This window comes from Triticum aestivum, chromosome 7A, assembly GCF_018294505.1.
Source record: "Triticum aestivum cultivar Chinese Spring chromosome 7A, IWGSC CS RefSeq v2.1, whole genome shotgun sequence".
NCBI classification, from domain to species: domain Eukaryota; kingdom Viridiplantae; phylum Streptophyta; class Magnoliopsida; order Poales; family Poaceae; genus Triticum; species Triticum aestivum.
The window spans coordinates 491,939,353-492,011,441 of NC_057812.1; the positions used below are offsets into that span (position 1 = coordinate 491,939,353).

Consider the following 72,089-nt stretch of genomic DNA (forward strand, 5'->3'; position numbering starts at 1 on the left):
CATTTAGGAAAAAGAAAACTGTAAGGATAACTTGAAGCATTCTCTGTTTTTCTTCGCTCCTCCTCACAATGGTGTCCTAGGCGGTGCATCTAAATGCACACCTTTGCTATTAATAAGATGTTATATCTCTCCAAAATTTCCTCTATTTGGTACCAATTTTGAAAAGCTAGTTCCAATTGCTTTACATACGCGGCAGTGTGCTGTTGCTCCTTTTGAATTTTCAAGCTCCCATAGTATTTCTTCCAAAAAAATGTGTTGCTGAGTGCAGCTAACTGCGCTTACCCTATTTGTATAATTTAGGTAGTTCCACATCAAAAAGTTAGTTGCTCTTGCTCCATGTAATGTTAACCATGTGCTATTTTCCCTCCTCCATCAGATTCAAGCAGTCCTCAAGAAGTACGACGTCTTGTTAATAGCAGATGAGGTAACTTAAGTTTATGAGGTAAAAAGAGAGTAAAATAATTTCTCGGTGGAAAATTTATGTAATTAGCCCTTCAGGTCATTACTGCATTTGGGAGATTGGGAACCATGTTTGGATGTGATATGTATAACATTCAACCAGATCTCGTCTCCGTAGCAAAGGTGAGTTGCTGAGTCCAGTCAGTGCCAGTAAAATACCTAATTGTTGGATGGTAACTTCCTTTCTTCAAAGGGACTGATAAATATTTTCTTTTGTACTATTCTTGTTTTTTCATCTGTCAGGCTCTTTCTTCTGCCTACATGCCAATTGCAGCTATTCTTGTTAGCCCAGAAATAGCAGATGTAGTTCATTCGCAGAGCAGTAAACTTGGTAAAGCTAATTATATTGCAGGGACTCTTCTTTTTCTCTTGCTATTGTATTCACAAGCACTTCTGTTGTTTGTTACAGGCTCTTTTGCTCACGGCTTTACATACTCCGGGCATCCAGTTGCCTGTGCTGTTGCCATAGAAGCTCTGAAGATCTATAAGTAGACCACTCTTCCCATAACAATACTCAACAATCCATTTATGTTGATACATGTGTCTGATGAATCGTTTTAATAATTGGTATTAGGGAAAGGAATATTACCGAACATGTCAACAAAATTGCCCCAAGGTTTCAAGAAGGAATCAAGGCCTTCTCAGGCAGTCCGATCGTCGGAGAAGTAGTTATTATGTAGTTTAGGTTTCTTTCTTTTATGACTACTTAATTCTTCCTTTGTTGTTTAAAAACATAATTTCTGCACTCCTATATGCAGATACGTGGCCTGGGATTGATACTTGGAACTGAATTCGTCGACAACAAGTCGCCAAATGATCCATTCCCTGCAGAATGGGGTTTGTACTTTATACCTTTTATTCTTTATTTTTTTAGCAGGCTTTACTAGCATGGAAATTCCTAGGCACTAGCGATTTTTCCTCTGCAATCCATGCTAGGGAAATTTGGTTATTTACCACCGGTGTAATGTAACTGTTGAGTTTTTAGGCCAGTTAGGAAATTAAATGAATTAACCATCCATGGGGCATCTCTAAATTTAAACTATAACTGTTGAGTTTTTAGGCGAGTTAGAAAATTAAATGAATTAACCATCCATGGTACATCTCTAAACTAGTAATAGTACTTTTTTTAGATGAACTAGTAAGAGTACTTATCAGCAGCCAACACAAAAAAGAGGGGGTACCAATCAGTTGAGAGTAACTTGCACAAAAATAAACCATCTCAAGAGTAAAAGAAGCCTTAAAAATGGCATGGACAACTGAGTTTCTTATGGTTTGATTTCAGGGGTTGGTTCAATATTTGGTGCCGAGTGTGAGAAGCGTGGTATGCTTATCAGGGTCGCTGGGGATAACATCATGCTGTCACCTCCACTAATAATGACTCCTGATGAAGTTGAAGAAGTAAGATCATACTCTTTGCAATATCCAATCTTTCTCTTTGGTATCAAACACAAACTGACTGAAAATTGTTCAAACCATGGCTCTTGCTTTAGATTGTGAGCAAATATGGCGGGGCCCTAAAGATACTGAGGAAAGAATTGAGGAGCTCAAATCAGCCAAGAAGTGAGCAATGCCAATTTGCTGAAAGCCTCTAGTGATGATGGTGACGACAATGTACAGAGTGACTTGAACAAATAAATACCAATAATAACACCGTGAGCCTGAAAATTGATCTTGATGTGGAAATTTCAGTTCTTATTTAGCATCTCCAGTCACAGAATAGCCATGTTTGTGACCAGAGGGAAGGGCCGCAGTGTTTTTCCAACTATTATGGGAACCTTTGGTGTCTTTTTCCGGCTTCTTGATTTAAATGACTAATTTGGTGGTGTGCAATTTGATAAAAAAAAACTTGTAGTGTTGCACTGCCTGAATTTAATTAGCCTGCTAAACTAAATATAGTCAACTTCCTGCAAAAATATAATATTGTTAACAAAAAGAATAAAACACTAAACAAATTCAAAAAATCTGAATACACATCAATATAAAAGACTCTTCTAGGTGCTTGCAAATTTGCGGACTGAGATGACATCCGAGGAGCTCGCTACAAAAAGAATCGGAGCTCGGATTTTGTTGTAACTTTTGGAGAAAAAATTAGCTCTGTTTTTTTTACTGAGCTCCTCCGATGCCATTTCAGCGTGAAAAATTACTATCACCTAGAAGAGTCTCATTTTCGGACACAGCTTCGGTGCCTTAAAGGCACATGCCTTTGGGTCACTGACATGTGAGCTAGCTATCTGTTGGGTCCACATGTCATAGACACAAAGGTAGGTGCTTTAAGGTACCGAAGCATCGTCCCTCATTTTCTGTGTAAAAATTTCATATTTTCTGAATTTATTCTGTATTTTTTTAAAATTTACTGTTCACCCAGGTGCCGAAATGTCTGCTTAAATATCTTCACTTTTTATCAACGCATCGAGATTCAAGACATCTCTTTTTATTTCTAATCATAAGACTTTTATATGTATGTACTAGTCAGATAGGATCCGGGCTTGCCTGCTCCCTCCCTGTGCTTCCATCTGTGCTCCCACTTCATCCTACGGCTGTCTTTTTTCCTTTTTTCTTTCTAATCTAATCATCTCTCCCCTGATTTTAAGAGGGTGGAGCCAGGCCTTATTTTGTTCCAATCAAATCAAGCCACATAGACGGAAGCATGGATAAGCCACGTAGACGGAAGCATGGATGGGCACACGACGGGGGAGCAGGCAAGTCTCGTCCAGTCAGATGGCCTTGGAGGTACCACACGTCGCTTGCACCACAATAATTTTAGTTTGTGTTCCTATCTGTATATTAAAGACAAGGAAATAGTCAGGCAAAAAAGAGGGGTCGAATTATGACCTCACAAAAACAAACGTTTGCTGTCATCATTTGCACCACACAACGCCAAAACCCATTCTTGGCAACAAAAGGATGGTAGGAAAACAGAGTGTGCTCATCTCCAAGACAATAAGATGATTCTACGGCATGCCAAGTGCCAACCAATTCAACATGTTATTGTTACAGATTCAATACGGACATCACACTCTCTATTCATGTTAGTTCATAAATGGTGCGCACCACTGCAACGACAGATCCTTACCCGGTGTGCCTCTGACCTTCTCTTACTCCATCTGCTTCACGAACTCGGCGAACGCGGCACAAGACGAGCCACCTTCCTTCCACGCCGCGGCGGCGCTCTCCTTTACGGCCATGGCCCGTTCGACGACCGCTCGCCGACCTTCCGACTCCATGTCCATGATCTGCCTAACCGTGGCATCCACATTATCGGCCGAGACAAGCACCCCGGGTTTGTTATACCCTCTCACCGCCACGCCAACCTTCATCTCCTCGACAATGTACACCTTGTTCATCCACTGCTCGGCTTCCAGCGGCCAGCACACCATCGGCACGCCGGTGGCCGCCGCCTCCAGCGTCGAGTTCCATCCGCAGTGCGTCATGAAGGCACCAGTGGACGCGTGACGCAGCACGTCCATCTGTGGCACCCAGGACGCGGTCACCACGAGGCCCCTGCCGGCCGTCCGGGCCAAGAACCCCTCGGGGAGGAGAGACAGCGTCGCGTCCGGCTCGCCGGCGACTGCGGCGAAGGCAGGAGGCGCGCGCAGCACCCACAGGAACCTGTACCCGGACATCTCGAGCCCCTTGGCCATCTCCCTGATCTGCTCCAGCGAGGCCGTGCAGCGGCTGCCGAAGCAGATGTACACGACGCTGCCCTCGGGCTGCGCGTCCAGCCACGGGAGGCATGGGTGCCTCTCCTCCTCCTCGCCGCCTTCCGCGATCAACGGGCCTACGCAGTAGACCCGCGGGGCGGCGCGGCCGCGGAGGCAGCGCCCGTCTCTAATCGCCGCCACCGCCGAGCCCTCCAGCGCCTCGAAGGTGTTCACCAGAATGCCGCGCGCTGTCGCCATCCGGCCGAATACGTCCAGCACAGCCGCGTACAGGTCCGTCCCGCTGTCGAGCACCCCGTCGACCAAGTGAGACGCCGGCATCGTGGGCACGCCGGGGAACGACACGGGCGCGTCGCCGAGATCTTTCAAGTCTGCGCCGCTCCCGGAGCAAAATGAAGGCAGCTCGAGGAAGACGGTAAGGTTGGCGGCGCCTGTGCAGTAGAAGAGGTGCCCCGGGACGCCCACCTCCGCGGCGACGTCGAGGAGGTAAGCGGCGAACATGTCGGCCACGAGCGCGTGGACTGCGGGGAGGCTGCGGAGGAAGTCTCGCAGGCCGGGTGCCTGGGAGCGGAAGACAGCCTGCATGCGGATGAACGGGTGCACGGCGCCAACGGAGTGGTCATCGGCAGGAGGGGGAGGGAGGGAGTGGACGGAGAGGGAGGGGAGCCGGGAGGCGTACCGGCCGATGGTGGAGCGGAAAACCGGGGAGGTGAGGGTTGGGTCCGGGACGGCGACGGTGACGGCGAGGCCACGACGGAGGCAGACCGCAGCGAACTCCATCATGGGCGTGAGGTGGCTTATGCTCTGGCCGGGGATGAGGACCACCCTCCTCGCCGTCGCCATTGGAGGGTTCTTCTTCTGGTTTTGTTTTGCTTTGGTTTGTGGCCTGTGGATTTCGGGTTTGGACAGTGGACCGACCAGCCGAAAGTGCGAAACCTTGTGTAGCTTCTAGGTTGCTGTCTTATCAGGAGATGGACCGACCAGCCGAAAGTGCGAAACCTTGTGTAGCTTCTAGGTTGCTGTCTTATCAGGAGATAGGTGCAGTTCTTTTCGACTAGAGGTAAACGCGCGCTCGCCGCGCAGTTTTTAAGCATGATTGGTTTGATGCTAAAAATTGGCATGCCAACATTTGATAAATGCCAAATATTGGCTAGTGCTTGGTTGGTTACCAAGTTTACTTGCCAACCTCACAAGAAGTTGTCAATTATGACAACTTTGAATATTGCCAATTGTTGGCTTGCTAAGTATTGGTAATGCCAAATGTTGGCATCAAACGAATTATCCTCTTTCACTTGTGGGAATAATTTTTTCTCTAGCATGTTTATCGTTGTCAGTTGTTTTGTTCTGGGTTTATTTGCGTTGACTTGAGTTTCATTTTTGTTCTAGCGGTGATCTTTTATACATGTATTGTGTTGTCTGGTGTTGAATACGATATTTGTTTTGAGAGAAGAGTGGAGTTGTTTAATGCGTGGTTATGGTGTCCTTATAAGTTTGGACGTCAATGTTGGTGGATGTTGGTTGTGTGAGCCCTTTGGAAGCTTATGATGAAGTTATTGCTAAAATGTGGCCCATAAAGCCCTAACTTGCTCAAGTCGGCTCTCTGCTCCCTCACTCGCTTAATTTTTCTCCGCTCGCTTAGTGCTAGTTAAAAAAGGGTTCATTATTTAAATTAACAAAACCATAGCTGTTAAAAAAATATTCATGAATTTTAAAAAATATTAGCAAATTTAAAAAAATCTTCACAAATTAGAAAAAATACAGAAATTTTAAAAATGTCCATGTATTTTAAATATACTCACAAATTAGAAAATGTTCTTCAATTCAAAATTCTTCAAGAAATTTCTTAAACATTCATGAATGAAAATGTGATTAAAACTAATAAAAGACAAATAATTGGTAAATTCACCGAGTGAGGAGAGGGCTCCACACAGTGAAGGAGGGTGCTCCATTTTGAGTGGGCATTAAACCCATTAAGAGGCGCTAGAATGGTGGCCAACCAGCTACGCCATGTGGCGCATGCTGGTTGGTCACAATGAGATTTTTTTTTAAATGGTAGGGAGACTTTTTTGGAAGAAATGTTTTTCTATGCTTTTTTTTTATCCTTTTAAGATGGTTGTGATGTTCACGTTACGTGAGAATTTTTTTTTTGACATAATGATGAGGCACGCATAGCTTTCTCTCAAGCGGCTCGCAATGGCGGACCCCAACCATTAGGACAAAACAATAAGCGTCGCGTAAATAGCGCATCCTAGCTCTAGCCACCACATCGATTTTTACTGTGCTAGCGAGAGGAAAAAGAACGATAGGGGTGCGTGTTTTGTGTGGTGTGCCTGCTGTACAGCCGTATGTTTCGCTGACCTGTGGGCCTGGTTAGAAAAAAGAGAGAGGAGCTCGCTGGCCCACGCCTTAACCCTCCCGGCGCACACAACCTCTCCTTCCGCTTTCTTTCTCTTGCTTGATTCGCAGTTCCTCTTCTCCACCGCCTCTCGATCCTCTCTTGAGCCCTCGCCGTCGACCCATGAAGCCATGGCCTCTCCGCACCCCACACCCTCCCACGGCTGATGGTCTAGGCCCCAGCCAAGAGAGAGTGGGAGGACCGCCCCGTCGGTCAGAGAAGGCGGGGAGGAGTGGATGCCAGCGAGGGAGGAGGCTTGGCGCTGCCACCTCCCCACCGGTCTCCTTTGCCTCCCACCTGGCGTTGCGTTGGCGTCTAAGAAGTCCACGGCAAGGGCAAGACCGACGGGATCGGGCATCACCGGTGCCAAAAGGTGTGCTGCCAAGTGTCGACACGTGCACAACATCGCAACAGCCAGGGCCGACCGCTTCTTCCCCAGGGACCTTCCTGATTCAGTTTATGCGGCCTGCTCACCATTTCCTGCACCGGCTCTCCAACCGGTTCCTCTGTGCCGCCCTCCGGCCAAAAAACAATCTTTGATTGTGTTCTCGGTTTCGCTCTCCTGCCAAAAAACAGTCTTTGATCGTGTTCTGGGTAGATGCGGTGGTGTGCGCGTGAGGTGCTTGGTCGATTGATTGTGTCATGCAAGTCGTGAAAGAGACATGGATCACAACGGGGGTCAGGGACGGGTTGTCGTTTTGCACGAGTGTGCTCGAGATGGTGCTCTTGTTGTTATCGTTTTTGCTTTTCTTTGTGTTGTCATTCATGGCGTTTCCGCCGTCTATTTGCTGATGTGTGTTTTGTGTTGCTCCGGTTTCAGTGAGGTGAGCTGCCTGTTTATTCTCATGGTGCAGATCGTGCGGCGCTCGCGCTTAGTCTCGCGTAGCCACTCCTCGCCGCCGTGGTCATCACGCGGGGAGTCCTGCTGCTGCACTGGTGTCGTTCACTTCTGTGTTCCGGCAACCACGTGCCTCCCGTGTTCTGAGCATCGTTCCTCATCATCGCGGCGTAAGGTAGCCTCCACAAGGAATTGATCCAGCAATACTCATACGCCAGCTAGCCTCTAGAAGAATATCTCATCAACGATTTATGTCTATGTTGGTATTGTAAGGCTTTTTGGTCATGGACATTTCTTCATCAGTTACCATTTTCTGATGCTCATGGTAGGGCGCGGCCGTTGGTGGATTTCTGGTGGTCCGTTCTGCGTGGCGGTGTGATAACCCACAAGTATAGGGGATCGCAACAGTTTTTGGGGGTAGAATATTCAATCTAAATTTATTGATTCGACACAAGGGGAGCCAAAGAATATTCTCAAGTATTAGCAGTTGAGTTGTCAATTCAACCACACCTAGATAACTTAATATCCGCAGCAAAGTATTTAATAGCAAAATAATATGATAGTAGTGGTAACGGTAGCAAAAGTAACGATAGAAAAAAATGATATTTTTGGTGTTTTATAGTGGTGATAACAATAGCAACGGAAAAGTAAATAAGAGAAGAACAATATATGGAAAGCTCGTAGGCAATGGATCGGTGATAAAGAATTATGCCGAATGCGATCGATCATGTAACAGTCATAACCTAGGGTGACACAGAACTAGCTCCAGTTCATCAATGTAATGTAGGCATGTATTTCGAATATAGTCATACGTGCTTATGAAAAAGAACTTGCATGACATCTTTTGTCCTACCCTCCCGTGGCAGCAGGGTCCTATTGGAAACTAAGGGATATTAAGGCCTCCTTTTAATAGAGTATCAGACCAAAGTATTAACACATAGTGAATACATGAACTCCTCAAACTACGGTCATCACCGGGAGTGGTCCCGACTATTGTCACTTCGGGGTTGCCGGATCATAACACATAGTAGGTGACTATAGACTTCCAAGATAGGATCAAGAACTCTCATATATTGATGAAAACATAATAGGTTCAGATCTGAAATCATGACACTCGGGCCCTAGTGACAAGCATTAAGCATAGCAAAGTCATAGCAACATCAATCTCAGAACATATAGTTGATACTAGGGATCAAACCCTAACAAAACTAACTCGATTACATGATAAATCTCATCCAACCCATCACCGTCCAGCAAGCCTACGATGGAATTACTCACACACGACGGTGAGCATCATGAAATTGGTGATGGAGGAAGGTTGATGATGACGATGGCGACGGATAACCCTCTCCGGAGCCCCGAACGGACTCCAGATCAGCCCTCCCGAGAGAGTTTAGGGCTTGGCAGAAGCTCCGTATCGTAAAACGCGATGAATCCTTCTCTCTGATTTTTTTCTCCCCGAAAGTGAATATATGGAGTCAAGGTTGAGGTCGATGGAGCGTTAGGGGGCCCACGAGGTAGGGGGCGCGCCCCCACCCTCGTGGACAGGTGGTGGGCCCCCTGACGTGGATCTTTCTTCCAGTATTTTTTATATATTCCAAAATAATTCTCCGTTGATTTTCAGGTCATTCCAAGAACTTTTATTTCTGCACAAAAATAACACCATGGCAATTCTGCTGAAAACAGCGTCAGTCCGGGTTAGTTCCATCCAAATCATGCAAGTTAGAGTCCAAAATAAGGGCAAAAGTATTTGGAAAAGTAGATACGACGGAGACATATCAACTCCCCCAAGCTTAAACCTTTGCTTGTCCTCAAGCAATTCAGTTGATAAACTGAAAGTGATAAAGAAAAACTTTTACAAATTCTGTTTGCTCTTGTTGTTGTAAATATGTAAAGCCAGCATTCAATTTTTCAGCAAAGATTATGAACTAACCATATTCACAATAACATTTAGGTCTTATGTTTACTCATATCAATGACATAATCAACTAGCGAGCAATAATAATAAATCTCGGACGACAACACTTTCTCAAAACAATCATGATATGATATGACAAGATGGTATCTCGCTAGCCCTTTCTGAGACCGCAAAACATAAATGCAGAGCACCTTTAAAGATCAAGGACTGACTAGACATTGTAATTCATGGTAAAAGAGATCCAGTCAAGTCATACTCAATGTAAACTAACAGTAATGGATGCAAATGACAGCGGTGCTCTCCAACTGGTGCTTTTTAATAAGAGGATGATGACTCAACATAAAAGTAAATAGAAAGGCCCTTCGCAGAGGGAAGCAGGGATTTGTAGAGGTGCCATAGCTCGGTTTTGAAATAGATATGAATAATATTTTGAGCGGTATACTTTTATTGTCAACATAACAACCGAGATATCTCGATATCTTTCATGCTACACACATTATAGGCGGTTCCCAAACAGAATGGTAAAGTTTATACTCCCCCTCCACCAACAAACATCAATCCATGGCTTGCTCGAAACAACGAGTGCTTCCAACTAACAAGAGTCCCGTGGGAGTTTTTCTTGCAGTTATTTTGATTTGATTTGCATAAAGCATGGGACCGGGCATCTCGGTGACTAGCCATGTTCTCGTGAGTAAGGAGCGGAGTCCACTCCTCTTGAGAATAACCCGCCTAGCATGGAAGATACAGACATCCCTAGTTGATACATGAGCTATTCGAGCATACAAAACAGAATGTTTATTTGAAGGTTTAGAGTTTGGCACATACAAATTTACTTGGAATGGCAGGTAGATACCATATATAGGTAGGTATGATGGACTCATATGGAACAACTTTGGAGTTTATGGAATTGGATGCATAAGCAATATTCCCGCTTAGTACAAGTGAATGCTAGAAAAAGACTGGGTAGCGACCAGCTAGAGAGCAACAACAGTCATGAACATGCATTAAAATTAATCAACACCGAATGCAAGCATGAGTAGGATATAATGCACCATGAACATAAATATTGTAGAGGCTATGTTGATTTTGTTTCAACTACATGCGTGAACATGTGCCAAGTCAAGCCACTCGAATCATTCAAAAGAGGATACCACCCTATCATACCACATCACAACCATTTTAATAGCATGTTGGCACGCAAGGTAAACCATTATAAACTCCTAGCTAATTAAGCATGGCATAAGCAACTATAATCTCTAATTGTCATTGTAATTATGTTTCTTTCATAATAGGTTGAATCAGGAATGATGAACTAATCATATTTACAAAAACAAGAGAGGTCGAGTTCATACCAGCTTTTCTCATCTCAATAAGTTCATTATATATCGTCATTATTGTCTTTCACTTGCACGATCGAATAGTGTGGAAAATAATAAGAATACACATGCATTGGACTAAGCTGGAATCTGCAAGCATTCAATTCAAGAGAGAAGACAAGGTAATATGGGCTCTTTGTTAGATCAATAATAATACATATAAGAGCCACTCAACATTTTAATCGTGGTCTTCTCCTCTCGACCCCAAAGAAGAAGAAAAGAAATAAAACTATTTACACGGGGAAAGCTCCCAACAAGCAAAAGAAGAACGAGATATCTTTTTGGGGTTTCTTTTTAATTACTACTACTACAACATGAATAATAATCTAGCTAAAAAGCTACAACTATTTTTTTGTTTTTTCTTAAGGTTTATCAAACACACAAGAAGAAAGCAATAAAAAGGAAAATAGACTAGCATTGATAATACAATGAAAAAGTATGAGCACCGACAACTAGCAATGAGTGTGTGAACATGAATGTAATGTCGGTGAGAAATATGTACTCCCCAAAGTTTAGGCTTTTGGCCTAAGTTGGTCTATGGCCACGGTTGGCCTGGCGGATATCCAAAGTTGTAGTTGGGGTCGTACTGAGAAGGATCCCCCTGGTGCCACTGGTTGGCGATCTCTTCCGGATTCCACTGATAAACAGACTGCCGGTGAGGATCAAATTGTGGTTTCGGCTCTGGCTCTGTAGCTGGTGTGGGGTTTCGGTAGGCGTGAATGGCCTCCGGCGGAACAAGGTACTTTCTGTTCATGTTGGTCGTGGAGGAAGGCGGTGAGGCCTGCATTCTCAGCCAATTCATAGAAATCATCATAAATCCCGGCTGCTCTCAAGAAATCATCACAAGGCCATTCACACGGTCGGACCTCCGCGGTGCGAGGAGGATTATACTTGGGCTTCTTATTCTCTTCACTTTGTTTATCCTTCGAGCTTCGGCTCGATGAGCCCCTCAAAAATCTCTTCATCTTTTTCTAAAAATTTCTGAAATTTTTAGTAACTTCAAAATAAAAGTGAACCAAACTCAACAAAATTGATAGCAACTACTCCTACAAGTGTCTAGAGACAATATCATGCATCAAAACTACTTTTGACCACATAAATTTGACATGCAAGCTTAAGAACAGGGTCACCTAAGCAGAAAAAATATGCAATGAATAAAGCACTAGAATAAAAACTAATTGGACCATTGGAGGAGTCACATACCAAAGAACAATCCCCCAAAGCAGTTTTGTGAATGGAGCTTTGTGCAAGGAGAACGAAAATGGCAGCAAGATGAGCTTGGACTCGGGTTTGAGCTAGCTAGTGATGTTTTTGGGAGGAAGAAGGAGTGTGTGATAGCTGAAATAAGTGGAGGGGAGCCACCATGGGCCCACGAGGCAGGGGGCGCGCCCTCGACCCTCGTGGCCACGTGCTTGCTCTCCCTGCTGTGTTCTCAGTGCCAGATATTCTCAAATATTCTAGAAAAAATCATATTTAAATTTCAGGGCATTTGGAGAACTTTTATTTTCGGGTATTTTTTATTGCACAGATAATTCAGAAAACTGAAAGAAATTACTATTTTTGCTTTATTTAATATAAATAACAGAAAGTAAAAAGAGGGTATAGAGAGTTGTGTTTTCTAAATGCATCCATCTCATGCTCATCAAAAGGAATCCACTAACAAGGTTGATCAGGTCTTGTTAACAAACTCATTTCGAATAACATGAAGCCAAAGAATTTTCAAATAACACTAGGTTACCTCAATGGGGATATGCACATCCCCAACAATAAGAATATCACATTTCTTCTTGACAGTAGAAAGAGGAAACTCAAAACCTCCAATAGTGATTGTTGAAATTTTTCCAATAGAATTGATACTGTGAACTTGATGTTGTTTCCTCGGAAAGTGTACCGTATGCTCATTACCATTAACATGAAAAGTGACATTGCCTTTGGTGCAATCAATAACAGCCCCTGCAGTATTCAAAAAGGGTCTTCCAAGAATAATAGACATACTATCGTCCTCGGGAATATCAACAATAACAAAGTCCGTTAAAGTAGTAACGTTTGCAACCACAACAGGCACATCCTCATAAATACCAACAGGTATAGCAGTTGATTTATCAGCCATTTACAAAGATATTTCAGTAGGTGTCAACTTATTCAAATCAAGTCTATGATATAAAGAGAGAGGCATAACACTAACACCGGCTCCAAGATCACATAAAGCAGTTTTAACATAGTTTCTTTTAATGAAGCATGTTATAGTTGGTACTCCTGGATCTCCAAGTTTCTTTGGTATTCCACCCTTAAAGTATAATTAGCAAGCATGGTGGAAATTTCAGCTTCCGGTATCTTTCTCTTATTTGTAACAGCATCCTTCATATACTTAGCATAAGGATTCATTTTAAGCATATCAGTCAAACGCATACGCAAAAAGATAGGTCTAATCATTTCAGCAAGCGCTCAAAATTCTCATCATCCTTTTTCTTGGATAGTTTAGAAGGAAAAGGCATGGGTTTCTGAACCCATGGTTCTCTTTCCTTACCGTGCTTCCTAGCAACAAAGTCTCTCTTATCGTAACGTTAATTCTTTGATTGTGGGTTATCAAGATCAACAACAGGTTCAATTTCTACATCATTATTATTGCTAGGTTGAGCATCAACATGAACATCATCATTAACATTATCACTAGGTTCATGTTCATTACCAGATTGTGTTTCAGCATCAGAAATAGAAATATTATTGGGATTCTCAGGTGTGTCATCAACAGGTTCATTAGAAGCATGCAAAGTCCTATCATTTTTCTTTTTCTTTCTCTTATAAGGACTAGGTGCATCAATATTATTTCTCTGAGAATCTTGCTCAATTCTCTTAGGATGGCCCTCAGGATACAAAGGTTCCTGAGTCATTTTACCAGCTCTAGTCATAACTCTAACAACATTATCATTTTTCTTACTATTTAATTCATTGAGCAAATCATCCCGAGTTTTAAGTACTTGTTCTACTTGAGTGGTAACCATATAAGCATGTTTACTAATAAGTTTTAGTTCGCCTTTAATATTAGCCATATAATCACTCAAGTGTTCAATCATATAAGCATTATGTTTCAATTGTCTACCAACATAAGCACTAAAATCTTCTTGCTTAACCATAAAGTTATCAAATTCATCCAAACATTGGCTAGCAAACTTAGCAGGAGGAATTTCAGCTTTACCATATCTATAGAGAGAATTTACCTTTACTACCTGTGTCGGGTTATCGAGACCGTGTGTTTCTTCAATTGGTGGTTAATTAAGACCATGTATTTCTTTAATAGGTGGTAAATTCTTAACATCTCCAGCTTTAATACATTTTTCTTTCATTGATTTCTTTACCTCTTGCATATCTTCAGGACTGAGAAAAAAAATACCCCTTTTCTTCGGAGTTGGCTTAAGAGTTGGTTCAGGAAGTGCCCAATTATTTTCATTAGTCCACACATTATTCAATAAAATTTCAGCTTCATCAACAGTTCTTTTCCTGAAAACACAACTAGCACAACTATCCAGGTAATCTCTGGAAGCGTCGGTTAGTCCATTATAAAAGATATCAAGTATTTCATTTTTCTTGAGAGGATGATCAGGAAAAGTATTAAGTAATTGGAGAAGCCTCCCCCAAGCTTGTGGGAGACTCTCTTCTTCAATTTGCACAAAATTATATATTTCCCTTAAAGCAGCTTGTTTCTTATGAGCGGGGAAATATTTATCAAAAAAGTAATAAATCATATCCTAGGGACTACGCACACAACCAGGATCAAGAGAATTAAACCATATCTTAGCATCACCCTTTAATGAGAACGGAAATAATTTAAGGATATAATAATAGTGAGTTTTCTCATCATTAGTGAACAGGGTGGCTATATCATTTAATTTAGTAAGATGTGCCACAACAGTTTCAGATTTGTAGCCATAGAAAGGATCAGATTCAACTAAAGTAATTATCTCAGGATCAACAGAGAAATCATAATCCTTATCAGTAACAAAGATAGGTGAAGTAGCATAAGCAGGGTCATATTTTATTCTAGCTCTCAAATACTTTTCTTTAAACTTAACTAATAATTTCTTAAGATCACTTCTATCATTGCAAGCAAGAAAGTCTCCAGCAGTTTCTTCATCCATAACATAACCCTCAGGAACAACATGCAATTCATATCTAGGGGGAGAATCTTCATCGTCACTTTCATCAATATTATCAATTTCAATAATTTCATTCTCTCTAGCCCTAGCAAGTTGTTCATCAAGAAATTCACCAAGTGGCATAGTAGTATTAAGCATAGAAGTAGTTTCATCATAAGTATCATGCATAGTAGAAGTGGCATCATCAATAACATGCGACATATAAGAATTAATAGCAGAAGCAGGTTTATGTGTCGCAAGCTTACTCAAAACAGAAGGTGAATCAAGTGCAGAGTTAGATGGCAGTTCCTTACCTCCCCTCGTAGTTGAGGGATAAATCTTGGTTCTTGGATCTTTCAAGTTCTTCATAATGATAAGCAAATATAAATCCCAAGTGACTCAAAGAATAGAGCTATGCTCCCCGGCAACGACGCCAGAAAATAGTCTTGATAAGCCACAAGTATAGGGGATCGCAACAGTTTTTGAGGGTAGAGTATTCAACCCAAATTTATTGATTCGACACAAGGGGAGCCAAAGAATATTCTCAAGTATTAGCAGTTGAGTTGTCAATTCAACCACACCTGGATAACTTAATATCTGCAACAAAGTATTTAGTAGCAAAATAATATGATAGTAGTGGTAACGGTAGCAAAAGTAACGATAGCAAACGTGATATTTTTGGTGTTTTATAGTGGTGATAACAATAGCAACGGAAAAGTAAATAAGCGAAGAACAATATATGGAAAGCTCGTAGGCAATGGATCGGTGATAGAGAATTATGCCGGATGCGATCGATCATGTAACGGTCATAACATAGTGTGACACAGAACTAGCTCCAGTTCATCAATGTAATATAGACATGTATTCCGAATATAGTCATACGTGCTTATGGAAAAGAACTTGCATGACATCTTTTGTCCTACCCTCCCGTGGTAGCGGGGTCCTATTGGAAACTAAGGGACATTAAGGCCTCCTCTTAATAGAGTACCGGACCAAAGCATTAACACATAGTGAATACATGAACTCCTCAAACTACGGTCATCACCGGGAGTGGTCCCGACTATTGTCACTTCGGGGTTGCCGGATCATAACACATAGTAGGTGACTATATACTTGCAAGATAGGATCAAGAACTCTCATATCTTTATGAAAACATAATAGGTTAGATCTAAAATCATGGTACTCGGGCCCTAGTGACAAGCATTAAGCATAGCAAAGTCATAGCAACATCAATCTCAGAATATAGTGGATACTAGGGATCAAACCCTAACAAAATTAACTCGATTACATGATAAATCTCATCCAATCCATCACCGTCCAGCAAGCCTACAATGGAATTACTCACGCACGACGGTGAGCATCATGAAATTGGTGATGGAGGAAGGTTGATGATGACGATGGCGACGGATTCCCCTCTCCAGAGCCCCGAACGGACTCCAGATCAGCCCTCCCGAGAGAGTTTATGGCTTGGCGGTGGCTCCGTATCGTAAAACGTGATGAATCCTTCTCTCTGATTTTTTCTCTCCGAAAGTGAATATATGGAGTCAAGGTTGAGGTCGGTGGAGCGTCATGGGGCCCATGAGGTGGGGGTGCGCCCAGGGGGTAGGGCGCCCTCCACCCTCGTGGACAGGTGGTGGGCCCCCTGACGTGGATCTTTCTTCCAGTATTTTTTATACATTCCAAATAATTCTCCGTTGATTTTCAGGTCATTCCGAGAACTTTTATTTCTGCATAAAAATAACACCATGGCAATTCTGCTGAAAACAGCGTTAGTTCGGGTTAGTTCCATCCAAATCATGCAAGTTAGAGTCCAAAACAAGGGCAAAAGTGTTTGGAAAAGTAGATACGACGGAGACGTATCACGGTGCCAGTGCGTGAGTGAGCTGCTAGACTGCATGTTGCGGCAGCGCTTCGATACTTCTTCCGGTTCCTGGAGTGGGTGCCAGCCTATGGGCTGGGCACCTCAAGTCGGACCTCATCGTCGATACTTCTTCCGGTTCCTTGAGGTTTGGTATCCATGCCGCCCTGTTAGAGCGGTGGAGAGAGATGCGACATGGAGTGAGGAATCTCTCAGCACCGTCATAAGAGATTGATCTGCACCCTGGTTTGCTCTATGATTACATGAAGGATGTTTTTTGTTGTTTGTTGGTTCTGTGTGCAGGAGTTTGATGATTGGGGGAGTTTAGATCTGTGGTCTCATTCTCAAATTCTATTCATATGGATAGAGATAGAGATAGAGATGAGAAGGTAGGTCCCCTGTTCATGTAGGTTTTCTCTATACCACTAAATGTTTGTTTGATTTTTTTCGATGTAGATTCTCCCCGATTTTTTCCTTAGTCTATGTTCTTAGTTTTCATCCTTTTATTTTCAATTTATGAGATTTCAGTATTTGATTCACTTATTCTTGGTTTGGCAGATATTCAGTATCTCTGTTATTATTATTCAATTTTTTTATTTCCCAGATTAGGATTTCAGTACCTTTTCTTTTATTAGTCATCACTTTTCTTCTTATTCAATCATATTCAGCCTTAGTTCTTGTCCAGTTTTTCTTTAACTTTCTTTTGTCCTTAGTATCCAGTTTTCCTCTTTCTCCAGTCATATTCAGTCACACTCTGTTCAGTCTTCCATTATCTACTTCAGTCTATAGTGCTCCTTGTGCATATATACTTTATTTTGCTCATTCTTCTTTCTTATCTTTGTTCTGTCATTTTGTACCGGCATAACCAATACTCCCTCCTTTCCGGTTTATAAGGCTCAATTCAAAAATCTCACCAACCAAGGTAGATGATGAGTGGTGAAATATTTTTTGTAGTTTGCAAAAGCACCCAATTAATGCTTTTGTTTTCCTCAAAAAATTATGTTTACGAATGCATTAATTGCAATGCATGCATGCATAAAGTGCATGCATTGGTCAGTTTTCTCTTAATACTTACATGCAATGATTTAATGCACTTTGAAGTCTGAACATGTGATGGGGAACAACCAAATTGAGCCTTATAAAATGGAAAAACTAAAATTTTGAGATAAGCCCTATAAACCGGAAAGGAGGGAGTAATTCACAAGATCATCTAATCCACATAGGCAAAGGAAGGTTTTTCGTAGTAAAATTCAGTATAGTGGAGGGAAAAGAAGATTTTTCGTTGTAAAATTCACTACACTAGAGGAAAAAGTTTCAATGTTATTATCTAATTGTTTCAAGGTTTTTCTTAGTCAAGACTTTCTTTTCTCTACCAGCTTTAGGGGGAGGTCCATCTAATTTGACTTTGCCCTGGGCTCTCTACAGGTGGGCTAAACAACCAGATTTGGTCGATTAGTTGGACCTGTAAATATTTTTTTTCTGATCCCACCACACTTTATATAGAGAAATAGTATTTCTTCATATTGTTACTTTTTTGTTTCCTTTTGTGCTTATTGCTCATAATGTTAAATGTTCGTTAGGATGCCAACATATATTATTAGTATCTTGCAGTTTTTTTAGTAAATCTTCAGTCTCTTATTTCTCCGGTCACCTTCAGTGCACATGTTTCTTCATTATTTCAGTAACTACCTTCTCATCATTCCGCCTTCATTTCCCAAATCCCTGCTTATCAGTTATCCCTCTATATGCATCAGTGACCAATATTTCTCTCCGGCATCATTATTTCATTAAGTCCCTGCTCTACCCAGCATTCATAAATTCAATATGCCCCTGCTCATTATGTATATAGACTTTTTGAGCATTCTTATTTTTTTATCTTTTTGTTTCACCAGCAGGTTTTATTACTAACCGGAGGAAGTTTCTTCTCTCACTTCTTCAAGGGAGAACAAGGTTCCAACTTCGTTTTAGCACATGTTGTTTCAGATGTGTTATGTAATAGTACTACATAGAAGAGTTTTTTGCTTCAAGAATTGTTATGTAATAGTACTATGTATTTTCTGAAAATAGTTCCTTTTGTTCTGTTTTTTTCACTAGACATTGATGCTATTTGTGCTTCTTTAGAAGTGACACCATAGTCAATTTACATTTTCTGTCTTTTAGCTACACTAAGCCTTTGATTTGTTCGTACCATTAGGCTGTAGTGAAATATTACTAGGTGTAACATATATTTTTTTGTTCTTATAGGCTGCTGCTTCTCATTTCTCAAATTTATTTCTTAATGGAGCTTCATTCAGATTTATGTGAATATAAGCGTAAGAGGTCTAGTGGGAATGCTACAAAATAATTCTAGATGTGAGTATCCGGATCACATTGCTGCTGGTCGTCTCTTGTGATTGCGTACAACGGGCTTCTAACAAAGCCAAGTCATGGCCTCGTGAGGTTGCTTTTGGATTAACTGTAGTGCATCGTACCGGTTTATGCTCCATGTGAGAGTCGTATATATCCTCATTAGATGTACCCCTACCTATAATGGTTCTGAACTCAAATAATATAGTATATGTATATTTGATCAATGTGGTACTATTATATCCTAATGTTATTCCATATGCCCATATTGATGTACATGAGTGAGACTAAGAACCAAACATGGCAGTCCAATGTGTTGAAACAAGATAAGTGCGCACATGCCCTCTTCAGGTGGCGACACTAGGTGACGCACCAACCTCTAGTAGTAGATTAAAGCTGGACCTAAGCCTAAACCCTATAATTCGGCCTCTATCACGTCCGAAGACTTCATTTGCAAATCCTGAGGTCCATGTAATCACTTGCACTGTAAACTTGCCTACGCGCAGCGCCCGATAACACGCTCGTTTGGACCGAGACAACAGCTCACCCAGCCAATAGGGGTGCCCAATGAACCCACCATCCATGGAGCAAGGAAAACAACCACAAGGTAGAAATGAGACACAAAGAACAACCGGTTGAGCTAGTGCAGTTGACCCAAACTAGCAGATCCAATGGCCATTGAAGCACCAAATCGGGAGAGCCTCCCGGTGTCGAGTTGCCCAGAGACCTTCTCGATCTCACACATAGTATCTGGCTTCTCCATCATGCATGCCATCAGACTACCAGAAAATGACATGCCCTACTACATCATACATGTCACTAAACTATTAAAAAGTTGTTTTTCATGCTAAGAACATCTACAACCAGATTTACCAAATCTGCCCCAACCCCTAAACTCCCGCGGACGTGCCCGGTCAGTGACCGGACGTGTCCATTTTGAACCCATATTTATCCGTCCATGCAACCACACTTCTCATTTTCTTTCTCATATGCGTGGTCACTTGCATGTGGTTTGTGGAGATGAAGAGAGAAGAAAAGGAAAGAAAAAAAAGAAAAAAAAGTGGTCTGGGGTGGGCTGCATCCGCAAACCCTAATATCCTCCCTACATTTGTCCTCAATATGAGGGTTCGTGAACAACCCGGACGTTATAGGGATGATATGAGGGGCCCGGTTGGGTCACTATTTTTCCTTCTCTCACTTGTTCGGTCACTGACGGGCCGCGTTCATGGACGTTTGAGGAGGATTTGAGAATGTCGGTTGTAAATGCTCTAAAGGTATGGAGAAAGGTCATCCATGGCTACCCTTGTTGTCGCCCTTGCCATCTTTGTTGCAGAAGTAGCGGTCGAAGACGCAAAATGGATAAAGCCAGATCTGCTGACTACCGAAGCTGTCTGGCCCATCACTGTTCTCCTTCTATTCTTGGGGGGGGGGGGTTCGAAATTGGCACAGGCTGCTTGGTTTTGCTCCGGGCAAGGGTGTGCGTTCTCCTCCTTTGTGCTTCTTGAGGATGTGGGCACGGATGGCATTCTCATCCAAGGTGGCCTGCGACTCTGCCTCCGCCACCTCGGCCTCGAGGGATGCCGTGACCTACCATGCCCTCTGCCAGGCATAACGGGCACACCACACCATAACACCGGACGGCTCGTGATGCATGACGACATTGACCTTCAACTCAGAGCCCAAGTCTGTGGGGACGAGGCACCATCAAAGGGGTTGCGCTGCCATAGTTGGGGCGCCTGAAGATGGAGACCACGTCCAACGAGGCCTCGATCACGCGCCTTGAGCCACCAGCCCCGGTGAATCCGAGCGCAATTTGCGCGGACGCAATGGATTCTGGACGGATCAAGTCCAACCACGGCTGGGCGTATTCCTCCTTGGAGCAGCGAAGAGCCATACGACGTCCATCTCCTCCTCTTCCCTGGGACAAGATCCTAGTAGAATCCACCGCCTGTCATGCCAGAGATCGCTGGAACAGAGCTTGGGGCGGAGTGGAGTGGCCAAGGTTTCGTCCAGGATAAGTATGGGTTGGATCCAACACGGTGGACGTGTCCGGGCTTCCCCATATCCGCCCTAGATACGGGCTGGATATGAAGAGTATTGGCTAGCCCGGACGTGTAAGGCCGGTATGAGGGGTGTGACTGGGTCGAGGTTTTGTTACTGGCCACTCACCGAGCTGTCCACCCGGACATATAGGGAGCGTTTGAGGAGTCCGGCTGTGGATACTCTTAACTTGCAATCTCGACGAGCCCTCCAATTCCCGGGAGCTTTATACCTGATAATACATATTTTTCTGATAAAGAGTAACTGGTAATACCGAAAAAGCTTTCGCCCCGCTTTATATATAAAGCACCGACCAATCACAACTCAGATACAAACGCACGCCAACAAACACAAGCACGCACCCAAGGCAGGATGCAAAGGCGCTGAGCGCGGCAACACTATCCCTAGTACTACAAGAGCAACCGGAGTCCTCAACCGTGAGCATGCCATCGTGAAGAGATGAAGCCACCTATGACGAACCGTGTGCTCCAAAGCGGCGCCTTCAGGAAGGTTACGACACCAGAGCGCCGCCACCGCATAACCCGAGGATTAGAGTTTCCCTGGAGCAACACGACGGGCAATGAGAACCGCGACGGCGCCTTCAAGAAGGGAATGAGCTTCGCCACCGCCGGTCCATCTGCGGATAGATCAGGTTTTCACCCCGGCCAACACTCACCACCACCGGACACCACACCCCAGCGACCACGCCGCCCACACGACCATGGCCACCGGGCAACACCTAACCACGGGCTCTGCCCATGAGCACCGCGGAACCACCACCAGGGCTGCCACCCCGTCATCCCAGACTTTGACACCACCTCGCTCGAGACCCATCGCAACCCCAACCAAAGATACGGGCGGAAAGGGCCGCCTTTCGCACCCCTGAGCTGCCCCCAACGCCGAAACCCAATAGGTCGGCCAAAACTGGCCTCCATCGACCAGTCGGGGGCACCAGGCGCGAGACGAGCTCGGTCCTGCTGCCGGGCACGAAATGAGCATAGTCCTACTGCCGGGCGCGATAAGAGGCCGGTCCTGCTGCCGGGCGCGAGACGAGCGATGGGCCATTGTCGGGGGAGGGCCGAACCTTCGACAAAGGTAGGAACTAGATGACGAGGAGAGCACCGAAGGTCGAAACGGGCCGCCTACAGACGAGCCGACGCCGGAAAGCCAGCCGCCGTCCCAGCCGGCCCGCCAAGCTGCCATGATGCCGACACGACGAATGGAACCCTCCACACTGGGAGAGCCGACCCACCACGCCGCCGCCGCCCACAGCCGAAGCAACAACCACGCCAGGCCGCTGCCCCAACCCGCGTCGCAGGCCCACCAGACATCGGCAAAGCGGACACGCAGCACCACCACCACAACACCAGCGCCACCGCGCCCCGGCCAGGTCCAGCCAGAGCCCCCCCACCCCACCGGAGTAGACGGACCCCAGCTACAGCGCCACCACCTTGTCACACCCTAGCTAGTTCATGCATTAGAGTGTTGCATCATGTCTATTCTTTCATCAGAATCCTGAAATGGGGATGACAGAACCCCCAGCCCCCTCTGAAACCAACTAGGGTTTACTAAAAACTTTTTCAATGAACCTGAAATGCCCTTCTAAAATGCCCATCATTTTTGTCTTGGTTCAGAACCTCTGCCAAAAGTGGTGCACATTTTCCTAGGTCATCTTAGTGTCTTTGAATTAAATCATAGATATTTGAATTTGGGCATTTAAAATTATATAAAATATTTCAAATGCTCAAATATCTCCAAACTAAAATGTTTCATGTTGGAAATAATCCAATTATGGACAAGGAGTAGTTTGGTGATTTTAGGAGTTGCCTAGGTATTTTTAATAATTCAACAAAGTTGCAGAGGAATTAAAAAACAGAAAACAGGAGAAATAACAAAAAACTTACCTGGCGCCCAGCACCCGGCCCAGCCCAGTGCCGCGCCAGCGAGCTGCTTGCCGGCCAGGCAGGCAGGCAGGTGCCCGACGGCGGCCGCGGCGTGCGCCACGCAGCTGGCCGTCGCCCTGCTTCACCTCCACGCCTCGTTGCTGGATGGATGAACTCCACGCCGAGCCGTGAACCCCCAGGACACCTCCATTCTTCCCCAACTCCTCTCTCTCGCGCTCCCCCGCCATGGCCGACGCCATCGCCGCCACCCCCTCGCCGTAGCCACGTCCTCCGTCAACCCCACGCCGTGCCGCCGTGTCCAGGAACTCTGCCACCCTCCTCTCCTTCGAGCAAGCCGAGCCCCGAGCGCTTGCAAGGCCCGAGCCCACCGCATCGACCTCGACCGAACCGCCGTCGCCGGAGATCCCCTTCAACGCCGATGTCGCTCCGGCCCGTCCCCGGCCGCACCAAGTGCTTCGTCGAACTCCCCGTGAGCTTAACCATCTTCCCCTCCCTTCTTTTCTTGCTCCCGAGCTGTGTAGTGCCCTCCCGAAGCTCAACCGCACCCACCGCCGCGGAGCTCGTCGCCGACGAGCTCCCGGTCACCCTCCGGCCACAACTTGGTGTCCATCATGCTCACCGCGTCACATAGCACCTAACCAGCTACTCCCCGCACCTCACCGACCCCTCTAGCATCAAGTTCGCCCTCGGCCGAACTCCGGTGGCCGCCAAAGTCATCGCCGGCGCCAACTCCGGCCACCCCGACCCCAACGGACTCCACCAAGAGCTGCGGCTCCTCCTCAGCTCCACTCCGATGGCCTCCGCGACTCGTTTGGTTGCCGGAACGGCCAAAACCACTTCCGCCGCCGCGTCGGGCTCGCCGGCGGCTAAACACCGGTGCAGCCGACCTGGTTTTGACCGCGGGTGGGCCCTGGTTGACCCCGATGAGTCAATGACAGGTGGGGCCCAGCCCTGTTAACTAAATAGGGTTAGTTTTAATTAACTTTAAACTAAACTAATTACCCTGACACCCTGGACCCACAGTCAGGTTTGACCTGGACGTCTCCGTTGACCCTGACGTCATTCTGACGCATGGCTGACGCAATAAATTAATTTCTGGATTTATTCTAATATAGGAAATTCCAGAATATAGTTTAAACTTCAAAAATTCATAACTTTTAATCTGTAACTCCAAATCAGACAAGTTATATATGAAAAATGATCAGAAAAATCCAATCTATCCATGTGTACTATTTTCATGCATGATTAAACAAGTTAACTTGCTGTTTTATGCAGAACAAGATAAAACACCTTAAGGGGCCATGTATGAGTTTGAAATTGGAATCTTTGGGTCAAATTGGTTCAAACCCTTTGGGTCTTAGTTGCATTAGCCCAACACACTCATATTGCCATGTTTCATGCATGCATCATATTGTCGCACATTGTTTGGTGATGGCTATGTATCGGTGTTCTTTGCGGCAGGTTCTGCCTCCGAGGAGTACCGTGATTACCCTAACGAAGAACCATATCATTGCATCGAACCATCAGGCAAGCAACCAACCATTTGATCATATCGATACAATCCCATGTTCTCGCTCCTGCTCTCATTTACTGCATTAAGACAATGCGTTTCAAACTGCTGTGTGCTACGGTAGTTGAACCCATTTCCTCTGCATGACCTGTCATTGCCATAGTAACTAGATGAAACCCACTAGCATGTGTAGGAGTTGTTTGAGCCATATGTATGTGTTGTTCCTACCTTGCTATGCCTGCCATGCTTAGAGTCGTGTCAGGTCTGGTTCATCTGGGTGATGGGCTAGAGTGAAATGATCATGTCGGTAGTGAGGGTGGTGTGGTGAACACGATTTGGTAAAGGTATCGATGAGAGGACATGTAGGAGTACATGGTGGGTTGTTTCATTGAAGCCGACCTTAAGCACTGAGATTTGTATGTGTGATTTAAGAATCAGCTACTACCATACATTGGGCCCGAAACCAATGGACCCTCTCGGCTTCTTATTCACCCTAGTTCTCTATCCAGGAGTTGCAAGTAGTTTCTGGTGTTTGTAGCCTACTGGAGGCCGTGGACAGCGCTGACCGTAGGGGTGGGCTGTGATGCGGTAGGTATGTGGCACGGTGTACCGACTACCCGTTAGGTATCTCGGGAACCCAGTACACATCGTTCGGGGCCGTATGGGAAACCTCGGCCGGGCTCCCTACGGATGGAACCTGGATAGGCGATAAACCTGGATTAGAGACTTAGGTGATTAGGTAGGTCGTGGCCGACACCCACATTGGGCTTCCGCTTGAAGGTTGCCGAGTACATGTCGTGTAAACGACGGTAAGTGGTGAGAGCGTGTATGAAGAAGTACACCCCTGCAGGGTTAACATGATCTATTCGAATAGCCGCGTCCGCGGTAAAGGACTACTTGGTTGCCTATACAGTTCATAGACAAGTAAATGGAAACTACTAAAAGCTTCAAGATAAGTGTGAGTGCCGAGGATGGCTTTTCCGTAGGAAGACGGAGGTGGATCCTCGGTAGTGTATTGAAGTGGTGAGTAGTGGACTCGTGTGCGCAAAACCATTTCAAGTTGGAGTCTCGTAGGATAGCCTAGCCAAGAGTCAAAGCTGGCTTGCTGCAATAACTCCACCAACCCTTCTTGATAATGTGCATGTATGTAGGATCTGATGTAAGTCTTGCTGAGTACCTTTGTACTCATGTTGCTATAATTTACATTTTTACAGAAGAAGCTGCAACCCCTTCTGATGGGTTCTTCGTAGACGTTGACATCAATGAGTAGGCTAAGGCCCAGGTGGTGATCCTGAGCTTGTGAAGGACCACGCAGTATAGCTAGGCTTTCCAAGCCTCTTTTATTTTACTAGTTGTCTGTACTCAAACAAGTTACTTCCGCTGCTGGGTTTGTATGACTGTATGACTTGAGTGCTGGGTCATGTGACCCGTACTTGTGTGTATGTTATGTATGGCTCTCTGAGCCTTAAATAAAGTACTTGTGTCGTAGAGTCATGTTGTGATGCCTTGTTGTATTTGCACATATCGAGCATATTGTGTGTATGTTTGAAATGCTTGGTATGTGTGGGATCTGACTATCTAGTTGTTATCTTTAGTAGCCTCTCTTACCGGGAAATGTCTCCTAGTGTTACCACTGAGCCATGGCAGCTTGCTACTGCTCTGGACACTTAGGCTGGCCGGCATGTGTCCTTCTTCGTTCCTGTGTCTGTCCCTTCGGGGAAATGTCACGCATTGAGTACCGGAGTCCTGTTAGCCCGCTACAGCCCGGTTTACCGGAGTCCTGCTAGCCCAGTGCTACAGCACAGACCCACTTGCTGATGACCGACATGTTCGATGCTGGGTCATGGATGCCTGTCCCTGTAAGTCTGTGCCACTTTGGGTTTACGACTAGTCATGTCAGCTCGGGCTCCTTATCATATGGATGCTAGCGACACTATCATATACGTGAGCCAAAAGGCGCAAACGGTCCCGGGCAAAGGTAAGGCGACACCCGTGGGGATACCGTGCGTGAGGCCGCAAAGTGATATGAGGTGTTACAGGCTAGATCGATGTGACATTGAGTCGGGGTCCTGACAGCGTTGGTATCAGAGCCGGACTGCCTGTAGGTTCTCCAAGACAAACTGGTCGATGTTGAGTCTAGAAATTCTTTAGTTATATGTAGGGGAATTGTTTGTGGGTTGGAACGTAAGGCTCTTTTTACTCCTTTATCTTATGACATTCTGATCTGAGTCAGTCTATTCTTCCACCGGGGGTTAAGGAATTAGGATCTTTTCTCTCTATCAGGTTCACGTGTTACTAATCAGTTAGTACCTTATAGGTTAATGGATACAAGCCTAGTTCAGTTCTACTACCACATTATGTTGCTATGATGGACCCAGAACTTGATATGATGTTGTTGAGTGTGTATGAAATCCTTTGTCAAATGTCTCAAAATCCTTTTTGAGCATTTACAGCTGTTATGCTGTCGAAATTTTGCTAGAAATTCTAATGCCTTTGCATTATGGTTGTGCTTTCAGATGGCCACTCGCGACCTCAATCAAGTGGTTCGCCTGACTCGATGCCTAGATGTACCCGGCCATACTGCCATGTTGGTCAGGGTAATGACTGAGGCTGGATACCGTTGGTATCCTGAGTACACGGTCGAAGAGCAATTTCGAGACTTTAACCAAAGCCAGTATCTTTGCACTGTCAGGATATTTCCATCTTATCCTGGATCCACCGAGCCCCTTCACTGCTCCTATGGACTCGGGGTTACTATTGAGATGGCTATGCAGGATGCCGCTTACTCTATGATGACCATCATGCGAGTCAGGACTGGCCTATTTCGGGACTCTGATTTCCGGTATATGCCAGCATCACTTCCGGGAGCACAAGGGTATCTCCAGGCTATCTATGCTGACCCCACTCAGGAGGATTCACGGACTCGCACCACTGCTGAGATGCTCGAGGATAAGGATCGTGAAAATCGGGCCTTGAGGCTAGAGCTTTTCAATACCCGTGCTGACCATTGGGCCACTTTGACTCGGTTTGCACCGGCTGTGCAAGCTGGATATTCAGATATGCGCGATCTCTATCCTGTGAGATCTGCTCTGCCAGACGTGATGGGTTGGCGTGATGTAGGAGGCATCACCCCACCTCGTGGTCCCCGCAGGCCCACCGTCTGTTGGTCCAAGACCTCATCCTAGCCCCTATGGTCCACAAGCTCCGCGAGATCGTCTGTTTCCGGATGATCATGTTGAGCTTCCCGGCTATGGAGGTGACTTCTACGAGGACTACTACGGATCGGTCTGAGTTAGTGGTAGTATCACTAGTTCGTACTAGCTGTGTCGTCTATCGTCCTGCGTGACTCGTGGGATATGACCTAGTTTGTACCGCCTTTCCGGAGGTGTAGAAAAATAATGTATAGGAGCTCGGAGTGCCTCCGATGTGATGTAATCTTCTTTTCACCGTAATAGTACCTTGTTTGGTCTTGTACTAAACCTTGTATGGTGTGTATGACGATGGAATAAGAGAAGCAGTTTCTGTATCTACCATGTCATACGGATGATCATCTTGCATTCCGAGTTATTCCTTACATTATGTATTCTATGTCGGAATCTTATTATTCTGACCAAATCATTGTCTTGTTTACCTAGGATGGTCAACACGCGCAATAACCCTGTTTCCCAAGAGCAGGCCGAAGGCAGTGAAGTCGGGAATGCAAACCCGCCTCACCCTCCTTCCCTAGCCGAAGTTATGCTGGAAGCCGAGAGAAACAAGCGGGAGACCAACCGTTTGTTGGAGCGTATTGAACAGAACACAGCACACCATCAGAGGACTAACTTGGTGTCACTTAGTGATTTCATCAAGTTACATCCACCCACGTTCCACCATTCCGTCGAGCCTCTCGACGCTGATGACTGGCTTCGCAGTATTTCTCACAAACTGCGTTCTGCGCTAGTAGCTGAGGCTGACAAGGTCACCTTTGCTGCATATCATCTTGAAGGCCCCGCCAGTCTCTGATGGGAGAATTATGGAGCTATGCGCCCAGCGGACCATGTCACTACTTGGGCTGAATTCAGCGAGGCTTTCCGTGAACATCACATTCCGGAGGGTCTCATGGACCGTAAACGTGAGGAATTTTGCAGTTTCACTCAAGGCCGACTCTCTGTGGATGCTTACAGCAGGGAGTTCGGTAACCTCGCACGATATGCAACTGAGGAAGTTTCTACTGATGCCAAGAAGCAAGCAAGGTTCCGTAAGGGACTTAGTCCTGAGCTTCGCCGCGACCTCCGTCTGCATGAGTGCACATCTTTTCAGAAGCTTGTTAACAAGGCCATCAGTGCTGAGACTGGTCAGACTGATTATGACGCAACACGCAAACATGGCCGTGATGTGGGTTCCTCATCCGGTGCTGGTCCTCAGAAGCGCCGCGTGTGGGTGCCTAACACTGCCCTGCCACCCAGGTTCACACCGAGGCCATCCTTCCAGGCGCCTCGCCCCGTTCAACAGTTTGCACCAGCCAAGCCCTATGGTGGTCCAACCAACAATGCTCCTCCACGCACCAGTTCCGTGACTTGTTTTAAGTGTGGGGAATCGGGCCACTATATGCGCGAGTGTCCCCAGACCAACTCCAACCAATCTGCTAAAGCTGTTGGCCGTGGCAAGCCGACAGGGAAAGTGTTCTACGCCAAGCCGGCCACCGCTGCACGTGGCCATGTCAACTGTATCTCTGCCGAAGAAGCTCAAGAGGATCCCAACGTCGTTCTCGGTATGCTCCTTGTTAATTGCCACCCGGCATCTGTTCTTTTCGATACAGGAGCATCTCATTCATTTATATCCGAGAGCTATGCCCGTCTGCATAACACCACATTTTGTGAGATGCCCACCTCTATGGTAATTCAAACTCCGGGATCCAAATGGCAAACCTCCAGGGTAAGTCATGGAAATGAAATCCAAGTCGACAGACTTGTTTTCCTTGCATCTTTGATAGCTCTCAAATCTTCAGACATTAATATCATCTTGGGTATGGACTGGATGTCAGCCCATCATGCCAAAATTGATTGCTTCTCTAGGACTGTTCAACTCACACATCCTTCGGGGAAGATAGTCAATGTCTTGACCCGAATAGCCAAGCGACAGTTATATTCTCTTAACGCCAGCCCTTTGCCAGACCTTGAGGACGTCCCGGTAGTCCGTGACTTCCCGGATGTCTTCCCAGAGGAATTGCCAGGTGTTCCACCTGACAGGGATGTTGAGTTCGTAATAGACCTCATTCCAGGAACCGTCCCGATTGCTAGAAGACCCTATAAGATGGCACCACTAGAACTAGCCGAGCTTAAGAAACAACTCGATGAGTCCTTGAAAAAGGGTTTCATCCGACCTAGTTCATCTCCGTGGGCTTGCCCCGTCCTCTTCGTCAAGAAGAAGGATGGTATGGACCGGATGGTTGTAGACTATCGACCTGTCAACTTGGTCACAATCAAGAACAAATATCCGCTCCCCAGGATCAACGACCTGTATGATCAGCTCGCTGGATCCTCAATCTTCTCCAAAATGGATTTGAGGTTGGGCTACCATCAAATCAAAATCAGGAACGGGGACATTCCTAAAACGGTCTTTGTTACTCGTTATGGCCAATACGAGTACACCGTCATGTCCTTCGGTTTAACCAACGCTCCAGCCACCTTTTCTCGGTTAATGAACTCAATCTTCATGGAGTATTTGGATAAATTCGTCGTGGTTTACCTCGATGATATACTCATCTACTCCAAGAACGAGGAAGAACATACCGAACATCTAAGGCTAGTGTTGAAGAAACTTCGAGAACATCGTCTTTATGCCAAATTTTCTAAATGCGAATTTTGGTTGTCAGAAGTGACCTATCTGGGTCATGTAATATCTAGTAAAGGTATTGCTGTTAACCCTGAGCGAGTTCAAGCCGTCCTTAATTGGACTCCACCTGAATCGGTCAAGCAAGTTCGGAGTTTTCTGGGCTTAGCGAGCTATTGCCGTCGCTTTGTCGAAAATTTCTCCAAAGTTCCAAAACCTCTAACCGAACTCCTCAAGAAAGATAAAAAGTTCGAATGGACTCCACAATGTGAGCACAGCTTTCAGGAACTGAAAAGACGCCTGACTTCTGCTCCCGTCCTAGTACCGCCAGATTTCTCTAAGGACTTTGTTATCTACTGCGACGCCTCGCGACAAGGACTAGGCTGTATTCTCATGCAAGATCGACACGTAATTGCTTACGCTTCACGGCAATTGCACCCACATGAGGAGAATTATCCTACTCATGATCTAGAGCTTGCAGCTGTAGTCTATGCACTTAAAACCTGGCGACATTACCTCCTCGGTAATCGTTGCGAGATATTCACGGATCATCAAAGTCTGAAGTACATCTTCACCCAACCGGATTTGAATCTCAGGCAAAGACGTTGGGTCGAGTTGATCACAGATTTCGACTTAGGAATAACTTACACTCCAGGGAAAGCCAACGTTATGGCTGATGCGCTAAGTCGTAAATCTTATTGTAACAACCTGATGTTACAACAAAGTCAACCACTTCTCCATGAGGAATTTCGGAAGATTAACCTTCACATTGTTCCTCAAGGATTCCTTTCCACCATGGTGGCGAAACCTACCCTTACGGATCAGACCATCAAAGCACAGAAGGTAGATCCGGGAATTTCCCGCATCAAGAGAAACATCAAGAAAGGAGTTGCGAATTGTTTCTCCATTGATGATCAAGGGGTCGTATACTTTGGGAATCGGCTAGTGGTTCCCAAGGTGCGAAACCTGAGGCGATTGATCCTTAAGGAAGCTCATGAATCTCCTCTCACTATTCATCCCGGTAGTACCAAGATGTATCAGGACCTACGCCAGAGGTTCTGGTGGACTAGGATGAAGAGAGAAATTGCTCAGTATATTGCTAACTGCGACGTCTGCCGTCGTGTAAAAGCAGAGCATCAACGGCCTACTGGCACCCTTCAACCCCTAGCTATTCCTGAATGGAAATGGGATAAAATTGGTATGGACTTCATTACCGGTTTTCCCAGAACCAAGAGAGGGAATAATGCTATCTTCGTCGTGGTCGATTGTCTTTCCAAGGTAGCCCATTTCTTACCTGTTCGTGAGAGTATAACTGCTAGTCAGTTAGCAGACTTGTACATCTCCCGAATAGTGTCTCTCCATGGTGTTCCTTTGGAAATTAACTCGGATCGAGGAAGTCTCTTCACCTCTCGATTTTGGGAAAGTTTCCAAAATGCTATGGGAACCCGCCTTTCCTTTAGCACCGCTTTTCGCCCTCAATCAAGTGGTCAAGTAGAACGCGTCAACCAGATTCTAGAAGACATGCTTCGAGCCTCTGTTATCTCATTCGGAATGGAATGGGAGAAATGCCTTCCATTTGCCGAATTTGCTTACAACAACAGCTATCAATCTAGCCTGGGTAAAGCCCCTTTTGAAGTTCTCTATGGACGACGTTGTCGAACACCCCTTAACTGGTCAGAAACCGGGGAAAGACAATTCTTTGGTCCGGATATGATCCAAGAAGCAGAAGAGCAAGTTCGCATCGTTCGTGAAAAGTTGAAAACAGCCCAATCTCGTCAAAAGAGTCAATATGACCGAAAACACAAGGCTATGACTTTCGAGGTTGACGAGAAGGCTTACCTTCGGGTTACTCCTCTGAAGGGAACCCATCGTTTCGGTATCAAAGGCAAATTGGCTCCCCGTTACATTGGACCTTTTCGTATTCTCGCTAAACGAGGAGAAGTTGCCTACCAGTTGGAACTACCTCCGCATCTCTCCAGAGTCCACGATGTCTTCCACGTTTCTCAACTCAGGCGTTGCTTCTCGGATCCTATCCGTGGAGTGGACCACGAAACGCTTGATCTCCAAGATAATCTCACATATCGAGAGTACCCCATTCGTATCCTTGATCAGGCCGAGCGTACCACTCGACGTCATAATATCAAGTTTCTCAAAGTTCAATGGTCGCACCATTCTGAGGATGAAGCAACTTGGGAAAGGGAGGATCGTCTTCGACTCGAGTATCCCGCCTTCTTTCCGGAGGAACCCAAATCTTGGGACGAGATTCTTTTGAGTGGGGGTGAGTTGTCACACCCTAGCTAGTTCATGCATTAGAGTGTTGCATCATGTCTATTCTTTCATCAGAATCCTGAAATGGGGATGACAGAACCCCCAGCCCCCTCTGAAACCAACTAGGGTTTACTAAAAACTTTTTCAATGAACCTGAAATGCCCTTCTAAAATGCCCATCATTTTTGTCTTGGTTCAGAACCTCTGCCAAAAGTGGTGCACATTTTCCTAGGTCATCTTAGTGTCTTTGAATTAAATCATAGATATTTGAATTTGGGCATTTAAAATTATATAAAATATTTCAAATGCTCAAATATCTTCAAACTAAAATGTTTCATGTTGGAAATAATCCAATTATGGACCAGGAGTAGTTTGGTGATTTTAGGAGTTGCCTAGGTATTTTAATAATTCAACAAAGTTACAGAGGAATTAAAAAACAGAAAACAGGAGAAATAACAAAAAACTTACCTGGCGCCCAGCACCCGGCCCACCTGCCGGCCCAGCCCAGCGCCGTGCCAGCGAGCTGCTTGCCGGCCAGGCAGGCAGGCAGGTGCCCGACGGCGGCCGCGGCGTGCGGCACGCAGCTGGCCGTCGCCCTGCTTCACCTCCACGCCTCGTTGCTGGATGGATGAACTCCACGCCGAGCCGTGAACCCCCAGGACACCTCCATTCTTCCCCAACTCCTCTCTCTCGCGCTCCCCCGCCATGGCCGACGCCATCGCCGCCACCCCCTCGCCGTAGCCACGTCCTCCGTCAACCCCACGCCGTGCCGCCGTGTCCAGGAGCTCCGCCACCCTCCTCTCCTTCGAGCAAGCCGAGCCCCGAGCGCTCGCAAGGCCCGAGCCCACCGCATCGACCTCGACCGAACCGCCGTCGCCGGAGATCCCCTTCAACGCCGACGTCGCTCCGGCCCGTCCCCGGCCGCACCAAGTGCTTCGTCGAACTCCCCGTGAGCTTAACCATCTTCCCCTCCCTTCTTTTCTTGCTCCCGAGCTGTGTAGTGCCCTCCCGAAGCTCAACCGCACCCACCGCCGCGGAGCTCGTCGCCGACGTGCTCCCGGTCACCCTCCAGCCACAACTTGGTGTCCATCATGCTCACCACGTCACATAGCACCTAACCAGCTACTCCCCGCACCTCACCGACCCCTCTAGCATCAAGTTCGCCCTCGGCCGAACTCCGGTGGCCGCCAAAGTCGTCGCCGGCGCCAACTCCGGCCACCCCGACCCCAACGGACTCCACCAAGAGCTGCGGCTCCTCCTCAGCTCCACTCCGATGGCCTCCGCGACTCGTTTGGTTGCCGGAACGGCCAAAACCACTTCCGCCGCCGCGTCGGGCTCGCCGGCGGCTAAACACCGGTGCAGCCGACCTGGTTTTGACCGCGGGTGGGCCCTGGTTGACCCCGATGAGTCAATGACAGGTGGGGCCCAGCCCTGTTAACTAAATAGGGTTAGTTTTAATTAACTTTAAACTAAACTAATTACCCTGACACCCTGGACCCACAGTCAGGTTTGACCTGGACGTCTCCGTTGACCCTGACGTCATTCTGACGCATGGCTGACGCAATAAATTAATTTCTGGATTTATTCTAATATAGGAAATTCCAGAATATAGTTTAAACTTCAAAAATTCATAACTTTTAATCTGTAACTCCAAATCAGACAAGTTATATATGAAAAATGATCAGAAAAATCCAATCTATCCATGTGTACTATTTTCATGCATGATTAAACAAGTTAACTTGCTGTTTTATGCAGAACAAGATAAAACACCTTAAGGGGCCATGTATGAGTTTGAAATTGGAATCTTTGGGTCAAATTGGTTCAAACCCTTTGGGTCTTAGTTGCATTAGCCCAACACACTCATATTGCCATGTTTCATGCATGCATCATATTGTCGCACATTGTTTGGTGATGGCTATGTATCGGTGTTCTTTGCGGCAGGTTCTGCCTCCGAGGAGTACCGTGATTACCCTAACGAAGAACCATATCATTGCATCGAACCATCAGGCAAGCAACCAACCATTTGATCATATCGATACAATCCCATGTTCTCGCTCCTGCTCTCATTTACTGCATTAAGACAATGCGTTTCAAACTGCTGTGTGCTACGGTAGTTGAACCCATTTCCTCTGCATGACCTGTCATTGCCATAGTAACTAGATGAAACCCACTAGCATGTGTAGGAGTTGTTTGAGCCATATGTATGTGTTGTTCCTACCTTGCTATGCCTGCTATGCTTAGAGTCGTGTCAGGTCTGGTTCATCTGGGTGATGGGCTAGAGTGAAATGATCATGTCGGTAGTGAGGGTGGTGTGGTGAACACGATTTGGTAAAGGTATCGATGAGAGGCCATGTAGGAGTACATGGCGGGTTGTTTCATTGAAGCCGACCTTAAGCACTGAGATTTGTATGTGTGATTTAAGAATCAGCTACTACCATACATTGGGCCCGAAACCAATGGACCCTCTCGGCTTCTTATTCACCCTAGTTCTCTATCCAGGAGTTGCAAGTAGTTTCTGGTGTTTGTAGCCTACTGGAGGCCGTGGACAGCGCTGACCGTAGGGGTGGGCTGTGATGCGGTAGGTACGTGGCACGGTGTACCGACTACCCATTAGGTATCTCGGGAACCCTGTACACATCGTTCGGGGCCGTATGGGAAACCTCGGCCGGACTCCCTGCGGATGGAACCTGGATAGGCGATAAACCTGGATTAGAGACTTAGGTGATTAGGTAGGTCGTGGCCGACACCCACGTTGGGCTTCCGCTTGAAGGTTGCCGAGTACATGTCGTGTAAACGACGGTAAGTGGTGAGAGCGTGTATGAAGAAGTACACCCCTGCAGGGTTAACATGATCTATTCGAATAGCCGCGTCCGCGGTAAAGGACTACTTGGTTGCCTATACAGTTCATAGACAAGTAAATGGAAACTACTAAAAGCTTCAAGATAAGTGTGAGTGCCGAGGATGGCTTTTCCGTAGGAAGACGAAGGTGGATCCTCGGTAGTGTATTGAAGTGGTGAGTAGTGGACTCGTGTGCGCAAAACCATTTCAAGTTGGAGTCTCGTAGGATAGCCTAGCCAAGAGTCAAAGCTGGCTTGCTGCAATAACTCCACCAACTCTTCTTGATAATGTGCATGTATGTAGGATCTGATGTAAGTCTTGCTGAGTACCTTTGTACTCATGTTGCTATAATTTACATTTTTACAGAAGACGCTGCAACCCCTTCTGATGGGTTCTTCGTAGACGTTGACATCAATGAGTAGGCTAAGGCCCAGGTGGTGATCCTGAGCTTGTGAAGGACCACGTAGTATAGCTAGGCTTTCCAAGCCTCTTTTATTTTACTAGTTGTCTGTACTCAGACAAGTTACTTCCGCTGCTGGGTTGTATGACTGTATGACTTGAGTGCTGGGTCATGTGACCCGTACTTGTGTGTATGTTATGTATGGCTCTCTGAGCCTTAAATAAAGTACTTGTGTCGTAGAGTCATGTTGTGATGCCTTGTTGTATTTGCACATATTGAGCATATTGTGTGTATGTTTGAAATGCTTGGTATGTGTGGGATCTCACTATCTAGTTGTTTATCTTTAGTAGCCTCTCTTACCGGGAAATGTCTCCTAGTGTTACCACTGAGCCATGGTAGCTTGCTACTTCTCTGGGACACTTAGGCTGGCCGGCATGTGTCCTTCTTCGTTCTTGTGTCTGTCCCTTCGGGGAAATGTCACGCATTGAGTACCGGAGTCCTGTTAGCCCGCTACAGCCCGGTTTACCGAAGTCCTGCTAGCCCAGTGCTACAGCCCGGACCCACTTGCTGATGACCGACACGTTCGATGCTGGGTCATGGATGCCTGTCCCTGTAAGTCTGTGCCACTTTGGGTTTACGACTAGTCATGTCAGCCCGGGTTCCTTATCATACGGATGCTAGTGACACTATCATATACGTGAGCCAAAAGGCGCAAACGGTCCCGGGCAAAGGTAAGGCGACACCCATGGGGATACCGTGCGTGAGGCCGCAAAGTGATATGAGGTGTTACAGGCTAGATCGATGTGACATTGAGTCGGGGTCCTGACACACCTAAACACGGCCGCCGGCCTCCACTACCACCGCCAACCACCACATCAACCAGACCTGGGCCGGGGCCAGATCCGCCACCAGCACGATCCAGGGCGCCGGATCCCCACGGGCTACGTCGGAGAGGAAGGAGGCAGCGCCGCCGACCACTAGAACACCAGGGGAGGGGAAGGAGCTGAGGCAGGGCCGGCCCGCCGGCCGCCACCACCGAGCAGAGAAGGGACGCCCTGCGACGACCCCCCATCTGCGCGCGGGAGGGAGCAGCCCCGCCGCCGCCAGCGCCACGCGGCCTTAGGCCGGCGACGCCCCCGGCGGCGGCGAGGGAGGAGGGCGGGGCGAGGGGGGCGAGGGGAGGCGACGCTAGGGTTCCTCCCGGGGAGCCTCGGGGATTCCCTGTAGGATCTTGATCTTCGTCGTAACTGGTAATATATGGGACAAGGATATGTATATGCGTAAAACATTTTGATTTCTTTTGACATTATTAGGTTTTTTTGTTCATGTGAAGCATATGCTCTTGGGTGCCGTTTTGAATTGAATTACATAATAAAAGAGAAAACAAAAATAACACTATTTCCCGTATGTAGAATGAAAGCAAAACAAACATTATAGACCAATATATTGGACTCTACTCATACAATTCAAGTTTAATTACAATGGTGCGCAATACTGCAACCTGCAACTTACAGATCCTTACCCACACCTAAGCAGTTGCTACTGATTTCCCTTTGCTTCATAAACCAATGGTCACTCCATTTGCTTCATAAACTCGGTGAATGCAGTGTAGGAGGAGCCACCTTCCTTCCATACCGCGTGAGCGCTCTTCTTTACCGCCATGATCCGCTCCTCGAGTGCTCGCAGTCTCTCCGGCTCCATGTCCATGATCTGCCTAACCGCCGCGTCAACATCGTCGGCCCTGACAAGCCCCCCGCGCTTATACCCTCTCACCTCCACGCCAACCTTCATATCTTCGACAATGTACACCTTGTTCATCCACTGCTCGGCTACCAACGGCCAGCACACCATTGGCACACCGGCGACCACCGCCTCCAGCGTCGAGTTCCATCCGCAGTGGGTTACGAACGCACCAGTGGATGAGTGACGCAGCACCTCCACCTGTGGCACCCAGGACGCAGTCACCACGAAGCCCCTGTCCGCGGTCCCGGCCAAGAACCCCTCCGGGAGAAGGGACAGCGCCGCGTCCGGTCCGCCGGCGGCTGCGGCGAAGGCAGGAGGCGCGCGCAGCACCCACAAGAACCTGTGCCCGGACTTCTCGAGCCCCTTGGCCATCTCACTGATCTGCTCGAGCGACACCGTGCATCGGCTGCCGAAGCAGAGGAACACGACGCTGCGCTCGGGCTGCGCGTCCAGCCACGGGAGGCATGGGTGTCTTTCCTCCTCCTCTGCCCCCTCCGCGATCAACGGCCCGACGCAGTAGACCGGCGGCGTGGCGCGGTCGGGGAGGCAGCGCCCGTTTCTAAGCGCCGCCACCGCTGAGCCCTCCAGCGCGTCGAAGGTGTTCACAAGAATGCCGCTCGCAGCCGCGACCCGACCGAATACGTCCAGCACAGTCGCGTACAGGTCCGTTCCGCTGTCGAGCACCGCGTCGACCAAGTGAGACGCCGGCATCGGGGGCATGCCGGGGAACGACACGGGCGTATCGCCGAGATCTTTCAAGTTTCCGGCGTGCCGGGAGCAAAACAAAGGCAATTGGAGGAAGATGGAGAGGCTGGCGGCGCCTGTGGAGAAGAACAGGTGCCCCGGGATACCCAGCTCCGCGGCTACGCCGATGTCACAGACGGCGAGCATGTCGGCCACGAGCGCGTGGACATCGGGGAGGCTACGGAGGAAGTCCCGCAGGACAGGTGCCTGGGAGCGGGAGGCCGCCTGCATGCGTATGAACGGGTGGGCGGCAGCGGAGGCGGCGTCGAGGCTGGGAGGGGGAGGGAGGGAGTGGACGGAGAGGGAGGGGAGCCGGGAGGCGTACCGGCAGATGGTGGAGCGGAAGGCCGGGGCGGTGAGGGATGGGCCCGGGACGGCGACGGTCACCGCGAGGCCGCGACGGAGGCACATCGCGGCGAACTCCAGCATGGAGATGAGGTGGCTTAGGCTCTGGCCGGCGACGACGACCACCCTTCTTGGCGTTGACATTGGAGTGTTCTGATTCAGCTTTGCTTGGTGGCCTGGCCTGTGAACTTTGGAGTTGAGATTTGCACACTCGAGGAGAGAAACGAGTGGTCCGTGTCACTTGTATCGTCTTTTTACTTGTATTTTCTTTTTCATGATATATAATACGTGTGTCTCATTCATATTTCCACCGCCTTAAAATAAATAATGTGATTGATTTATAAGCCGAAAACCAAAAAAATTCTGCTGATGTCATCTATTCATACGTGGCAAAATGAGTGGTGATGGAGACGTGTGGGCGATGTGCAAACGCACACACGTGTGACAGGAAGGGAGACGCACCACACGTCTTTAATGTAAACAGATTGTCACGTCATCGCATGCATGCATGTAGGAATTTTTTTGGATTTTCAGTTTTTAAAATGTTTTATCTCTTAAACAAAAAATCCGATTGAAAATCCGTTTTCACCATTAAATCCCTCGCGACGAGATCTTTGCAACTAGATCCCATGTTGATATGTTTTGATGAATTTTTTTTTTGGATTAAAAGTTACCATGTCTATTGCATATGAATTGCCATGATGTTTACACTGAAGTTGCCATGATATGTTTCAGCTATTTTCTTCTACATTTAAAAGTAAATTTTGACATTTATAAAATGGGGAATTAAGAAACTAGACTTGCCATGAACCATAAACTAAAATTTCCATGATACATGCACGTAAAATTGCCATGGTTCATACAAAAAATAATTTTCATGGTCAAAGTACTGGAGTTGCCATCATCAAAATACTAAAATTGCCATGATCTACAAACTAAAATTGCCACATGGCAACTTTAGTTTAAGCCCTATGGCAACTGCAGCGTAAACATCGTGGCAACTTCTGGCAAAAAAAAATTCGTCGAAACATATCAACATGGGGTCTAGTTTTGAAGATCTCGTCGAGACGGATTTAATGGTGAAAACGGATTTTTAGTTCGCTTTTTTATTTAGGAGATACAACATTTTTAAGCCGAAAACCAAAAAAAAATCTGCTGATGTCATCTATTCATGCGTGGCAAAATAAGTGGTGATGGAGGCATGTGGGCGATGTGCAAACGCCCACACGTGTGGGCGTTAACATTTCCGTTGATTTAATACAACTTGGTACTAAATCACCCACACTTATTTTAGGGCGAGGGAGTATATCATAAGGATTTATAATAAAAAAATCAAAAAAGACAACATAACACGTCTTTGCATAAGAAAAACACCAACCAAGAAAACAATCACAATCAAAACTGAATAATTTCTTGAGCTTGACACCATTGTCAGTCACCTGCCTTTAATGTCACTATAACAGCCACAAAAAAAATGAATCACCTCGAGCTCGACGCGGCTCAGTCGCTGATATGCAGCTTTGCGGACCTTGAAGACGGCTCATCAAAGGCGGAGCCATTACGTTGAATGAATCAGACCGGGGCAACACCTCAGACACGTCGTCGAACTCCAAATCTGGCACCCCAGCAAGACTAAGACATCGGAGAAGGAAATCATACCTACCAACCATGAACGACAAGCCCAGCGCATGATCCACCATCTTCTAAATGCCACCAATGCAGACAACAATCTACATCCGCTCCTGGACTACCTCCCAAGCTCCATGTCGGCGCTAGAGCAAACGGCATCGCATCAGGAGGGGGGGACCACGAGGATGCTGTCGTCGCCACCCTATCCTAACTTGGACAAACTGGTTTCCAAATCCATCCGCAACCATAGGACCGATCGCCTCAGTGGGAAGGATCTGAAGCTTCTTTATTCATTGCCTCCATCGCCGCCTCCCAAGCAAGACGTTGGACGACCCAAAAAACACTAAGCTACTACGGCATAACCTAAAGCTACATGATCCACACTAATACGTCCATTTTGCATCATGCTTTTATATTGATATTTATTGCATTATGGGCTGCTATTACACATTATATCACAATACTTATGCATATTCTCTCCTATTTTATAAGGTTTACATGAAGAGGGAGAATGCCAGCAGCTGGAGTTCTGGACTAGAAAAGGAGCAAATATTAGAGACCTATTCTGCACAACTCCAAAAGTCTTGAAACTTCACGTAGCTTATTTTTGGAATATATAAAAAATATTGGACGAAGAAAGTACCAGAGGGGGGCCACCAGCCAGCCACAAGGGTGGAGGACGCGCCCTACCCCCTGGGCGCGCCCCTCGACCTTGTGGGCCCCCTGGCAGGCCTCCGATGCCCATCTTTGGCTATATGGTGTGTTTTGCCCTAGAAAAAATCAGAGGGAAGCTTCCGGGACGAAGTGCCGCCGTCTCGAGACGGAACCTGGGCAGAACCAATCTAGAGCTCCGGCGGAGCTGTTCTGCCGTGGAAACATTCCTCCGGGAGGGGGAAATCGTCGCCATCGTCATCACCATCGATCCTCTCATCAAGAGGGGGTCAATCTCCATCAACATTTTCACCAGCACCATCTCCTCTCAAATCCTAGTTCATCTCTTGTATTCGATCTTGGTCCCAAAACCTCAGATTGGTACATGTGGGTTGTTAGTAGTGTTGATTACTCCTTGTAGTTGATGCTAGTTGGTTTATCCAGTGGAAGATTATATTTTCAGATCCTTAATGATAATTAATACTCCTCTGATCTTGATTATGAATATGCTTTGTGAGTAGTTACGTTTGTTCCTGAGGACATGGGAGAAGTCTTGTTATAAGTAATCATGTGAATTTGGTATCCGTTCGATATTTTGATGAGATGTATGTTGTCTCTCCTCTAGTAGTGTTATGTGAACGTCGACTACATGACACTTCACCATTATTTGGGCCTAGGGGTTGGCATTGAGAAGTAATAAGTAGATGATGGTTTGCTAAAGTGACACAAGCTTAAACCCTAGTTTATGTGTTGCTTCGTAAGGGGCTGATTTGGATCCATATGTTTCATGCTATGGTTAGGTTTACCTTAATTCTTCTTTCGTAGTTGCGGATGCTTGCGAGAGGGGTTAATCATAAGTGGGAGGCTTGTCCAAGAAAGGGCAACACCCAAGCACTGGTACACCCACATACCAAATTATCAAAGTAACGAACGCGAATCATATGAGCATGATGAAAACTAACTTGACAGTAGTTCCCATGTGTCCTCGGAAGCGCTTTGCTTTATATAAGAGTTCATCCTGGCTTGTCCTTTGCTATAAAAAGGATTGGGCCAACTTGCTGCATCTTAATTACTTTATTTACTTGTTACCATATGAATTATCTTATCACGAAACTATTTGTTATCGATAATTTTAGTACTTGCAGACAATACCTTGCTGAAAACTGCTTATCACTTTGTTCTGCTCCTCATTGGGTTTGACATTCTTACGTATCAAAAGGACTCACTACAAAAAAATACACTTCCGCGATGATACGTGTTTGTCACAGTAGGTCACGTTTTCTGTCATGCATGTACATCCATGACAATTTTATGACAGAATCAAGATAGTCATACATGTGTTGTCGTAGAAGTGTTCCATGACATTACCAAAATTATCATCACAGAAGTGTCCACTTCCATGATGAAAAATCGCGCGTCACAGAAGTGCTTTCGTCAAGGGTGACCGACACGTGGCATCCACCGTAACGGAACACCGTTAAGCTATCAGGTCCGGTTTTTGATCCGATAACCCGTTAACAGCCCGGACCAATGGCGATTTTCCACGTGTAAAATCATCATTGGCTGGAGGAAACACTTGTCAGCTCCCCGTTGGCACATGTGTCACTCATCCAATGGGCGAGATGCGCTTATGAAATGTTGACACGTGGACCGGCCCAAAAGTGGCCCATAAAGTTTAAATGGGCCGGCCCAACTAAAGGCCCACAAGATTTTGCGGTCCATAATGGGCCGGCCCAGCAAAAGGCCCATGAGATTTTGCGGACCATAATGGGCCGGCCCAGCTAAAGGCCCACAAGATTTTGCGGGCCATAATGGGCCGACCCAGCTAAAGGCCCGCAAGATTTTGCGGACCATAATGGGCCAGCCCAGCTAAAGGCCCACAAGATTTTGCGGACCATAATGGACCGGCCCAGCTAAAGGCCCACGAGATTTGGCCGACCATAATGGGTCGGCCCAGCTGAAGGCCCAAAAGATTTTGATGACACTAGTAGGACGGCCCATTAACAGGCTGCCATGTTTTGGGCCAAATGCCGGCCCATATTTGATCCGGTCCATTAACAGTCTGCCACGTTCCGGGCCTAATAAAGGCCCATATGAGATCTGGCCCGTTAAAAGCCTACCACGTTCTGGGCCAAATTACGGTCCAGATCAGGTCCGACCCTTTGAGAGGCTTTGGACTAAATTATGGCCCATATCAGATTCGGCCCGTCAACTGGATGCTATACTTTTGGGCCCACTTGATAAAGGCCCATTTAGTAATTCGGCCTGATATTAGTTTCGGCCTGTTAAAGGCCCGTTTAACATTTCGGCCCTATATACATTTCGGCCTGTTAAAAGCCCGTCATATAGTTGGGCCTAACTACGACCCCGTTTGCATTCGGCCTGCTCACAGACGATAATATGATTGGGCCAAATAAGGACCGAGACAATTTTGACTTGTTATAAGCCCATGATTTGATTGGCACAATCATGGGCCGGGGTCTATTTCTGCCTGCTGCCAGCCCGTGAGCTGTTCGGCACTTTCCATGCCCAACCTACTTTTCAGCCTCCTAAAAGCCCATTGAGTTTTCTTGGGAAAATAGGGCCGGCGGTTTACTTGGCCTATTAAAGGCCCGAATCTACTAGTGGGCCAGTTTACATTTAGGCATGTTAACGGACCAAGATGACGAGGCCCATGATGCGGATCATACATAGTGATTTGCATGACGGCCCGATTATGTACCTTAATTTTACGGCTTGGTTAGTTTATTGCGAAGACAGGATATATATACAGTAAAATAACTGCAGCATCGTGAATAAGGAAAAAAACCTAGACTATACAATAAAGAAATTACGACATATTACATCTACTGGGCATCAAAGTTCGCCACTATGATAATAAAGCACAAGCAGACAGCAGATTACATACACTGGGCATCAAAGATCGCCACCAGTGCAATTAAACACGCCGACCAAATAATATACAAAACCAACAACACTTCAATAGAGTTCAAGAAAGGTTAGCCCTGCTCGGGAGCTGCAGCGCAAGCAGCTGAGCAAGCTGTTGAGACTGCACTTGTTTTACACTTATATCCTCCTCACTCTGAAAGATAAACAAGCAGATAGATGACATGTTTTGCACATATAAGTATCAGTGCTGACAATTCATCATATTTCTGACTGACGAATAAAGTGACACAGTTTAAAATAGCATTAACACAATATGGTATTGTTCGGGTCAAGACATGGTAGGAAATGACATTGTGAAGGAGTTGGCAGGTTCATGACACCACTGGATTACAGATCAAGAACTCATAAATATCAATGGTTAGTGTGCTGTCAATTTATCCCATTTTAGATTGGCAAAATAAGATCACTTGCTCTGTATAGTTTAATTTACATGGTATGAAGAAGGAACTTGGTTGTACAACTGAAAAACTTAAATTGAGAAGGACAAACTTTTGTTTATGAAGTACAAAATAAACTTTAAACATGCAATTTGATGCAAACACCAAAAATAAACAGCTGTTGCAGTCATGCCTAATCAAATATACACAACAAAGTTTGAAGACTTGAGAAGGACAAACTTACATTATTGGTGAAGGCAGGCTCTATAAATCCCTTGTCCATGGGGGGGGGGCAATTCAAGAATTTTACCACATAATCTTCTTCATTAGCATTGCCTTTATTCTACATTTTGTTAAGAGTGAATATAGATGTGACAATATAAGAAAAAATGAAGAATATTTAAGATAAGATGAAGAGTGATGCTACATAACCAAGTAGCTATAAATGTAAGTACAATGATACAGGGAAAAGGTACAGCCAGGAGCAATGCAGAGCTAAACTTTTTCAGTACCATCGGTGTTATCCAATCTTATGGTAAGAGTAAATATAGATCTTATGTGTAGAAAATGGAGGGCAAAGGAAAATAAACTGCAGAGTGATGGTACATGAACAACTACCTGTCAATATAAGTACACTGATAAAGGACAGCAGGTACTTACAAGAACAATGCAGAGCTAAAAAAATTCATTGACATTAGATATATTCTACACTAATGTAACCATTCATACAGATCAGATAATTTGGAGAACAATTGATAAGCAAGCTATTATGTATACTGTTGTCACATAATGAACCAGGTATATATGCAAGTACAATGATACAGGACAACATGTACTAACAAGAGCAAAGCAGCGGGCAGCATATTTGCGATATCCCGTCGTTCTTTTCAAACCGGAATTACTTTTTGAGCAGATTTCCTGCAAAAAAGATCCGTAAGGCACATGCAGAAAAGTAGAAGTTCAAATTGTCATGCGATATCATAGACAGTACCTCATCCTCAGAACGAGACCGGTGCATAACAAGGTTTTTCCATTCAATGTCTTCTAAATTTAGCATAGGAGACTTCACCAGAAATTCATTTATAGACTTGCCATCAAAGTGTGATTTCCTCAAGTAACACCGATACTGCTGCAATGCTTCCTTGAAAAGCGCAAGCAAGCTTTGCTCGTCATGACTATCCAGATTGACCCTCGCCTACTTACAACAATGTAATGTAAATCATTGATGTGTTCAATCAGCAAAAAATAGGAAAATAATCACCATGAATAATAACACTTACACGTAAGTGGGACAGAAAGATGTGAAAATGATGTTTGTCTTCACTATAATCTTCCCATGATGGGAATATATGCACGTAGTCCCTAACAACATTGAAAGCATTGTCTTTTAAACTGGGAATAACTGGAATGGGTTCCAAGCTGCAGGATTTGGCCGTCTCTGCAGTTGGGATAGGTCTTCGACCGGTGGACTTGCTGTACTTTTTGCTGGAGTGAGATTTTTCTGTGATACGGTTGGTGCTATGGCAACTGAAATCGGCATACCTTTTGTTGGAGTGTAGGTCCTGTGTGGTGGGGCTAGTGGTGTGGCCAATGAAGTATGGGTACAGTCTGCTGGAGTCGGTCCTATGTTTTGTGTCACTGGTTGTACAACCAATATAAGTGGGGTGTTGTCTGATTTCTCTGGCACAATCACAGTTTTCAAGGACTTTGTTGGTGCTCCTTTAGGTTCGGCAATCACCCTCTTACTTTTTGATGTTTGATGCACAAGAACAATATTTGAGTGGAAAAACATGGTATGATGATAGATGGAATATGTATTGATAATGGATGGGCATGGCATCTCGACATATATGATGAGTAAACTAAGGAGATGGCGGTGCAACAAAGTAGAAGAAATGCAATACAACATATGCAAGATACGCGCAATCAATAAAACCTTGCCAAATTAGAACAAACACCTTGATGGGTGAACAGGACAGGCCATCTGCCTTTGACTCCTCGAGGTTAGAATAGTCATTAGGATCATATTCTGAACAAGAATCAACAGGTGGGGAGCATATGAGTTTCATTGCATCCAGAATGGCACTCAATGCCTTGGTGCCAATTTTGTAAGTCATTGCAGTATTTAGCTTCAAGAGTGGACTGCTGCTAGTGCGACACAAAGTAGCTACACAGATCATAGTGTAGATATAACGGGAAAACTGTAAGCATCAGAGTAAAATTAGCAAAGTGGAACTTGCTAGAATATATGTGCTAGTATTGCCGGTACGGCCAGAAAGGATTCAGATACCAGCTCTCTTCAACTGAAGGTGCTATGCTGTTAATATCAGTGTAACTCTCAAAGGCGACACAGCTCACCGCATTTCCTTGCTATTCTTATAGGATTCAAGTGGGCAGGCCACTACAAATCCTATTCCCATGTTTACAAAATCCTACGAATCAAAGAGGCCCGAAGAGTTCAAAGTGTCCATTACAATCGACCGTATAGACCTCTACATTGCAAATGTCCCTGCTCATCTTCACTACAAGGAACATACTGTACTATTATCATACTCCCTCTATTCCAAAATATAAGTCTTGGTAGATATTTCCACTATGGATCACATACAGATGTATCCAGATACATTTTAGAGTGTAGATTCACTCATTTTGCTCCATATGTAGTCTATGGTGGAATCTATACAAAGACTTTTTGTGACGCCCCTGATTCAATCATACACTAATCATACATGCAAACGTGTATGATCAAGATCAGGGACTCACGGGAAGATATCACAACACAACTCTACAAATAAAATAAGTCGTACAAGCATCATATTACAAGCCAGGGGCCTCGAGGGATCGAATACAAGAGCTCGATCATAGACGAGTCAGCAGAAGCAACAATATCTGAGTACAGACATAAGTTAAACAAGTTTTCCTTAAGAAGGCTAGCACAAACTGGGATACAGATCGAAAGAGGCGCAGGCCTCCTGCCTGGGATCCTCCTAAACTACTCCTGGTCGTCATCAGCGGGCTGCACGTAGTAGTAGGCACCTCCCGAGTAGTAGTAGTCGTCGTCGACAGTGGCGTCTGGCTCCTGGGATCCAATGTCTGGTCGCAACAATCGGGTATAGGAAAGCGGAAAAAGGGGGAGCAAGCAACCGTGAGTACTCATCCAAACTACTCGCAAGCAAGGAGCTACACTACATATGTATGCATTGGTATCAAATGGAATAAGGCTATCATATGTGGACTGAACTGCAGAAAGCCAGAATAAGAGGGGGATAGCTAGTCCTATCAAAGACTACGCTTCTGGTAACCTCCATCTTGCAGCAATAGAAGAGAGTAGATGGTAAGTTCACCAAGTAGCATCGGGTAGCATAATCCTATCCGATGATACTCCCCTCGTCGCCCTGTGAGAGAGCGGTCACCGGTTGTATCTGGCACTTGGAAGAGTGTGTTCTATTAAGTATCCGGTTTTAGTTGTCATAAGGTCAATGTACAACTCCGGGTCGTCCTTTTACCGAAGATCGCGACTATTCGAATAGATTAACTTCCCTGTAGGGGTGCACCACATAACCCAACACGCTCGATCCCATTTGGCCGGACACACTTTTCTGGGTCATGCCCGGCCTTGGAAGATCAACACGTCACAGCCCTACCTAGGCACAATAGAGAGGTTAGCACGCTGGTCTAAATCCTATGGCGCAGGGGTCTGGGCCCATTGCCCTTTGCACACCTGCACGTTGCAAACGCGTCCGGAAGCAGACCTAGCCTAGCAGGCGTTCCAGTCCAATCCGGCGCGCGCCGCTTAGTCGCTGACGTCATGAAGGCTTCGGCTGATACCACGACGTCGAGTGCCCATAACTGTCCCCGCGTAGATGGTTAGTGCATATAGGCCAGTAGCCAGACTCAGATCAAATACCAAGATCTCATTATATGTGTTATCTTGAAATAACCGTGAACGCCGACCAGGGCCAGGCCCACCTCTCTCCTAGGTGGTCTCAACCTTCCCTGTAGCTTCGCCACAAAGATCCACTCAGAGGGCCGTCGGGACAAACGTCCTTTCGGACCCAATCCGTGGATCACTCGCGGGTACTCCTACGAGCCGACCCGTCTTTAGTCACCACAAGTATCATATATTATGTATACAAGTATATACCCGTGATCAACTCCCGAGTGATCACGGCCCGATAGTATAACATGGCAGACGGACAAGAATGTCGGGCCACTGATGGTAAACTAGCATCCTATACTAAGCATTAGGATTGCAGGTAAGGTATCAACAGTTGTAGAAACAATGATAGGCTATGCATCAGAATAGGAGTAACGGAAGGCGGTAACAGGCTACACTACTCTAATGCAAGCAGTATAGAGGGTAGAGTAGGCGATATCTGGTGATCAAGGGGGGGGGGCTTGCCTGGTTGCTCTGGCAAGAAGTAAGGGTCGTCAACACCATAGTTGAACTGGGGGTCACCGGCAGTCTCGGGGATAGAAGTAACGGGGGGGGACACAATAAATAATGGAGCAATCAAAGCAACACAAAGCATAACATGTCAATACGCGGTGCTAGGGGTGACCTAACGCAGTACTAGGCGATACTGGCGAAGGGGGGAAACATCCGGGAAAGTATCCCCGGTGTTTCGCGTTTTCGGACAGATGAACCGGAGGGGGGAAGTTGTGTGTTTGCTATGCTAGGGATGTGTGGCGAACGAACGGGTTGCGTATCCGGATTCGTCTCGTCGTTCTGAACAACTTTCATGTACAAAGTTTTTCCATCCGAGCTACGGTTTATTTTATATTAATTTTCAAAGTTTTATTCATTTTTTGAATTTAACTTAATTCAAAAATAAATGTAAAATACTATGTGCACCCAACTCTGGGTACACAGAAGCATACCGGAGGGGCTGACATGTGGGCCAAGGGGGACCCAGTTGACCGGTCAAAGTTTGACTAGTCAACAGGGGTGGGCCCCCTGTCATTATCTGCCTAGTTAACTAACAAGATTAGTTGAGACTAATTAAGCAGTTAACAGGTTGATTACCAGGATTAATTAGGTTAATTAATTGGTTACTGATTAAGCTTAATTAGTTTAATTAAACCAATTTAATTATCTTAATTAATTTGCCAATTAATTAATTATTATTCTTTATATATATTTTTAATTCGTTTTTTGTTTTACTGGGGCTGGGCCCACGTGTCATTGTCCCAGGCCACAAACGGGTTAACGGGCGCGGGCGTGGGTACTGGACCCGGACACGGGGCGATGTGCGGCACGGCGTCACACAGGGCAGAAGCGGCGGGGCGAGGCCAGCACGGGCCGACCGGAGCAGTGAGCGGCAGCGGGCACGGCCCCGCGTGGGCGGGCGCGCGTGGGTGCGCGGCAGCAGGGGCGCACGAGGCGCTCACCACGGGCGCGCGGGGCTGGATCCGGTGATGGGAGGGAAGAGCGTGCAGGGGGGAGAGTGCAGGGCGGAGCACAACTGGCGGTGGCAGCAGCGACGGGGGTAGGCGGCGCGAGGCACGGCGTGCCGCGGCGGGCGTGGGGCGGCGGTGTGCAAGCTGGAGCACGGGATGAACGCGGCGACGACGGCGCCCGTGCGTAGAGTAGGCAAGGGCACGCGCGCGGGGTGGCTAGGCGCGACACTCGAGTGCGGGGCACGTGGGCGTGGTGAGCGTGGCCTGCACGGGGTGACCGGACGAGGCGGGGGGGGGGGGGCGTGCGTGAGGAAGGCATAGAGGAGGGGGGTTCGTCACGGCCGGTGGAGGGAAGAGGGGCGGCGAGGCTCGTTGGAGCCGTCGAGGGCGAGGCGAGGAGGCGTGCAGTCCGGCGGGGAGGAAGACAGGGATGACGGCATAGAGGACATCGGGGGAAGGTCCGGCGAGGTCCAGGTCGTTGGCCGCCCGGCCGGCGCGGCGAGAGGCGTCGCCGAGCGCCCAATCCAATCTGGATCGGGGGGGGGGGGGGAAGCAGAGCGAGGAGTGGACGAGTGGGGGGGGAGTGGTACGGTCGGGGTTAGGGTTCGGGGGGAGTGGGGATAGGATAAGGGAGTGGGGAATGGCCGGTTGGGCCTCAGGGGGCAGTGGGCTGGCCAGCAGCTGGGCCAGCCTGGCTAGCTGGGCCGAATGGCCCAGGGGGAGGTTCTGTTTCTTTTTTTGTATTTCTTTGTTTTTTGTTTATTAGTTTTCTATTTTATTTACTATATATTTTTGTTTTATAAAATATACAAGTAGTGCCTAAATTAGTGTTGCAAAATACCCCAATGCCACAAAAAGTTTGTGACAAAATAAAATAGTTTAGTAATTTATTAATTGTAAAAGGCACTTAATTAATTGTTTTTGCTACTGTTTAAAATCCTTATAGTTCATTTAAGCATTTTATAAAAGCTTGGTTTCTCCACCATAATTGCTTATGATTTATTTGAAACAACCCGAACATTTTAGTTTTAATTTTTTTTGAAAACTTTTGTTGTTTGCTTTTATTCTGAATTTGAATTTGAATCGGTTTCGAACTAGCGCGAGATTAGCAACAGTAACTGTGGTGACGCGGCATCATTAACGGAGGTTTACTATAGCTTAATTATCGGGGCGTCACAATTCTCCTCCACTACAAGAAATCTCATCCCGAGATTTAAGAGGTTCGGTAAGGGGGGAAGTTTTGGTTACGAATTTCTAACGAATCATCTCGGTCTTGGTTGCTCTTCTCGAAGAGGTCGATCCATTATGTTGATGTCTTCATTTCTCTGCTTCAGGTCATCATGATTAAGTTGTCGTCCTTCCTTCAGGATCTTCACCGTACTTACGAAAGAATAAAGGGTGGGTATTCCAGAAGAATGGACCTCTGCAAGGTTGACTATCTGGTCGATAACATCAGGGAAGGTGGCGGAAAGTAACTCTCGAATTGCACTTAAGAAAATATCGAGAGTAAAGTACGAAGGTACCCTGAGAAGTTTCAAACGGATAGGCAATCGTTTGATGTCTGAAACAACATGCGAAAGGGGTCCAAAGCAACGAGATTGAATATTGCGCCTGTTACCAGAGTAGATCACTAGGAAGGTGACCCGTCAATTACATATGTAGCCAGGCTCAAGGATTAACTTTGGCAACAGGGTGTACAGGAGAGTCAGGTTTCGATCCTGTGGAACTGTGGGTTATGGGCCCACCATGTGGGTTAAAATAAGGAAGGGCGTTGACATCCGGCACGGCCATGATAGCAAGGCATGTCAGAGAATAACCGGTCTGTTATGTTGTCTGCATCATTGGTACCAAGGGCGAGGGACGAAGAGAACCTTTTTCCTGCTCGTTGAATGAGGTGGACCATTAGGCAAAGTTCTCGTCCATCGGTGGCTACCAGAATGTCATCAACAATAGTAACACAGTCTTACTGATAGAGTTGTACACCGAGGTGTTTACATAAGCAGTGAATTATTACTGCTTAGATCATATAGATCACAAGAAAGGTTTAACCAAACAACGGAAAGAAAAATATGGTTATCAGATTAAACAGAACAAAAGAAAGGAAAATGTGTTTAAACACTTATTTCGGGGGTATATCCTTCCCAAGGACAAGCAGAGCATGATATCCTTGGCAGGATGTAATGTAGAAAACTCTTTAGGAAAGGAGAGAGAAATTTCATGACATTACCCATGCAACGGTGTTTGGATAATTCACCAAGTAACATTTAGCATTAGGCTTCAAATGTTCTTGTTGAAAATCGGAGCACCTCAGACATGCTTCGAGATGCCATTAACAAGGTCTTCAAGCAAAGGTCAGACTTTGGATGCACGAAGGATTCATCAGGAACAACTGGCAGAATAAGTCTTACAATTTCCTCATGTAAGAGTGTTTAACCTAGCCGAAAAGGAAAACTATAACAATAGAGCCTTCGGCCAGGTGTGCTAGGCATGACATCACCTTACCGAGTCATATAAAGACCAATGTTATAACTCTTGAAAATATATTCCGACCATCATATCTGACCGAGATTTAGATCTGATTGGTGTCAGGATACCTTAGACTCTGGATGCCTGAGCAGAAAAAGGTGCGACACAAATTGACGAGATGACATTATAAGATCCGCGGGAAATGAACTATGGAAGCAAGTTCGAAACAAGAGTCCATCATTAAAACCAAGAAGAGGATGAGGAGGTGGCTGATGGACTCAACGATGATTCATCGAGAATTCCAAAAGGATGGATTTCCACAACTATGTGAATAAGGAGATAACATTTGTCAGATCAAATGACATAATGAGGTATGCTTGAGGAAAACATACACAATTAAGCATTGGTTGAAAGGTGCACCCGAATTATGGGGTTAGGTAGCATGATCAATGTTAGAACGGTGGTTCAACAACCAATAGGCTAAGAATGAATTATCGATCATTAACTTCAAAGCAATAGGGTTGCTAGAAGTGCAGAATCCATACAACACCGGTCACTTGTGGGTACCCCGGTTGGAATCAACACGAGGACCAAGAAAGAATGATGATGGTGAGAAGTATCATTATAGCAAGAATTCTTAAGAGGTGGAGCAATCCTCACAACCTTCTTGACATTAAAGATGGTAATACTCCGCGGTAGAACATATCATAAGTCGGATAGCAAGGAACTCAAGGTACAACACAAAACAGGAACAAGTTTTGTGTTGGAGGGAATGCAATAATGTTGTCGATGATAACCCAAATCATCGAGGGCAAAGGATGCTATTTCTCATCAAGAATTCGATTGATATCCTGGAAACACTCAGAATGTTGATGATGATCACGACATATTTGTCGACAGGTTTCATGTAGATGTAATCGACCAGCGACGACATCAATTCAAAGGAATGATGAAGCGAAAGGTTATTGGAACCATGGGTACGACACAACTCGAAATCAAGCTTGTTGTTCAAGGCAAAATGATATGATGAGGAAAATCGACGTAAGCTTAGCTCATTGTCGAAAATTGTGCTTTGGAAAGAAGGACCAGACAACACAGTTAAAAAGTTGCACGCTAATGATATAGCCGATCAAGCTAGGAATGACTTGAAGGGTTATTAAATCATAAGCAACGAAAATTACTTAGAGTTATTGAATCGGAGTGCGGAATCGATTCACTTAACGGTGTTCTCGAGGGACTAACAACTCAGAACCTGGGGGGATCCGAGATCGGTGAGAAGCAATACTAGATGAAGACTCACAGGAAGCAACACAATTCTCGAGATACCAGAAGTTAATACTCGAGGAAGATCAAAAATAGAGGTTGCGGAGATGTATCGATCAACAAAAGACAAGTGCTTAAACTTGTCTGAGAAATGGAATCAAGGAGAAAATGTGGTCGGGACCACGATTGCAAATGATCAATACATAGATACCAAATGATTTCCTATCAAGGAAATAGTTATTATTACAAGAAGCTTCTATGATAGGATCTACATCGTGTCCATGGGCATGAACACAAAGTTCAAGGTCGACTCCCACTTCTTCAATGTATAACCTTCCATTCACTTCTCGCTTTGATAAAGGCATTAGTGTTGAAAGTTTTACCTGGTGAAATACCAGATGAGTATGACTCGTGAAAACTTCCGAGTTCACGCTGTTGGGGAACGTAGCAGAATTAAAATTTTCTACGCATCACCAAGATATATCTATGGAGTCATCTAGCAACGAGGGAGAGAGGAGTGCATCTACATACCCTTGTAGATCATGAGCGGAAGCGTTCAAGAGAACGGGGTTGATGGAGTCGTACTCGTCGTGAACCAAATCACCGAAGATCCTAGCGCCGAACGGACGGCACCTCCGCGTTCAACACACGTACAGAGCGAGGACGTCTCCCACGCGTTGATCCAGCAAGGAGGAGGGAGAGGTTGAGGAAGAGGGCTCCAACAGCAGCACGACGACGTGGTGGTGGTGAAGCTGCAGTACTCCGGCAGGGCTTCGCCAAGCTCTTACGGAGGAGGAGATGTGTTGGGGAGGGGAGGGGCTGCGCCTTGGATGTTGTGTGCAGCCCTCCCCTTGCCCCTCTATTTATAGGGGAAGGAGGAAGGGGGCCGGCCCCCTCTAGATGAGATCTAGAGGGGGAGGGGGGGACAGCGGCCAAGGGGAGGGGGCTTGCCCCCCAAGCAAGGGGGGCGCCCCCTTTAGGGTTTCCCCCAACCCTAGGTGCATGGGCCCTAGGGGGGTGTGGCGCCCCAGCCCACTTGGGCTGGTTCCCTTCTCCATACAGCCCATAAGGCCCTCCAAAAGAGGTGGCCCCTCCCGGTGGACCCCCGGAACCCCTCCGGTGGCCCCGGTACAATACCGACATGCCCCCAAACCTTTCCGGTGACCGTATGACAACTTCCTACATATAAATCTTCACCTCCGGACCATTCCGAAACTCCTCGTGACGTCCGGGATCTCATTCGGGACTCCGAACAACATTCGGTAATCACATACAAGTCTTCCTAACAACCCTAGCGTCACCGAACCTTAAGTGTGTAGACCCTACGGGTTCGAGAGACATGCAGACATGACCGAGACGACTCTCCGGTCAATAACCAATAGCGGGATCTGGATATCGATGTTGGCTCCCACATGCTCCTCGATGATCTCATCGGATGAACCACGATGTCGAGGATTCAATCAATCCGTATACAATTCCCTTTGTCAATCGGTACGTTACTTGCCCGAGACTCGATCGTCGGTATCCCAATACCTTGTTCAGTCTCGTTACCGGCAAGTCACTTTACTCGTACCGTAATGCATGATCCCATGATCAACAACTTGATCACATTGAGCTCATTATGATGATGCATTACCGAGTGGGCCCAGAGATACCTCTCCGTCATACGGAGTGACAAATCCCAGTCTTGATTCATGCCAACCCAACAGACACTTTCGGAGATACCTGTAATGTACCTTTATAGTCACCCAGTTACGTTGTGATGTTTGGCACACCCAAGGCACTCCTATGGTATCCGGGAGTTGCATAATCTCATGGTCTAAGGAAATGACACTTGACATTCAGAAAAGCTACAACAAACGAACTACACGATCTTTGAGCTATGCTTAGGATTGGGTCTTGTCCATCACATCATTCTCCTAATGATGTGATCCCGTTATCAATGACATCCAATGTCCATAGTCAGGAAACCATGACTATCTTTTGATCAACGAGCTATTCAACTAGAGGCTCACTAGGGACGTGTTGTGGTCTATGTATTCACACATGTATTACGATTTCCGGATAACACAATTATAGCATGAACAATAGACAATTATCATGAACAAAGAAATATAATAATAACCATTTTATTATTGCCTCTAGGGCATATTTCCAACAGTCTCCTACTTGCACTAGAGTCAATATTCTAGTTACATTGTGATGAATCGAACACCCATGCAGTTCTGGTGTTGATCATGCTTTGCTCTAGGGAGAGGTTTAGTCAACGGATCTGCCACATTCAGGTCCGTATGTACTTTACAAATCTCTATGTCTCCATTTTGAACACTTTCACGAATGGAGTTGAAGCAACGCTTGATATGCCTGGTCTTCCTGTGAAACCTGGGCTCCTTGGCAAGGGAAATAGCTCCAGTGTTGTCACAGAAGAGAGTCATCGGGCCCGACGCATTGGGTATGACTCCTAGATCGGTAATGAACTTCTTCACCCAGACTGCTTCTTGTGCTGCCTCCGAGGCTGCCATGTACTCCTCTTCACATGTAGATCCCACCACAACGCTTTGCTGCACCAGCTTACTGCCCCACCACTCAAAATATACACGTATCCGGTTTGTGACTTAGAGTCATCCAGATCTGTGTTGAAGCTAGCATCGACGTAACCCTTTACGACGAGCTCTTCGTCACCTCCATAAACAAGAAACATTTCCTTGGTCCTCTTCAGGTACTTTAGGATATTCTTGACCGCTGTCCAGTGTTCCATGTCGGGATTACTTTGGTACCTTCCTACCAAACTTACGGCAAGGTTTACATCAGGTCTGGTACACAGCATAGCATACATGATAGACCCTATGGCCGAGGCATAGGGGACGACACTCATCTTTTCTCTATCTTCTGCCGTGGTCGGGCATTGAGCCGTGCTCAATCTCGTACCTTGCAATACAGGCAAGAACCCCTTCTTTGACTGATCCATTTTGAACTTCTTCAATATCTTGTCAAGGTACATACTCTGTGAAAGACCAATGAGGCGTCTCGATCTATCTCTATAGATCTTGATGCCTAATATATAAGTAGCTTCTCCAAGGTACTTCATTGAAAAACACTTGTTCAAGTAGGCCTTTATGCTTTCCAAGAATTCTATATCATTTCCCATCAACAGTATGTCATCCACATACAATATGAGAAATGCTACAGAGCTCCCACTCACTTTCTTGTAAATGCAGGCTTCTCCATAAGTCTGCGTAAACCTAAACACTTTGATCATCTCATCAAAACGAATGTTCCAACTCCGAGATGCTTGCACCAGCCCATAAATTGAGCGTTGGAGCTTGCACACCTTGTCAGCATTCTTAGGATCGACAAAACCTTCCGTCTGCATCATATACAATTCTTCCTTAAGGAAACCATTAAGGAATGCCGTTTTGACGTCCATTTGCCATATTTCATAATCATAGAGTGCGGCAATTGCTAACATGATTCGGACGGACTTCAGCTTCGCTAAGGGTGAGAAAGTCTCATCGTAGTCAACCCCTTGAACTTGTCGATAACCCCTAGTGACAAGCCGAGCTTTATAGATGGTTACGTTACCATCCTCGTCTGTCTTCTTCTTAAAGATTCATTTATTTTCTATGGCTCACCGATCATCGGGCAAGTCAGTCAAAGTCCATACTTCGTTTTCATAGATGGATCCTATCTCGGATTTCATGGCTTCCAGCCATTTGTCAGAATCCGGGCTCGCCATCACTTCTTCATAGTTTGAAGGTTCACCGTTGTCTAACAACATGATTTCCAAGACAGGGTTGCCGTACCACTCTGGTGCGAAACGTGTCCTTGTGGACCTACGAAGTTCATTAGCAACTTGATCTGAAGTTTCATGATCATCATCTTTAACTTCCTCTCTAGTCGGTGCAGGCACCTCAGGAACATTTTCTTGAGCTGCGCCACTTACCGGTTCAAGAGGTAATACCTCATCAAGTTCTACTTTCTTCCCACTTATTTCTTTCGAGAGAAACTCTTTCTCTAGAAATGACCCATTCTTGGAAACAAAGATCTTGCCTTTGGATCTGAGGTAGAAGGTATACCCAACAGTTTCTTTAGGGTATCGTATGAAGACGCATTTTTCCGACTTGGGTTCGAGCTTTTCAGGTTGAAGTTTCTTGACATAAGCATCGCATCCCCAAACTTTTAGAAACGACAGCTTAGGTTTCTTCCCAAACCATAATTCATACGGTGTCGTCTCAACGGATTTCGACGGAGCCCTATTTAAAGTGAATGCGGCAGTCTCTAAAGCATAGCCGCAAAATGACAGCGGTAAATCGGTAAGAGACATCATAGATCACACCATATCCAATAGAGTGCGATTATGACGTTCGGACACACCATTACGCTGAGGTGTTCCAGGCGGCGTGAGTTGTGAAACTATTCCACATTTTCTTAAGTGTGTGCCAAATTCGTGACTCAAGTATTCTCCCCCACGATCTGATCGCAAGAACTTGATTTTCTTGTCACGTTGATTCTCAACCTCACTATGAAATTCTTTGAACTTTTCAAAGGTCTCAGACTTGTGTTTCATTAAGTAGACATACCCATATCTACTTAAGTCATCAGTGAGGGTGAGAACATAACGATAGCCACCGCGAGCCTCAACACTCATTGGACCGCACACATCAGTATGTATGATTTCCAATAAGTTGGTTGCTCGCTCCATTGTTCCTGAGAACGGAGTCTTGGTCATTTTACCCATGAGGCATGGTTCGCATGTGTCAAATGATTCGTAATCAAGAGACTCCAAAAGTCCATCTGCATGGAGCTTCTTCATGCGTTTGACACCTATGTGAGCAAGGCGGCAGTGCCACAAGTATGTGGGACTATCATTATCAACCTTACATCTTTTGGTATTCACACTATGAATATGTGTAGCATTACGCTCGAGATTCATTAAGAATAAACCATTCACCATCGGAGCATGACCATAAAACATATCTCTCATATAAATAGAACAACCATTATTCTCGGATTTAAATGAGTAGCCATCTCGAATTAAATGAGATCCTGATACAATGTTCATGCTCAAAGCTGGCACTAAATAACAATTATTGAGGTTTAAAACTAATCCCGTAGGTAAATGTAGAGGCAGCATGCCGACGGCGATCACATAGACCTTGGAACCATTCCCGACGCGCATCGTCACCTCGTCCTTCGCCAGTCTCCGCTTATTCCGCAACTCCTGCTTTGAGTTACAAATGTGAGCAACCGCACCGGTATCAAATACCCAGGAGGTACTACGAGTACTGGTAAGGTACACATCAATTACATGTATATCACATATACCTTTCATATTGCCGACCTTCTTGTCCGCTAAGTATTTGGGGCAGTTCCGCTTCAAGTGACCACTTCCCTTGCAATAAAAACACTCAGTCTCGGGCTTGGGTCCATTCTTTGGCTTCTTCCTGGCAGCTTGCTTACCGGGCATGGCAACTCCCTTGCCGTCCTTCTTGAAGTTCTTCTTACCCTTGCCTTTCTTGAACTTAGTGGTTTTATTCACCATCAACACTTGATGTTCCTTTTTGATTTCCACCTCTGCTGATTTCAGCATTGAACACACCTCAGGAATGGTCTTTTCCATCCCCTGCATATTGAAGTTCATCAGAAAGCTCTTGTAGCTCGGTGGAAGCAACTGAAGGATTCTATCAATGACCGCGTCATTCGGGAGATTAACTCCCAGCTGAGTCAAGCGGTTATGCAACCCAGACATTTTGAGTATGTGCTCACTGACAGAACTATTTTCCTCCATCTTACAGTTGAAGAACTTGTCGGAGACTTCATATCTCTTGACCCGGGCATGAGCTTGAAAAACCATTTTCAGCTCTTCGAACATCTCATATGCTCCGTGTCTCTCAAAACGCTTTTGGAGCCCCGGTTCTAAGCTGTAAAGCATGTCGCACTGAACGAGGGAGTAATCATCAGTACATGACTGCCAAGCGTTCATAACGTCTTGGTTTTCTGGGACTGGTGCGTCACCTAGCAGTGCTTCTAGGACATAATCTTTCTTGGCAGCTATGAGGATGATCCTCAGGTTCCGGACCCAGTCCGTATAGTTGCTGCCATCGTCTTTCAGCTTGGTTTTCTCTAGGAACGCGTTGAAGTTGAGGACAACGTGGGCCATTTGATCTAGAAGACATATTGTAAAGATTTTAGACTAAGTTCATGATAATTAAGTTCATCTAATCAAATTATTCAATGAACTCCCACTCAGATAGACATCCCTCCGGTCATCTAAGTGTAACATGATCCGAGTTAACTAGGCCGTGTCCGATCATCACGTGAGACGGACTAGTCAACATCGGTGAACATCTTCATGTTGATCGTATCTTCTATACGACTCATGCTCGACCTTTCGGTCTTTTGTGTTCCGAGGCCATGTCTGTACATGCTAGGCTCGTCAAGTCAATCTAAGTGTATTGCGTGTGTAAATCTGGCTTACACCCGTTGTATTCGAATGTTAGAATCTATCACACCCGATCATCACGTGGTGCTTCGAAACAACGAACCTTCGCAATGATGCACAGTTAGGGGGAACACTTTCTTGAAATTATTTCGAGGGATCATCTTATTTAAGCTATCGTCGTTCTAAGCAAATAAGATGCAAAACATGATAAACATCACATGCAATCAAACAGTGACATGATATGGCCAATATCATTTGCTCCTTTTGATCTCCATCTTCGGGGCTCCATGATCATCATTGTCACCGGCATGACACCATGATCTCCATCATCATGATCTCCATCATCGTGTCTTCTTGAAGTTGTCTCGTCATCTATTACTTCTACTACTATGGCTAATGCTTTAGCAATAAAGTAAAGTAATTACATGACGTTTATGTTGACACGCAGGTCATAAATAAATAAAGACAACCCCTATGGCTCCTGCCGGTTGTCATACTCATCGACATGCAAGTCGTGATTCCTATTACAAGAACATGATCATCTCATACATCACATATATCATTCATCACATCCTTTGGCCATATCACATCACAAAACACTTGCTGCAAAAACAAGTTAGACGTCCTCTAATTGTTGTTGCAAGTTTTTATGTGGCTGCTATAGGTTTCTAGCAAGAACGTTTCTTACCTACGCCAAAACCACAACGTGAATTGCCAATTTCTATTTACCCTTCATAAGGACCCTGTTCATCGAATCCGATCCGACTAAAGTGGGAGAGACAGACACCCGCCAGCCGCCTTATGCAACTAGTGCATGTCAGCCGGTGGAACCGGTCTCACGTAAGCGTACGTGTAAGGTTGGTCCGGGCCGCTTCATCCCACAATGCCGCCGAATCAAGATAAGACTAGTAACAGCAAGATAATTGACAATATCGACGCCCACAACTACTTTGTATTCTACTCGTGCATAGTAACTACGGATAGACCTAGCTCATGATGCCAATGTTGGGGAACGTAGCAGAATTTCAAAATTTTCTACGCATCACCAAGATCTATCTATGGAGTCATCTAGCAATGAGGGAGAGAGGAGTGCATCTACATACCCTTGTAGATCACGAGCGGAAGCGTTCAAGAGAACGGGGTTGATGGAGTCGTACTCGTCGTGATCCAAATCACCAAAGATCCTAGCGCCGAACGGACGGCACCTCCGCGTTCAACACACGTACGGAGCGAGGACGTCTCCCGCGCCTTGATCCAGCAAGGAGGAGGGAGAGGTTGAGGAAGAGGGCTCCAACAGCAGCACGACGGCGTGGTGGTGGTGAAGCTGCAGTACTCCGGCAGGGCTTCGCCAAGCTCTTACGGAGGAGGAGAGGTGTTGGGGAGGGGAGGGGCTGCACCTTGGATGTTGTGTGCATCCCCCCCTTGCCCCTCTATTTATAGGGGAAGGAGGAAGGTGGCCGGCCCCCTCTAGATGAGATCTAGAGGGGGGGCGGCCAAGGGGAGGGGGCTTGCCCCCCAAGCAAGGGGGCGCCCCCTTTAGGGTTTCCCCCAACCCTAGGCACATGGGCCCTAGGGGGTGTGGCGCCCCAGCCCACTTGGGCTGGTTCCCTTCTCCATACAGCCCATAAGGCCCTCCGGAAGAGGTGGGCCCTCCCGGTGGACCCCCGGAACCCCTCCGGTGGCCCCGGTACAATACCGACATGCCCCCGAACCTTTCCGGTGACCGTATGACAACTTCCTACATATAAATCTTCACCTCCGGACCATTCCGGAACTCCTCGTGACGTCCGGGATCTCATCCGGGACTCCGAACAACATTCGGTAATCACATACAAGTCTTCCTAACAACCCTAGCGTCACCGAACCTTAAGTGTGTAGACCCTACGGGTTCGGGAGACATGCAGACATGACCGAGACGACTCTCCGGTCAACAACCAACAGCGGGATCTGGATACCCATGTTGGCTCCCACATGCTCCTCGATGATGTCATCGGATGAACCATGATGTCGAGGATTCAATCAATCCATATACAATTCCCTTTGTCAATCGGTACGTTATTTGCCTGAGACTCGATCGTTGGTATCCCAATACCTTGTTCAGTCTCGTTACCGGCAAGTCACTTTACTCATACCGTAATGCATGATCCTGTGATCAACCACTTGATCACATTGAGCTCATTATGATGATGCATTACCGAGTGGACCCAGAGATACCTCTTCGTCATACGGAGTGACAAATCCCAGTCTTGATTCATGCCAACCCAACAGACACTTTCGGAGATACCTGTAATGTACTTTATAGTCACCCAGTTACGTTGTGACGTTTGGCACACCCAAGGCACTCCTACGGTATCCGGGAGTTGCACAATCTCATGGTCTAAGGAAATGATACTTGACATTCAGAAAACCTACAGCAAACGTACTACACGATCTTTGAGCTATGCTTAGGATTGGGTCTTGTCCATCACATCATTCTCCTAATGATGTGATCCCGTTATCAATGACATCCAATGTCCATAGTCAGGAAACCATGACTATATTTTGATCAACGAGCTAGTCAACTAGAGGCTCACTAGGGACGTGTTGTGGTCTATGTATTCACACATGTATTACGATTTCCAGATAACACAATTATAGCATGAACAATAGACAATTATCATGAACAAAGAAATATAATAATAACCATTTTATTATTGCCTCTAGGGCATATTTCCAACACACACATATTAAGGAAGGCATAGATTCAATCCATCGGGTATCTTAGAAACATATAGCACAAGCTTCAGAGTAAATAATACAAGCTCGAAAATAAAGCATTTTTCAAAAGCAGATGATACAATTTACCAAAGGCATTATATACCCATGGAAAGGCTCACAAGGTTATTCAATATGAAGGACACTGTCGGATAAAATCCAACAAAGGAACCGATGGTCCATAAGGGATCTGATGTGAGCATCGATACTCAACCAGAGGAAGAAGAATGCACGGGCATCATATTATAGAACATCTGAACAATTCGATGCTTATATAACAAAGGAATTTATGATTTCCAAGTCAAAGGGTCAAAAGCAAATGCTCTGATTAAGGATGGATAAGTTGAGTAAGCTTAGAGGTAAAATCAGCAACAATTTGATTGGTCGAGATCCAACTCATGTTTTAAAATGACGTATGAGCCGAAAGGACGAATACTAGGATCTGACTGAGGATTGCGAGCATTCGCAACATATTGAATCAATGGACCCAAAATGATAGTGACAAAGGCTGCCGATAAGATTACAATACTTATGGGATTAACCGTAATGCAAGCAAGCAAGAATTTCAAGAGCAATAGGCTACTCAGGAGTTTCGGAAGACCGAATGGTATTTCGAAGACTTTTGTGAACCACATAAACAACTGGGAATAAGCATATGCTCGATAAGTGCGAGGGATTATCCGCAGGGGTATTTCTACGGCAAGGAACTACAAGGCAGTAGCACAAGGTATTCTTGGGGTATCTTGTAATAACAAGATCGACTGGGAATAGAAGCAAGAACGACAGGTGAAAGCATTTATCCATAGGGATATTTCGATGGTAGGGAATTGCAAAAGCAACGGCACAAGGCCTCAACAGAATATCGGAGAGTATCTTCGAAATCTTCTAGTGCACCCGGCGATCATCTGAACTGAAGGGGATCTCCGGAAAAATGTATTTTTGAGAACCTAAAGTTATATTTTAGTAAATTCATTAAACCCGAATATAAGAGAGTTCAGAATCCCAGAGTAAAGGTCGAGGAAAAAAAGATCCTACTACCACCCAATGGCGACGTGGGCCCGTAAGCCGCACAGCCATGTTAGTAAAAGTTTTTCAATGACTAGACTCGACTTCGGCCAAGGAGTGTGGAAGAGGGATTCCTACAAGCAGTCGGCTTTGATACCAACTTGTGACGCCCCCGATTCAATCGTACACTAATCATACACGCAAACGTGTAGGATCAAGATCAGGGACTCATGGGAAGATATCACAACACAACTCTACAAATAAAATAAGTCATACAAGCATCATATTACAAGCCAGGGGCCTCGAGGGCTCGAATACAAGAGCTCGATCATAGACGAGTCAGCGGAAGCAACAATATCTGAGTACAGACATAAGTTAAACAAGTTTGCCTTAAGAAGGCTAGCACAAACTGGGATACAGATCGAAAGAGGCGTAGGCCTCCTGCCTGGGATCCTCCTAAACTACTCCTGGTCGTCGTCAGCGGGCTGCACGTAGTAGTAGGCACCTCCCGAGTAGTAGTAGTCATCGTCGACAGTGGCGTCTGGCTCCTGGGATCCAATGTCTGGTCGTAGCAATTGGGTATAGGAAAGCGGAAAAAGGGGGAGCAAGCAACCGTGAGCACTCATCCAAAGTACTCGCAAGCAAGGAGCTACACTACATATGTATGCATTGGTATCAAATGGAATAAGGCTATCATATGTGGACTGAACTGCAGAAAGCCGGAATAAGAGGGGGATAGCTAGTCCTATCGAAGACTACGCTTCTGGTAACCTCCATCTTGCAGCAGTAGAAGAGAGTAGATGGTAAGTTCACCAAGTAGCATCGGGTAGCATAATCCTATCCGATGATACTCCCCTCGTCGCCCTGTGAGAGAGCGATCATCAGTTGTATCTGCCACTTGGAAGAGTGTGTTTTATTAAGTATCCGGTTTTAGTTGTCATAAGGTCAAGGTACAACTCCGGGTCATCCTTTTATCGAAGATCACGGCTATTCGAATAGATTAACTTCCCTGTAGGGGTGCACCACATAACCCAACACGCTCGATCCCATTTGGCCGGACACACTTTTCTGGGTTATGCCCGGCCTCGGAAGATCAAAACGTCGCAGCCCTACCTAGGCACAACAGAGAGGTCAGCACGCCGGTCTGAATCGTATGGCGTAGGGGTCTGGGCCCATCGCCCTTTGCACACCTGCACGTTGCGAACACGGCCGGAAGCAGACCTAGCCTCTCAGGCGTTCCAGTCCAATCCGGTGCGCACCGCTCAGTCGCTAACATCACGAAGGCTTCGGCTGATACCACGACGTCGAGTGCCCATAACTGTCCCCGCGTAGATGGTTAGTGCGTATAGGCCAATAGACAGACTCAGATCAAATACCAAGATCTCGTTAAATGTGTTATCTTGAAATAACCGCGAACGCCGACCAGGGCCAGGCCCACCTCTCTCCTAGGTGGTATCAACCTGCCCTGTCGCTTCGCCACAAAGATCCACTCAGAGGGCCGTCGGGACGAACGTCCTTTCGGACCCAATCCGTGGATCACTCGCGGGTACTCCTACGAGCCGACCCGTCTTTAGTCACCACAAGTATCATATATTATGTATATAAGTATATACCCGTGATCAACTCCCGAGTGATAACGGCCCGATAGTATAGCATGGCAGACGGACAAGAATGTAGGGCCACTGATGGTAAACTAGCATCCTATACTAAGCATTAGGATTGCAGGTAAGGTATCAAAAGTTGTAGAAACAATGACAGGCTATGCATCAGAATAGGAGTAACGGAACGCAGTTACAGGCTACACTACTCTAATGCAAGCAATATAGAGGGTAGAGTAGGCGATATCTGGTGATCAAGGGGGGGGGATTTCCTGGTTGCTCTGGCAAGAAGTAAGGGTCGTCAACACCGTAGTCGAACTGGGGGTTACCGGCAGTCTCGGGGTCTACCAAAAAGAAGTAACGGGGGGGGGGGGGACACAATAAATAATGGAGCAATCAAAGCAACACAAAGCATAACATGGCAATACGCGGTGCTAGGGGTGACCCAACGCAGTACTAGGCGATACTGGCGAAGGGGGGAAACATCCGGGAAAGTATCCCCGGTGTTTCGCGTTTTCGGACAGATGAACCGGAGGGGGAAAGTTGTGTGTTTGCTATGCTAGGGATGTGTGGCGGACGAACGGGTTGTGTATCCGGATTCGTCTCGTCGTTCTGAACAACTTTCATGTACAAAGTTTTTCCATCCGAGCTACGGTTTATTTTATATTAATTTTCAAAGTTTTATTCATTTTCTAAATTTAACTTAATTCAAAAATAAATGTAAAATACTATGTGCACCCAACTCTGGGTACACAGAAGCATACGAGAGGGGCTGACATGTGGGCCAAGGGGGACCCAGTTGACCGGTCAAAGTTTGACTAGTCAACAGGGGTGGGGCCCCCTGTCATTGTCTGCCTAGTTAACTAACAAGATTAGTTGAGACTAATTAAGTAGTTAACAGGTTGATTACCAGGATTAATTAGGTTAATTAATTGGTTACTGATTAAGCTTAATTAGTTTAATTAAACCAATTTAATTATCTTAATTAATTTTTTAATTAATTAATTATTATTCTTTATATATATTTTTAATTCGAATTTCGTTTTACTCGGGCTGGGCCCACGTGTCATTGTCCCAGGCCACAAACGGGTTAATGGGCGCGGGCATGGGTACTGGACCCGGACACGGGGCGATGTGCGGCGCGGTGTCACACAGGGCAGAAGCGGCGGGGCGAGGCTAGCACGGGCCGACCGGAGCAGTGAGCGACAGCGGGCGTGGCCCCGCGTGGGCGGGCGCGCGGGGGTGCGCGGCAGCAGGGGGCGCACGAGGCGCTCACCACGGGCGCGCGGGCTGGATCCGGTGACGGGAGGGAAGAGCGTGCAGGGGAAGAGAGAGCAGGGCAGAGCACAGCTGACGGTGGCAGCAGCGACAGGGGTAGGCGGCGCGAGGCATGGCGTGCCGCACCGGGCGCGGGGCGGCGGTGTGCGAGCTGGAGCACGGGATGAACGCGGCGATGACGGCGCCCGTGCATAGAGTAGACAAGGGCACGCGCGCTGGTTGGCTAGGCGTGACACTCGAGTGCGAGGCACGCGGGCGTGGTGAGCGTGGCCTGTGCGGGGTGACCGGACGAGGCGGGGGGGGAGGGTAAGCGTGCGTGAGGAAGGCATAGAGGAGGGGTTCGCTCACGGCCGGTGGGGGGAAGTGGGGCGGCGAGGCTCGATGAAGCCGTCGAGGGCGAGGCGAGGAGGCGTGTAGTCCGGCGGGGAGGAAGACGGGGATGACGGCGTAGAGGACAGCGGGGGAAGGTCCGGCGAGGTCCAGGTCGTTGGTCGCCCGGCCAGCGCGGCGAGAGGCATCGCCGAGCACCCAATCCAATCTGGATCGAGGGGGAGGGGGAAGCAGAGCGAGGAGTGGATGAGTGGGGGGAGTGGGGATAGGATAAGGGAGTGGGGAATGGCCGGTTGGGCCCGAGGGGGCAGTGGGCTGGCCAACAGCTGGGCCAGCCTGGCTAGCTGCGCCGAATGGCCCAGGGGGAGGCTCTGTTTCTTTTTTTGTATTTCTTTGTTTTTTGTTTATTAGTTTTCTATTTATTTACTATATATTTTTGGTTTATAAAATATACAAGTAGTGCCTAAATTAGTGTTGCAAAATACCCCAATGCCACAAAAAGTTTGGTGACAAAATAAAATAGTTTAGTAATTTATTAATTGTAAAAGGCACTTAATTAATTGTTTTTGCTACTGTTTAAAATCCTTATAGTTCATTTAAGCATTTTATAAAAGCTCGGTTTCTCCACCATAATTGCTTACAATTTGTTTGAAGCAACCCGAAAATTTTAGTTTCAATTTTTTTGAAAACTTTTGTTGTTTGCTTTTCTTCTGAATTTGAATTTGAATCGGTTTCGAACTAGCACGAGATTAGCAACAGTAACCGTGGTGACGCGGCATCATTAATGGAGGTTTACTATAGCTTAATTATCCGGGCGTCACAATTCTCCTCCACTACAAGAAATGTCGTCCCGAGATTTAAGAGGTTCGGTAAGGGGGGAAGTTTTGGTTACGAATTTCTAATGAATCGTCTCGGTCTTGGTTGCTCTTCTCGAAGAGGTCGATCCATTATGTTGATGTCTTCATTTCTCTGCTTCAGGTCATCATGATGAAGTTGTCGTCCTTCCTTCAGGATCTTCACCGTACTTACGAAAGAATAAAGGGTGGGTATTCCAGAAGAATGGACCTCTGCAAGGTTGACTATCTGGTCGATAACATCGGGGAAGGTGGCGGATAGTAACTCTCGAATTAAAACTTAAGAAAATATCGAGAGTAAAGTAAGAAGGTACCCTGAGAAGTTTCAAACGGATAGGAATCGTTTGATGTCTGAAACAACATGCGAAAGGGGTCCAAAGCAACGAGATTGAATATTGCGCCTGTTACCAGAGTAGATCACTAGGAAGGAGACCCGTCAATTACATACGTAGCCAGGCTCACGGATTAACTTTGGCAACAGGGTCTACAGGAGAGTCAGGTTTCGATCCTGTGGAACTGTGGGTTATGGGCCCACCATGTGGGTTAAAATAAGGAAGGGCGTTGACATCCGGCACGGCCATGATAGCAAGGCATGTTAGAGAATAACCGGTCTGTTATGTTGTCTGCATCATTGGTACCAAGGGCGAGGGACGAAGAGAACCATTTTCCTGCTCGTTGAACGTGGCGGACCATTAGGCAAAGTTCTCGTCCATCGGTGGCTACGCGAATGTCATCAACAATAGTAACACAGTCTTACTGATAGAGTTGTACACCGAGGTGTTTACATAAGCAGTGAATTATTATTGCTTACATCATATAGATCACAAGAAAGGTTTAACCAAACAACGGAAAGAAAAATATGGTTATCAGATTAAACAGAACAATAGAAAGGAAAATGTGTTTAAACACTTATTTCAGGGGTATATCCTTCCAAGGACAAGTAGAGCATGATATCCTTGGCAGGATGTAATGTAGAAAACTCTTTAGGAAAGGAGAGAGAAATTTCATGACATTACCCATGCAACGGTGTTTGGATAATTCAGCAAGTAACATTTAGCATTAGGCTTCAAATGTTCTTGTTGAAAATCGGAGCACCTCAGACATGCTTCGAGATGCCATTAACAAGGTCTTCAAGCAAAGGTCAGACTTTGGATGCACGAAGGATTCATCAGGAACAACTGGCAGAATAAGTCTTACAATTTCCTCATGTAAGAGTGTTTAACCTAGCCGAAAAGGAAAACTATAACAATAGAGCCTTCGGCCAGGTGTGCTAGGCATGACATCACCTTACCGAGTCATATAAAGACCAATGTTATAACTCTTGAAAATATATTCCGACCATCATATCTGACCGAGATTTAGATCTGATTGGTGTAGGATACCTTAGACTCTGGATGCCTGAGCAGAAAAAGGTGCGACACAAATTGACGAGATGACATTATAAGATCCTCGGGAAATGAACTATGGAAGCAAGTTCGAAACAAGAGTCCATCATTAAAACCAAGAAGAGGATGAGGAGGTGGCTGATGGACTCAACGACGATTCATCGAGAATTCCAAAACGATGGATTTCCACAACTATGTGAATAAGGAGATAACATTTGTCAGATCAGATGACATAATGAGGTATGCTTGAGGAAAACATACACAATTAAACATTGGTTGAAAGGTGCACCCGAATTATGGGGTTAGGTAGCATGATCAATGTTAGAATGGTGGTTCAGCAACCGATAGGCTAAGAATGAATTATCGATCATTAACTTCAAAGCAATAGGGTTGCTAGAAGTGCAGAATCCATACAACACCGGTCACTTGTGGGTACCCCGGTTGGAATCAACACGAGGACCAAGAAAGAATGGTGATGGTGAGAAGTATCATTATAGCAAGAATTCTTAAGAGGTGGAGCAATCCTCACAACCTTCTTGACATTAAAGATGGTAATACTCCGTGGTAGAACATATCATAAGTCGGATAGCAAGGAACTCAAGGTACAACACAAAACAGGAACAAGTTTTGTGTTGGAGGGAATGCAATAATGTTGTCGATGATAACCCAAATCATCGAGGGCAAAGGATGCTATTTCTCATCAAGAATTCGATTGATATCCTGGAAACACTCAGAATGTTGATGATGATCACAACACATTTGTCGACAGGTTTCATGAAGATGTAATCGACCAGCGACGACATCAATTCAAAGGAATGATGAAGCGAAAGGTTATTGGAACCATGGGTACGACACAACTCGAAATCAAGCTTGTTGTTCAAGGCAAAATGATATGATGAGGAAAATCGACGTAAGCTTAGCTCATTATTGAAAATTGTGCTTTGGAAAGAAGGACCAGACAACACAGTTAAAAAGTTGCACGCTAATGATATAGCCGATCAAGCTAGTAATGACTTGAAGGGTTATTAAATCATAAGCAACAAAAATTACTTAGAGTTATTGAATCGGAGTGCGGAATCGATTCACTTAACGGTGTTCTCGAGGGACTAACAACTCAGAACCTGGGGGGATCCGAGATCGGTGAGAAGCAATACTAGATGAAGACTCGCAGGAAGCAACACAATTCTCGAGATACTAGAAGTTAATACTCGAGAAAGATCAAAATTAGAGGTTGCGGAGATGTATCGATCAACAAAAGACAAGTGCTTAAACTTGTCTGAGAAATGGAATCAAGGAGAAAATGTGGTCGGGACCACGATTGCAAATGATCAATACATAGATACCAAATGATTTCCTATCAAGGAAATAGTTATTATTACAAGAAGCTTCTATGATAGGATCTACATCGTGTCCATGGGCATGAACACAAAGTTCAAGGTCGACTCCCACTTCTTTAATGTATAACCTTCCATTCACTTCTCGCTTTGATAAAGGCATTAGTGTTGAAAGTTTTACCTGGTGAAATACCAGATGAGTATGACTCGTGAAAACTTCCGAGTTCACACTATTGGGGAACGTAGTAGAATTTTCAAATTTTCTACGCATCACCAAGATATATCTATGGAGTCATCTAGCAACGAGGGAGAGAGGAGTGCATCTACATACCCTTGTAGATCACGAGCGGAAGCGTTCAAGAGAACGGGGTTGATGGAGTCGTACTCGTCGTGATCCAAATCATGGAAGATCCTAGCGCCGAACGGACGGCACCTCCGTGTTCAACACACGTACGGAGCAAGGACGTCTCCCGCGCCTTGATCCAGCAAGGAGGAGGGAGAGGTTGAGGAAGAGGGCTCCAACAGCAGCACGACGGTGTGGTGGTGGTGAAGCTGCAGTACTCTGGCAGGGCTTCGCCAAGCTCTTACGGAGGAGGAGAGGTGTTGGGGAGGGGAGGGGCTCCGCCTTGGATGTTGTGTGCAGCCCTCCCCTTGCCCCTCTATTTATAGGGGAAGGAGGAAGGGGGCCGGCCCCCTCTAGATGAGATCTAGAGGGGGGGCAAGGGGAGGGGGCTTGCCCCCCAAGCAAGGGGGGCGCCCCCTTTAGGGTTTCCCCCAACCCTAGGCGCATGGGCCCTAGGGGGGTGTGGCGCCCCAGCCCACTTGGGCTGGTTCCCTTCAACATACAGCCCATAAGGCACTCCGGAAGAGGTGGCCCCTCCCGGTGGACCCCCGGAACCCCTCCGGTGGCCCCGGTACAATACCGACATGCCCCCGAACCTTTCCGGTGACCGTATGACAACTTCCTACATATAAATCTTCACCTTCGGACCATTCCGGAACTCCTTGTGACGTCCGGGATCTCATCCGAGACTCCTAACAACATTCGGTAATCACATACAAGTCTTCCTAACAACCCTAGCGTCACCGAACCTTAAGTGTGTAGACCCTACGGGTTCGGGAGACATGCAGACATGACCGAGACGACTCTCCGATCAACAACCGACAGCGGGATCTGGATACCCATGTTGGCTCCCACATGCTCCTCGATGATCTCATCGGATGAACCACGATGTCGAGGATTCAATCAATCCGTATACAATTCCCTTTGTCAATCGGTATGTTACTTGCCCAAGACTTGATCGTCGGTATCCCAATACCTTGTTCAGTCTCGTTACCGGCAAGTCACTTTACTCGTACCGTAATGCATGATCCTGTGATCAACCACTTGATCACATTGAGCTCATTATGATGATGCATTACCGAGTGGGCCCAGAGATACCTCTTCGTCATACGGAGTGACAAATCCCAGTCTTGATTCGTGCCAACCCAACAGACACTTTCGGAGATACCTGTAATGTACCTTTATAGTCACCCAGTTACGTTGTGACGTTTGGCACACCCAAGGCACTCCTACGGTATCCGGGAGTTGCACAATCCCATGGTCTAAGGAAATGATACTTGACATTCAGAAAAGCTACAACAAACGTACTACACGATCTTTGAGCTATGCTTAGGATTGGGTCTTGTCCATCACATCATTCTCCTAATGATGTGATCCTGTTATCAATGACATCCAATGTCCATAGTCAGGAAACCATGACTATCTTTTGATCAACGAGCTAGTCAAC

The 72,089-nt window shown here is 46.2% G+C and overlaps 2 protein-coding genes and 1 pseudogene across 2 annotated transcripts; 1 reads left to right on the plus strand and 2 right to left on the minus strand.

Annotated features, from left to right (window-relative positions):
* Window positions 1-2,244, plus strand: part of LOC123147744 (probable gamma-aminobutyrate transaminase 3, mitochondrial) — a 7,382-nt pseudogene extending 5,138 nt beyond the window's left edge.
* A 643-nt stretch (window positions 2,245-2,887) lies between these two features.
* LOC123147745 (anthocyanidin 5,3-O-glucosyltransferase) lies at window positions 2,888-5,110 on the minus strand. The gene is made up of 2 exons (XM_044567053.1): window positions 3,533-5,110; window positions 2,888-3,236 (listed from the first exon to the last, which is right to left on the minus strand). The coding sequence occupies exon 1, from the start codon at window positions 4,959-4,961 to the stop codon at window positions 3,555-3,557; it is 1,407 nt and encodes a 468-aa protein (XP_044422988.1). The 5' UTR covers window positions 4,962-5,110; the 3' UTR covers window positions 2,888-3,236; window positions 3,533-3,554.
* A 32,051-nt stretch (window positions 5,111-37,161) lies between these two features.
* On the minus strand, window positions 37,162-38,795 carry LOC123147748 (anthocyanidin 5,3-O-glucosyltransferase-like). The gene has a single exon (XM_044567054.1). It carries the CDS (start codon window positions 38,726-38,728, stop codon window positions 37,325-37,327), a length of 1,404 nt encoding a protein of 467 aa, XP_044422989.1. The 5' UTR covers window positions 38,729-38,795; the 3' UTR covers window positions 37,162-37,324.
* Window positions 38,796-72,089: the final 33,294 nt, after the last annotated feature.

What these genes read in the sequence shown, in the direction of transcription:
- LOC123147745 (XM_044567053.1), bottom strand. Translation starts at nt 4,961, where the DNA reads ATGGCGACGGCGAGGAGGGTGGTCCTCATCCCCGGCCAGAGCATAAGC.
- LOC123147748 (XM_044567054.1), bottom strand. Translation starts at nt 38,728, where the DNA reads ATGTCAACGCCAAGAAGGGTGGTCGTCGTCGCCGGCCAGAGCCTAAGC.